At 34.2% G+C, this 70755-nt stretch overlaps 10 protein-coding genes, 2 long non-coding RNA genes, 2 other non-coding genes and 2 pseudogenes across 15 annotated transcripts in view; 2 read left to right on the plus strand and 14 right to left on the minus strand.

The window, feature by feature from the left end:
- Nucleotides 1–3073: 3073 nt before the first annotated feature.
- LOC114405744 lies at nucleotides 3074–3760 on the minus strand. Its single transcript, XR_003665293.1, has 2 exons — nucleotides 3497–3760; nucleotides 3074–3348 (listed from the first exon to the last, which is right to left on the minus strand). It is a non-coding gene; the product is annotated as an uncharacterized LOC114405744 (long non-coding RNA).
- A 421-nt stretch (nucleotides 3761–4181) lies between these two features.
- LOC114421201 (STS14 protein-like) lies at nucleotides 4182–5228 on the minus strand. Its single transcript, XM_028387037.1, has one exon. It carries the CDS (start codon nucleotides 4947–4949, stop codon nucleotides 4413–4415), a length of 537 nt encoding a protein of 178 aa, XP_028242838.1. The 5' UTR covers nucleotides 4950–5228; the 3' UTR covers nucleotides 4182–4412.
- Nucleotides 5229–8313: 3085 nt separating this feature from the next.
- Nucleotides 8314–9205, minus strand: LOC114421211. Its single transcript, XM_028387050.1, has one exon. The coding sequence runs from the start codon at nucleotides 9115–9117 to the stop codon at nucleotides 8686–8688; it is 432 nt and encodes a 143-aa protein (XP_028242851.1). The 5' UTR covers nucleotides 9118–9205; the 3' UTR covers nucleotides 8314–8685.
- A 10628-nt stretch (nucleotides 9206–19833) lies between these two features.
- LOC114395066 (uncharacterized mitochondrial protein AtMg00810-like) lies at nucleotides 19834–20331 on the plus strand. The gene has a single exon (XM_028356796.1). The coding sequence runs from the start codon at nucleotides 19834–19836 to the stop codon at nucleotides 20329–20331; it is 498 nt and encodes a 165-aa protein (XP_028212597.1).
- Nucleotides 20332–23595: 3264 nt separating this feature from the next.
- On the minus strand, nucleotides 23596–24352 carry LOC114421217. Its single transcript, XM_028387062.1, has one exon. It carries the CDS (start codon nucleotides 24282–24284, stop codon nucleotides 23805–23807), a length of 480 nt encoding a protein of 159 aa, XP_028242863.1. The 5' UTR covers nucleotides 24285–24352; the 3' UTR covers nucleotides 23596–23804.
- Nucleotides 24353–28634: 4282 nt separating this feature from the next.
- On the minus strand, nucleotides 28635–30997 carry LOC114421227 (pentatricopeptide repeat-containing protein At2g29760, chloroplastic-like). Its single transcript, XM_028387073.1, has one exon. The coding sequence runs from the start codon at nucleotides 30934–30936 to the stop codon at nucleotides 28933–28935; it is 2004 nt and encodes a 667-aa protein (XP_028242874.1). The 5' UTR covers nucleotides 30937–30997; the 3' UTR covers nucleotides 28635–28932.
- A 1646-nt stretch (nucleotides 30998–32643) lies between these two features.
- LOC114421235 (CASP-like protein ARALYDRAFT_485429) lies at nucleotides 32644–34881 on the minus strand. Of its 2 annotated transcripts, none has more exons than XM_028387084.1 (4): nucleotides 34717–34881; nucleotides 34369–34550; nucleotides 33121–33253; nucleotides 32644–33035 (listed from the first exon to the last, which is right to left on the minus strand). In XM_028387084.1, the coding sequence occupies exons 2-4, from the start codon at nucleotides 34497–34499 to the stop codon at nucleotides 32841–32843; spliced, it is 459 nt and encodes a 152-aa protein (XP_028242885.1). In that variant the 5' UTR covers nucleotides 34500–34550; nucleotides 34717–34881; the 3' UTR covers nucleotides 32644–32840. The 2 variants fall into 2 exon arrangements, with proteins under 2 accessions (XP_028242885.1, XP_028242890.1); XM_028387089.1 differs by having other exon boundaries at nucleotides 34745–34880.
- Nucleotides 34882–37087: 2206 nt separating this feature from the next.
- On the minus strand, nucleotides 37088–38842 carry LOC114421248 (oxygen-evolving enhancer protein 1, chloroplastic-like). Its single transcript, XM_028387101.1, has 2 exons — nucleotides 38481–38842; nucleotides 37088–37980 (listed from the first exon to the last, which is right to left on the minus strand). The coding sequence occupies exons 1-2, from the start codon at nucleotides 38709–38711 to the stop codon at nucleotides 37222–37224; spliced, it is 990 nt and encodes a 329-aa protein (XP_028242902.1). The 5' UTR covers nucleotides 38712–38842; the 3' UTR covers nucleotides 37088–37221.
- A 1537-nt stretch (nucleotides 38843–40379) lies between these two features.
- Nucleotides 40380–41036, minus strand: LOC114421270. The gene is made up of 2 exons (XR_003668516.1): nucleotides 40940–41036; nucleotides 40380–40606 (listed from the first exon to the last, which is right to left on the minus strand). It is a non-coding gene; the product is annotated as an uncharacterized LOC114421270 (long non-coding RNA).
- Nucleotides 41037–42712: 1676 nt separating this feature from the next.
- Nucleotides 42713–42785, minus strand: LOC114368708. The gene has a single exon (XR_003657393.1). It is a non-coding gene; the product is annotated as a small nucleolar RNA Z105 (small nucleolar RNA).
- An 88-nt stretch (nucleotides 42786–42873) lies between these two features.
- Nucleotides 42874–42962, minus strand: LOC114368776. Its single transcript, XR_003657412.1, has one exon. It is a non-coding gene; the product is annotated as a small nucleolar RNA SNOR75 (small nucleolar RNA).
- Nucleotides 42963–44171: 1209 nt separating this feature from the next.
- Nucleotides 44172–58289, minus strand: LOC114421259 (annotated as a pseudogene).
- A 923-nt stretch (nucleotides 58290–59212) lies between these two features.
- LOC114421275 (NASP-related protein sim3-like) lies at nucleotides 59213–62460 on the minus strand. Its single transcript, XM_028387126.1, has 6 exons — nucleotides 62040–62460; nucleotides 61497–61753; nucleotides 60527–60727; nucleotides 60316–60406; nucleotides 59847–60108; nucleotides 59213–59765 (listed from the first exon to the last, which is right to left on the minus strand). Exons 1-6 carry the CDS (start codon nucleotides 62327–62329, stop codon nucleotides 59439–59441), a joined length of 1428 nt encoding a protein of 475 aa, XP_028242927.1. The 5' UTR covers nucleotides 62330–62460; the 3' UTR covers nucleotides 59213–59438.
- A 2898-nt stretch (nucleotides 62461–65358) lies between these two features.
- Nucleotides 65359–66063, minus strand: LOC114395250 (methylesterase 3-like). Its single transcript, XM_028357013.1, has 3 exons — nucleotides 66052–66063; nucleotides 65809–65943; nucleotides 65359–65646 (listed from the first exon to the last, which is right to left on the minus strand). Exons 1-3 carry the CDS (start codon nucleotides 66061–66063, stop codon nucleotides 65359–65361), a joined length of 435 nt encoding a protein of 144 aa, XP_028212814.1.
- A 275-nt stretch (nucleotides 66064–66338) lies between these two features.
- On the plus strand, nucleotides 66339–68507 carry LOC114395335 (annotated as a pseudogene).
- A 1764-nt stretch (nucleotides 68508–70271) lies between these two features.
- The window catches only part of LOC114421282 (nuclear pore complex protein NUP58-like), a 5154-nt gene continuing 4670 nt past the window's right edge, over nucleotides 70272–70755 (minus strand). Inside the window, exon 6 of the mRNA XM_028387137.1 lies at nucleotides 70272–70755. This exon is cut by the window's right edge and continues 24 nt beyond it. Coding sequence (XP_028242938.1) covers nucleotides 70741–70755 — 15 coding nt within the window. The 3' untranslated portion in view covers nucleotides 70272–70740.

The following is a 70755-nucleotide window of genomic DNA, read 5'->3' on the forward strand; positions in this document are numbered from 1 at the left end:
ACACCCATACTCCCATAGCAACAAAGAAACGGGAATATATGTAATTGTGTTTCACTTATATTTATATAATTTTATGAACTAAAAAAATGATAAAAAAAAAAGACTTCCGCTCAAATGTATAAAATTTTTCTCCAACACTTCTTTGCTTTTATTTATTAATATAAAAATAAAGATAAAGATATTAATTTCACTTGATAGATGATGATCATTGGGTTAATATTATTTTTAACTTTTAATAGTTATAATTTGTTATCTATAATTTAATTCTTTTTACAAGAGGTTTGTAATATGTGTTTTTTGTTGTTTTATTATTAATAAATATTAAATTAATTAGTAATGTTATTTGTTGTGACCAAGAAGTTTTGTTGAAAAGGGAATTACATTTGATGGTGCAGATTTTTGGCCTTACACAACCATAAAAAATAGCATTTCAATTGAAATGGAGCTTTCTGAACATATAGTTCTTTTGAGATCAAATATAACAATATATTCCTGGATGTGATTTATGTAATTTGGGATGTGATTTACATTGTCTTGCCGTTTGAAAAGATTATTTTTCTTGATATGTGATGATGTGTTGTTGCTGTGTTTCTTTGTGCTCCCCTTGCTGTTAATGTGCTTTCCTTCAACAATTACTTCTATGATGATTTTTGCTTCTTAACCTCAGATTCCAAACATTTCTGGCACATTACCTTCGCAGTCTCTTCTCCCACGGATGCAGCTTTGTCATTGATGTTCTCAGTCTATTGGGTAATCCCGATATGTCTCGTTGGTTTTGTAGAGGTATAAATTTTGTCAGATTTGAATGAAACAAGAAAGCAGTCAAAAGAATTTATGGTGACTGATCTATCTATGGTGTTCTGGTCATGTTTTTGAACTCCTCTATTTAGTCCTAGTAAAGTTCAGTCACTTTTTTGTTTGACTCACTCCATTGACGTTATACTTTCCTCCTGATGATTCAAATCTATCAGTACATCGTTGCAACTATAATAGAAACTGATAGGCACTTTTAGGGGCCATTCTGATTTGCAAAATTGAGAAATTGGTATTTTAATTTTGGAAACTTTTATTGTCTTATATTTTGTTGAAATTTTATGGCATGATTTTCATTATGACATCTTTCTTTAAGGGCCAGCTGGTCTACCCTGTGAGTTGTGACTCACTTTAAGTTGGCCATTTACTTGAACAAAATAATTTCTATCTTGCATTTGGTTCATTATCTGTATAGAATGAATAGTTGTCTCCACTTGCTTTTGGTTTAAATCACGCGGATAACATATTCAAACTTACTATACATTTATTATTTCCTCAATTGGGATTATCTGGAAACAACCCTCAGCGAAGTCATCCTTCCCAAATGTCGAGTGATCAGAGTATGAACTTTATCCTGAATATCTTTATCTTTTCATTTGTTAGTTGTGGATCCTTGTCTGTTTAGTCTGTCCTTCTTGAAAGGGTTGTGATGCAGCCTGGAGTGTCATTTATTCCATCTTCTATATGTGTGTGACTTATTACTGAATCATCACAATGGGGTTTTACCTTGCAGTGTTTAACATGGGAGGTGGCAATCCTGGTGGTATGATACCCGATACAGCAACTGCAGCAGCAACATGGTTCACAAGCATTTGGTAGCATGGCATAAAATGCTCAGAATCTACAGCCTGGGATGGTGACACTTCAAAACACACAACAGAATCACCCCAATTTCTCCCAGCAGAGACAACAAAATCCACAGTAATTAGGACTCGGCAATCGGCATGGATGGGTTCGGTTGAACCATGTTGATGCAGAAACATGGTTCACAAAAACTTAATCAAATTTTTAATTATTTTTTGGGTTACCAAATTATTTTTAATTTTGTAACGAAAACTGAACTGAAAAAAAAAAACTGGTTAGTCCAGTTCGGTTAGTGGGTTAATTGGATTTATACGGCAGGCTTGTATAAAGGCATTACAATATATTGCAAGCATATGTTAGAATTTAGAAAATAGTTTCTGTGAAGAGCATAAAATGGCTGGTTGATTTGTAACTAATTGTAGGGGCGATAATCGAAAACCACGCCATCGTCGTTCGTTGAGTTTTATTATTACCAAACCCAAAGGGTGGTCTCCTTCACCCCTATCCTTTCAACATTGGAAAACATGACTACGTCTAATTTCATATGAGCGACCATTTGAGTGATTTGACCAAAATCTTGGCCAATTCTTCATTTGATATGCACTGTGTTTGGAGAAAAGATTATAAGGGTGATATTTTTTAAGAGGACTTAAAATGGTTTATCATGACATGCTTTGTTAAGCAAACGCAAGTTTAAAAATTCCTAGGCATTTCTAGCTGTTTTATCTGGATTTTAATAGATTCCTGAGCTTCAATGCATCATCAACACTGATAAAATAAATGCTAAACTGATGAAACCAGCTGTCAACATGAGTATCCGAGTGACTGCAGGGAGGGCTTCATAGCCTTTTTTTTTAATTGCCACTGAGGTAACAATTAATATTAATTTGCCTATAAAAAAAAGATAAAAAATAATAATAATAAGTAGAGAAGAAAAAAATAAGTGATAGATATAATTGTTAAAGGATAAAATATGTTTTGGTTTCTTATAAAATTTGAAAAAGTATTAATTTGGTCCTTAATTATAAATTTTTTTATAAGTCTCTATAAAAATAAAATGTATTTTTGATGATCCATAATAAATTTTTTTCATGGCTAATAAATTTAATTATTTTCTCTCTCTATTTTTACAAGCACACTTACAAGATATCAGAATTAATTAATTGTGGCTTTCATATTTCCTTTTAGTCTCATCGTAAAGTATGAAAAAATCATTCAATAAGTGACGAAAAATTATAATTGTTGGGGAGGGTTTAGGGATAAAAAAATTGTTTGATTTATTTTGAAGCACCACAAATTATTTAATTCTTTTGTAATCAAATCACAAAGGTAAATTTTTATTAGTTACATCAAATTATCTAATAGAGTTGTCATTCTGAGGATTATAAAAAATATTTTATTATTACAATGAAGAAATTAATATAAAAAAATTGATAAAGACTAAATAAAAATTTTTAAATTTTACGAAATTCCAAACTTATTTTACCCATTATTAAATGAGAATACATACAGTTGGCAAAATTAAAAGAGGTAAAATAAAGATGGTTAAGGAGATTTAGCAGACATGTTAGATGTTGTCTACGCGGAAAATTTGGAGTCCCTAAATATATAATAAGCACTGGGAACAAATTCTGTTGAACACTTTGATTTCTTGAGATGTTGTGTGTCGTTAGGATGATTCAAGGAAATTTGTTACAGCAACTGCAACATCTTTGTATAAACCATTCCAACCTGTTGTTATTCAGTGGAGAAAAAAAGGAGTGGTTAGTGTTATATTCAGTGAGCCTTACATACATCCATCAAGAGAGGTGGGAAAACACCTAGTTTTAATTGATATATATGGATCGTACGTACTTGCATGAAAGTGTAAAAGACTTACAAGTCCTTGAGGCATGTAGTATTGGATTGGAATTGTTGGAGATCCAATGAAAATATTGATGGTGGAACATTAGTGATCTTGTGCAAAATTAGGGGAAGATTGTCATCAGATGGGTGGGAGGAAGGAACCAGAGAGAAAGGTGGGGAAGTAGTTGAAGATACAGAGAAGGAGTATGTCCGGTTGCCTGGTCCAAAACTAATGGGAAGTGGAGAGGGAGGTGTAGGAGGTGATGATGTCATTGTTGGAGACTCACATCGCAAATTCATATTAAAACAATTCATATATGCATGAACCTAACTAACGGTCATATGCCAAATTGCCAAGGAAAGTACCAGCCACCCGCTAGCTACTCATTCTTGCCTTCTGCGACCCAACCTTGGCTTGGATTGACTTTCAGTTTTGCCCCTTTTATGTTCCAAAAAGTGAGCATGTTAACACCATTTATGAAACAAGACACCTCCCTTTCCCTTGTTCAAATAGTCTTTGTGTTAGACACATTTTTAACATAAAAAGTTGGTTTTAAAAAATACATATACTATTAATTTACACATTTTATTATATGTTATTTATATTTTATTTCATTAAAATTTCGTCTTTATATTTATATGTGTATGTGATAATCTGGTGTCTTATATATTTTAAACATTAATGATTCTCAAAATATCACTGTCTTGAGTCCGTGCATGCTTGATAGAAAATGATGAAGGAAAGTTCAGCAACAGTACTCATACAAGACGAAGTTAACTCATAACTAATATTCAAGCATGGAAAATAAATCCATGCAATTTGACATACAGCTACACCTAACAAATCCAACACTTAAATAGCATTACATTACGTAAAAACACTAAACAGAGGATAAAATTAAGACAGGTGATGGAGTTAGCTTAATTAAACATAATTTGATGAAGAAGAATCAGTATGGGATCTCCCCAATGACGTTGCCAGGTGGGTCATAGAAACAAATGGTCAAGCTAGCCTGCTCCTTCACACACACGGCTTGAGCGCACCCCACCTCCGTCGAGTTCCTCCACACCACCTGCGTATAAACCCCGCACTCGTGCTTCCCCACGCACGTGTTGTTCTCCCGGACGTAGAATTTCTTCTCCTTCACCCACTCCTCCACCACCACGCGCGGCGCCACCTCCGTCACCCCTGCCCACAGCTGGTTCCCGCCGTACCTGCTCGCCGTTAAGTTCGCGAACTCGCACCCCTTCTTGTTCCGCTGGTAACGGACCATCAGACTCGACACGTTCCCCAGCTTCTCGCTCCAGCTGAGTGCTTCCACGCCCACTTCGGCTCTTGCCTGGTTGTGCGCCTCCAAGAACTCCCTCGCCGAGGCTGTGAGCGGCGGAGGAGGATTCTCCGGCGCGGTGGCGGCGTGGGTTAAGACAAGGAATGTGGCTAGAGAAGCCAGTGAAAACAAAGGATATTGACCGAACATGTTGTTCATATATGTGACCTTATCTAGCTCGCTCGCTCTGTCTGTTGTATAGTACTGCTATATATGCCAAAGTTGAAGTCACGGACGAGGAAATTGTTTATAACGAAGGAAGGTTAGGTGACCATTAGATTCAAGGAGCTAAAGTAGATTTACCAAGTTGCCCTTCATGTATGTTGTTCCAAATCCACTGAAACGTGTTGCCACTTGCCACAGCATACATTGGACATTCAGTGCGATCTGTATTGCAGATTGCAAGATGAGATCACAAGCGCGGGAAATAATTTGCTTATTTCAGTGTTTTTTTTTTTCTGGGTTAGAGTCAAAGTCAGAGACCACGGTGTTTCTTATTCTATTCTACTGTCTAAAATTTGAGTCATACATATACAGTTTTCTCATAAATATTTAAAGAATTTTTTATCGTAATTTTATCCATTTGAATCAAATTGTCCGTCTCTTACATAAAATAAAACATATCTAGAGATTTGGAAGGTGAAACTGGGGGTGCTTAGTGATCTCTCTCTTGGATTAAGATTTGGCCAATTCAGTGTTTTTGTTTGCATATTCAAAAGTCCTAAACCATTTACTGAACATAACATTTCCGATGAAAAAACAAAACTAAACGTAAGTACCTTGAGGTTTAGCCATTTAGGCATTACTTGATCAGTGCCGTGGAATTAAATTGTAAATTAGTATATAAAATGAAAACAGAAAAAAAAAAAATCATGATTGTAGTCTGTAGTTGTATACCATTTACTACAACATAGCCTAGGCCCTTCACATCTAGATCAAGGTTCTTTCCAAGAAACAATTCCGTACATGATTGTATTTAAGTGATATTTTAAAGTAAATATGATAATTCACAAACTCAATTTTACAAAAAGAAAAATTTAAATATTTTTATAAATTTCATTTTACTATACAAACGTTCATTTATAACTGAAATTTAAACATGCACTTTTTTATTATTCACATTTTTAACATAAATTGTATAGTTGATATTAATTTAAATATATATTTTAATTGTGTTTAACATTTTAAAATTAATTAGTTAAAAAAAAACTAAATCATTCGGTTTAAATATTGAAACATTTTATAAACAATTATTTGATTACTTCTAGTTCATAATTTCAATGAAGACGTAAGAGACCGGGGAGGTTTCTTTTTTGGCTTTTCCTTATCGTAATGTCTGAGGCAAAAATAAATAAATAAATAATTATAAATGCTATAAAAGAAAACAGGATCTATCAATAATAAAATATACATATAAAATAAAAACTCCGAGGATAGCACATACACAATACAGATTCAAAACCAGCAACCATATAATCCCTTATTGTGTAAGAACAATGCAATTATCTCCTGTTTTCTTTTCTTAATAATGCAAAAGTTGTATTTCTTACGAAGCAGAATGTACTCAATGTTGCATGGGCCCGAATCAATACCAAAGTGGTAAGTGTTACGTTCCCTTTAATAAAACAAATATATTATGAGGAAATAATATACGTAATGTGTAAAATTCAATTACAAGCTATCATCATATGATGTATAATATATGAAAACTTCTGCTCATGGGCAATTGTTTTCTGCACCTCCAGTTTTGCTTCCTACGCCTGATTTACTTCTGGAAAGCCTAATCGAGAATGTAATTTTATATTCTGGGTTAGTCTTTCCAGAATATAAATATTTAATTGGGAGGTAAATTACATTCTGGATTAGAATGCAGGAAGCATATCAAGAGGTGTAGGAAGTAATGGCCCATATTACACATTTAATTTAATTATTTTTTTGGAGATAACGCACATATAATTTAATTTGAGTACGTGTTGCAAATTTTTAATTTAATCTCTATTAAGTTTATGTTAGACAAAAATAATTGATAAATCAGTTAAAAACTGAAAAACTAATTGATAATTTAAATTTAAAAAATGTTGAACTACTACTAGTAATGGACGACATATGCTGATTTCTTTCATCTCTTATAATCTAATACTTTACAACAAATTAACAATATTTTTGTTCATTTCTTTCATTGCGATAAATGTCAACTCCATATTTCCCACTGCCTGTGTCACTATCAATAGCATTTACAAGTTCAATATAAGGTGTGAAATTTGGTTGATAATAATGTTAATCGTTAGACGTATGGATAAGATGAAGTAGAAAATTTTAAAATAAATAATAAAATTGTACCATGTAAAAAAAGGACAAAAACTAAATTTAGTAAATATTTTAAAGACATAAATAGAAAAATATAAGAATAGAAGTTAAAAGTTAAAATGTGTCTAATAAAACACTATGGTGAAAGTAAGAATTGTTTCTTTTCCATATTTAGCTTATTATTTAATATTCTTAATGTGTCCCACGAATGTTTTTACCTATATTTTTACAAAATTGTTCCTATACACAACCGAGAATTTAACATTTCCAAAGTGGAAAAAAGTTTTAATATTGTAAAAATACTACCATACTCTTGTTATATCATTTATGTGACAAATAATTGATTAGAGATAAAAAAAATATTTTCAAAAAAACATATATAAGTATTTTCATAAATATTTACGACTAATCAAACATATTTTAAAGAATCATAATTCTTGGACATAAAAAATATTCTAAGACTCGAGATAATCATTTGAAAACACACTAAAATACTCATAACAAGTGTGAAACTAACAAAACGTTACCAAAAAATGGAACTTTGATAAGCCATGTATTTTTATAAGAACACCGAGTAACTTAAAATGTCAGAATTGTATTCATTCAAATTTGTGTTCATTGAATATATAGGTTTGCCCTGTGTATAGACAAAGGTAGAATTCCCTAGAATTTAAATAAAGAAAAACAAAGAAGGATTATATATATATATATATATATATATATATATATATATATACACCAACAAATATCCCTAATTAATGTTATGAATATGTAAAAAATAATGTATTTTCTATACCAAAAAAAAATCCTAATATTTCTAATTAATACTACTATGTCAAAGATGTGGCATCATTATTAAAAAAAACTAAGAAACTAAAATTAATATCTAATTATTAACTCCCCTAAATATGAGAATGCAAATTCAAACTTGACCCAATCCCCTGCTATGTTGTCCGAGTCTAAATTACTTGACCTAGCCCACTAAATAGAGAAGCTCATAAAACATACTCTAGAGACCTATATATTCATGCCAAATTTTTACCGTTTTTACATCCATAAATATAGGGAACCACATGATACACCCTATCCATCAATTATTTATATGTTATTCATCAGTATAAAAAAATAGATATAAGTAGTACAGACAGTTTTTTTTTCTCTAATTAATTGTATATTAGAAATTAGAATAATTTTCAACAACAAAAAATTCACCCAATTCCAAAACTTGCAAGTTCCAACTCTGATTCAGGCACATCTTGGATATTGGACAGCACATGTTTTCAACCAAACCAAATCGAAACAATTACAATTTTACAAACAAACACAATGAGCGGAAGAAATCACTTTGGATGCTGCTGCATTTCATTATTCCTGTGGGGGCAATCACACCAATTCACAGACTGTTCTTGTTTTTCAGCCAATTACTCTCATTTGGGCCCTTGCTCGTACAAATTTAATTAATCGCCTATGTATATTATATATTCTCTTCCAAGGTCCCACTCAAGTAAATCGATTAAACCACATAAGAAACCGAACCAAAAATTATCAAAGTTAAAAGAACACTAACTTACACGCTGACGGCGCAAATTTAACGGCACGTAACAGAGGCTTTTTTACGGTGACCATTGTAACTGTTATTATTAGGGTTGGGAAGAGCGGAACCAGCTTTAACGGCGAGATCGCAGAGGAGAGGGAGTGACAGAGGGGAATCGGAATGCGAGAGAGGGACGAGGAAGTAGATTCGACCAGGTAGAAGCTCTTCTTCATCGGGGACACGTGGCATGCACGTGCCGATGTGCACTGTCTCCGAGTTGCAGAGGTAGAAATGAGGATTCTCGGAGAGCACGTTTCTCGCGGGGATTGGTTGTTTGTACTCGTTGATTCGACCGAGCATGTCCATCACCATGATCGACGACGGTCGGCGGAAAGATTCCGACGCAGGTGCACCGCCGCCACCACCACCCTTGTTCACACTTGCTGCTGTCGTTTTCGCGGAGGGAGAAGATGCGCACGCGCCCATTGCGCAGAAAGGAGTGATCGTACCGTTTTCAGATTTCTTCTTCTTATCCTGTTTTTATTTTTTTCTTGGCATGTTCTGGATCTAGTTTCTTCCAATGTGAGGGATTAGGGTGACGTTGATGTAGATGTCACATACGGCTTTGACTTTGACCTGTGCGCGTGCGCTAAGAGAAAAAACTATTAAAGAGACTTTACGCCAATAAAAACAAAAATAAAAAATAAGTTTATTAAATACTTAAATTTGATGATTTGATTTTTAAATTTGGGACATTGAATTGAATTAATAAATATATAGAAATTGACATTTTTTTATTTAAATTATTTTTCTATAAAAAAATATATATTTTATTTTTCTATAACGTATGTAATGTAGGTAAGTTTTCTAGACAATAAAATCGTGTGGATGAACATCATATCATGTAGCCATCATTGTAAATTAATGTGTCATTGTCATTATTCTCAAAATCGGACCACCAAATAATATAATCTCCTTTTAAATGTTAATGCATTTTGAAATCAACAAATTAAAAAAAGTAATTTAATTTCATTCAAATTTAATATTATATTTAAACTTAATTATATATTATGTTTATGTTTAATTCAAATGACTTTTTATTCTAAAGTCACACCAAGTTACAATGTGAATACCCATAACATAATCTCCATTTAAATAAGTAACCAATCAAAGTATAAAATGTTATGTATTTTTGTTAATAAAAAATGTTTATGTATTTTGCAATTAGATAAAAATTGATTTTAAATGTTTGAACATAATTAAAATATATATTTGAATTAATTTTAATTATAAATTTTATAATTGTATTAGAACATAGTAACGCTAAAGTCTGTGAAGGTCACTTCAAAACTGTTTTTTATTAAGGTTGACAATGATTGGATGGACGTTTTTCTTTTCGGAGTTAATGCTTTGCATTATGTTGATGATGAGTGACATTTTTTCTCTTCTCATATACTCTATTTGTGATTAGTTAATTTTTTTAAAATTATTAATTTTTGTGGGTTTTGATTCTCATTTAATATAAATCAGAAAAAAAATTATTCATTAAGAAATTTTTTTTTATCAAAAATTATAATTTTTCTGTAAATTATAATCCATTATAAAAAAATCTTTAAGAAAAATGTTAAAAAATGTCATTAGCCTTTCTCTTTTTTTTTTTTTTTTACAAAGTCCATTGTTCTTCTAACTTTAACTAAGGACGATTGAAATATGTAGTAACTTTCTTTAACCATGAACTGTAGGTTAGTAACATTTAGCCGCATGAGAAAAATGAGAGAGAAGAAAAAAGTTTAAAATTTAAATTAAAAAATTGTTTTTAGAATTCTTATTGTCGTTTCATTTTCTTTTTAATTAAACATAAAATATTATTATTTGTATTTTCTTTTATCTTTACATCCAAACATACCATTAAAATTCAGTTGTATTTGTGTGTATAAAATTCATTAGTGACGGTCTATTTTTGAGGAATATATGTACCTTGTAAGTAATTGAACTTTTTTGTCTGTTCTTAAGTTTCGAAGAGATTATATTTTTTTATTTATAGAAATCAAAATAAGTATCAAACGATTTTAGTAATTCAAACATCATAATTAACATATTGAACTGATAACTTATATTTTGAAAATGAATTTATATCAATCAATTGTGAAATCTTTACGGCAATCTTTTATTGGCTCATTGTAAAAAATTCCAACCATGCATTTTCTGTGTCATATATTCCTTGTTTGTGGAAAATAAGACTGCTCACTTTCTAAATAAACGGGGGAAGTGAAACGCACCCACAATTTGCGATCTATAATCTGTGGTGGGTTAAAATAAGCTTAGAATAAAAAAGATACTAGGCAATTCCACTAATTAAAAAGAAGACCAAAGAAAAGTGATCCACTTGATGGATTAAGAGCTTCATCATGCATGTGCAATTTGATAATACCTTAACTAGGTCTTCCAAAAGGAACAATCAATAACAATCTACAGTAAAATGTAGACCTTTATTTTCTTTCTCCTGCTCCCTTTTACTATTAACAAGTTGGAAAGTTGGGGTCCCAATCGCACTCACGTTCACGTAGCTGAAATTTTTTCTTAACACTGAAGGATCCGTTTTAAGTTGACAACGGATAAAAATGAGATGCCACACCCATGCCGGAAGGAAGAGGTATCAATGATCAAATTGTTTTTGGTACAGATCACGCACACTTACATATACATATATACATATATATATATATATATATATATATATATATATATATATATATATATATATATATATATATATATATATATATATATATGATGTAACATGTTAATATTCACTTTCATTGATATGCATTAGTATTCAACATCAAATATGTGATTAAAAATTCATTAGTTCTTTTATTTTTAATTTGAGGATATAATTGTTTTATCATTTAAAATTAAAATATAATATAATCATTAAAATTCTAAAAAATTCACTAAATAAAAATTAAATCTATAAAATATCTCAATTATCAATTTTTAAAATATCTCAATTAAATCATGATTATCAGTATCATAACTATTACTATCATCATTATAAACATCAATATTATAACAACGATGATGATAATAACAATGGTTAACGATAATTATTAAGAAAAAGAAAAGCAATAAAATATGAGAAAACAGAGAGAAAATGTGAAAAAAAGATAGGACAAGAAAAATATTTTTTAAATTAAATAATAAAATATGATAATATCCTAAAATTATATTTTGATAAAAAAAAAAGTCCTAACGCACACCAATCATGGTGAATATCAGCCGCCACTTATATATTATCAAATTAAGACATTATATTATATGTTCTCCAAGCTAGCGTTTTTTTTTCTCTCTTCGACTTTACTTCGTTTTACATAAGGCTATAATAGAATAATTTATGTTAAGTATAGAGTTCGTTACTAGTAGTCTAGTATGTTAAATTATTCAATGAATGAGCAGTTTTGATACTTTATTAACGCCTTTGAGAAAATTAAAAAACAAATAGGTATAAATTATATATTTTAAAAATTAAATAAAAGCATTCAAGGAAAAAAAATTAATTGTTTTTTGTTTTAAGATAAAACAAAAGTAAATTAAGAAAAAATGAATCAGCTTAGGTAATGCTAAGAAATTTTTTAATTACTATGATACATTTTTAATTAAAAAATTACATGGATAAGTTAGATTAAAAATTAATTTTATTGTGCTGATAAGAAAATTTCTAAACTGTTAATATTTTTAAGTATAATTTATAATTTATAATTAAAGTAAAACAAAATAACAAGTGGTTTATTCAAGGAATCCTAAATTTAATCTCCTTAAGAAAAGTCTCATGTTACAAAGGATATTGAATAAAGTGTCACTCCGTAAGGTGTCGTGGTGTGAGATTTAAATTTTTTAAATATATCTATTTTAAAATTTTTACTTTTAAATTTTTGTGTATGTAAACTTTATTATTAGTACAAAGGATACTATAATAAACAAGTTAAGCTTAAATAACAGTTTGATTCTTATAAATATAATTTTTTATTTTGGTTCTTTAAATTTTTTTTCTTCAAAACTTTAACCTCTATAAAATTTAATTTTTTAGGGTTTAGTCCTTGATATCAAATAACAATGTTAACTCATGATGATAATTCATTGATTTGTTACGTCGTTAAAAAGTGTAACAAAATGGTCTCATATATTTTTTTGGTAAATTAATTTTTTACTTTTTCATTAACTAATTTAGTATCATACTATTATGAACAAATAAAAAATATGCATAATTATTCTATTATATTTCTTGATAATCAGTACAAATATCATAATAACAAGTCAATCAGTACAAATATCATAATTATGTCATTAGTTGTTTTTGGTAAATAGTTATATAATAGGTTAATACTTAATACTCTTACTTATTAACAATAATAGAGATTAATGCATAAAATTTAAATTTTAGATAAGCTAAAACTAAATTCTATTCTTAAAGTATCAAAACAAAAAAGATATTATAGAAACAAATTGTTATTTAAGAAAAAAACTGCAAAACATAAAAATCTACTATGATTACCTTTATAAATCAAAATAAGAGATGGCAATGATTTTTCAAAATAATGGTTTGATAACTATGAAATATGAGCTAATTTGATAGTTAATTTTAGCTAATAAATAGGTGTAATTTATTTACTTTATTATTGTTTTTAATGAAATAATGAAGAAATTAAGATCTTTATTATTTTTTATCAGTAAAAGTCAAGAGAAGACGAAATCAAGTGCTTTGAAGGGAAATTGAGACAAAAAATTGAAAGAAAGAGCCTTTAAGAAAAAATGGAAGAAGTGAAGAAGTGTACAGTTCGCTTAGCGTGCAACTCAAGCTTAACGCACAGAAAAGCCCAAAAGGAAGTTCAAAGGCGTGGTTAGCACAAGAACTCGCACTAATCGCGAAGTCAGCGTGAAAACTAAGCTACCTGAAGCTTATATAAGATAGAGGAAGCAAAAGGGAAAGACACACCGAGTCTCAAAGCTCTCTAGTGAAGAAATTCAAAGTTTGAGCATCTCCCTTAAGGGAAACCTTCTCTTCTTAGTCATTCTCCATTTTCTTGCTATTAGTCATCCAACCTCTTCTTCTATTAACCTCTGAAGTATAAAACCTCTTATGGTTATGAGAGACTAAACCTCCTATGTTGGGAGCCTAACAGATAATGCCCTTTTAATATAACTGATCTTTTTATCTATTAATGCAATTTCAAGCTCTTCATCTTTATTGTGTGATTTGGTCATCCATGCATCTGTTTTTAGGTGTTATACACTAGGGTAATGTCTAAAGAACTCAGAAAATGCATCTCAACAATGCATTGTTAGAGATAAAGTGACTTTATTATGCTTCTGCATACATATTCATAATCAATTTATGATTCAATATTTGCAAATAGATTTAGGAGAGAGAATATATAAATTAACCTCTTCATCACGAGGGATCAATGTTGAGTATCTTAGCATATGTGGGTAAAAATTGGAACAACAATTAATAGAGAAAAATATTAATATTCCATCAAAGATAATTAGACATACTAAGTTTCAACATAATTACATTCTGAAGTGATCTTTTACACTCATCATGAGGGATCAATGTTGAGTATCTTAGTATACGTGGGTAAAAATTAGAACAACAATTAATAAAGAAAAATATTAATATTCCATTAAAGGTAATTAGACATACTAAGCTTCAACATAATTATATTCTGAAGTCATCTTTTACACTCATATTGTTTATATTATTATTCTTATTTTATTTTTAATTCAATTTCTTTCTTTCTTCGTCAGCATTTATTTAGAAAGTGTCAAACCAATTGAGTTTACGCGAAAAAATAAAATAAAATTATTTGACTTAAGTGATGAAGTAGGACCCCCGGATATCAAATCAGTTGGAAGCAATGCCTTCCTCAATAATAACCCGTCAATTCAAGTAGGGATTATGTGGTGAAGGGTGCAAAAGTGATAGGTTTCATATAGTGTTTGTGTGACTTAGTCTACTCCACTTTACAGGAGTAGATTTTACTATAAAAAAAAGAGTGTGTAGAATTTTAGGATTCTAATTTAATTTATGTTTGTGCAGATATTTTAAAAATTAACTTACTAAATTATAAAGTCATTACTAGGTGCTAATATGTATTTTGTGGCTTATTATGGGTGAATCTCAGCCCACAGGAAACGGCTACTTGCTTTCCCAACTCACCTATTGCCATTCCACAGTTTTAACTATATCGATTTAATGTATTAGCGTAGATTTCGGATACCGGTAGCTGGCTTTCCTTTGCGATGAAACATTTGCTAACCTACGGGACCTATTAGAATTATAATTATGCATAGCTTCTTTGCTGGAAGAGTAAAAGTCCATCCTTAGGTGTTGCACTGAACTTTCCCCAGTTGACTGAAAGATAAAAAGGCTAAAAAAGCTAATAAATATGTAACATTGTGAAGAACATATACCTTAAACAGGTATGCATTGGTGTGATCAAAATGGTTGTCTGTAAATCGAATCTTTAACTGAAAAAAAATGTTTAAATTTAAATTTAAGATGAGTTAAATTCAATTTTATATGTAATTAATTTATATATGTATAAATATAAGTTCAATTTAACTAAGAAAAAAGCACACAATAATTTTATCTATTATAAGTATTGTTTAATGAGTTATAATATTGTTTGTTAAATTAGAATTTTCTTCGTTTCTTTTGCATTTCCAAATTTTTAAGATGTCTCTTGTTCTCTTTTATTTTTAAAACATTTATCTAATATTTAAGTAAAAAATAAAAATCAGGACGATATTTTGTCCAATGTATAAAACATTTTGAATAAGCTAAATTAACAAACTAAATCATCTCATCCTTTTTAGATAAATGAATCATTTAAACCTCGTTACTGCCTCAAAGTATACAGGGAATTTTATGACAACTAAACAAATACGATCACCATTCTTTTTTATATCATGCTCTTCCATAAGCTTCAAACAGCAGTCAACTAAGTTAGGATCCAAGAAATCAACGTATCTATCTTCATTAATTGAAGCCTTGTCTTTCCAACGAAACTTACATATAAATGCTTCAAAATTCATTTTATCCATAGATTATATTATATTATATATTATATATTATATATAGAGAATTAAAGTCCACTCATGCTTTGAAGTTTAATTAAACTCAAAACTCAAAAGTACTCCGGCAAATTGACTAAAAAAACAAGTCCTGCAACTCATTTAACGTACGTGGATTACGGTACAAAGGACTCAAGCAAAAGTATTCATATACTCAGGACTCACAGGAGCCTTTCCCTGCTTAATTTATTAATTTAAGGAAAAAGCTACAACATTGTACCTACAAATAACATCCATTATTGCCAATATGATTAATTACACTCCCAAAAGGTCACACCGTCCATTAATTTACAAGCACAACTACCATTATTGCAGCTGCCACACAGGATTCTGAGAGAACTTAAAATTTTTGCTCCCCTAAACAATTCCCACTAGATAATTTTGCATAAAAATTCGCTTTTTTAAGTGTAAAATCAATGAAACGAAAAAAGAGTTATTTCTTCTCTTTATCCTTGTTGCTTCCAAAATTAGTTCAACAAAGTAACACGTAGTCAACCTGAACTTTTGTGTTGGAATTTTAAGGAATCTTCGTAACTATTCAAATGCGAAAAAGAGAAATTATAGGTAATAGTATGTGAAAAAGAGAAATTATATGTAATAGTTTGATATATTGGAGATCATAGTCTTGTTTTCTTATAATATGTTAATCTAATAGGGTTCTCATTATCTCCTAATAGATTAATCCTGAAATCTGTTTGTTTAAGTCCATATCATTTAATTTAGTTGTCTAACAGGCTCACTTAATTTGATCACATAAAATAAAATAAAATCCACGAATGATAAATAGTTAATATAATTGTCTTATAATATTAACCTACATTAATTATTAGAATAAAAAATTCCAACATTTTATACATAAAGTGCTAATTTGGAAATATAATAAAAAATTTCATCTTACCTTCTTTACCGAACACTACAGCTAATGCATGCAATATAATAAATCAGAAATGATAAAAACTAGCAACATACTCTTTATCGGTTTTTTACACACTCTCCTACTAAGTGAAATTTAGTTGAGTTTTACTATGTATGTGAGTCCCATTTTCTATTTGATTGATAAAATCATATTTGAAAATGTATTATTAACACTTCTCAAACAAGGGAATTATAAGATTGATTTGGTGATATTAAGAGAAAAGAGATAGAAAAAGTAGGTTTGATTTTTCTACCAACAAAAAATAAATATAATTAACAACTAACATTTGTTAATTAAAAGAAAAAAAAAAACACTTCTCATACAATATTTCAAAACTAACTATTGGCATTGTTAGTTATAACTAATTATAATTAGTTTGTTAGTTATTTTTTGTTAATTAGTTCTGTTAGTCATCTTGCTTGTATATATACCTACATAGGGTATTCTTTGTATATAGTTAACAATTTACTCTTTTCAATATAGTTTTCTTCCTCTTAACATTTTCCTCTGTTCATGAGTTTCAATATGGAATCAGATTAGAGTAATCCACTCTAACATCGATCCAACCTGTTCTTCCTCCCATCACATTCATGTTTTGCTTCTGCTGGTTCCCATGGCCACCCCACTCATCGATCCAAGCCAAGACTCAACCAACCCTCTTTGGGAAGAATTAGCCGGTTACAAACCAACCTTCTCATGCACTTGCGAAGGTCTTCAACAAATTCACACTCACCAAGAATTTGAGTATGTAATGTCATTATTGATGGGCTTGAATGATTCTTTCTCTCAAATCTGAGGTCAGATTCTTCTCTCTGATCCTTTGCCTTCAATTGGTAATGTTTTCTCACTAATTCTTCAAGAAGAAGCTCAAAGGGAAATCGTGGTCACTCACTCACCCACCAATGCTTTAGACAATATAGCTTTTTCTGTTAATTCTGCATCAAAGAACCAATATGACAACACTAAAGGGAAATACATCAAGAAAGAAAGACCTAAATGTGCTCACTGTGATATGTTGGGGCACACGAAGGACAAATGCTACAAGCTTGTGGGTTACCCACCAAATTACTTCAAAAATCATACCAACAACTCGGTGAATCAAATACAACACACACCCGAAAGTTCACCTCCTATTCATGCACCAACTTTAACAGCTACTCAGTGCCAATAATTGATTTCTTTCTTAACCAATCATATGAAAACCGAATGTACAATTGATGCCGTAGCCACAAATGTTATAGGTATTTGTATGAATGCTGCCTTCAATAATGATCACCACACTTGGATAATTGATACTGAGGCTACCTCTCACATTTGTTGTTTCAAAGAATTGTTTAATTCATATACTGTCATTTTCAATTCGCATGTCCTACTGCCTAATGCCACGAAAGTTAAAGTAGAAGGAATAGGCAGTATTCAGATTAATGAAGACATTTTCTTGCATAATGTTCTGTTCATACCTACATTTAAATTTAATCTCCTCTCCCTTGTCACTCTTATCAATACTAATCCTTTTCGATTTACAATGGAACCTAACTCCTTTGTTTTACAGGACCTCAAGACCTTGAGGAGGATTGTCCCTGCTAAGCAAAAGCAAGGATTAGTGGTTTTTGAGTTTCCCAAACACAGTCTTTGTTCAAAATATGTGAATATTTGTAATAATGTCTTATATGAAATCTGGCATAGAAGATTAGGCCATATACCCATTCCTGTATACAAGATAATTGCTAATAAAATGGACCTTACTTCTATAGATTCTAGTTATCATTGTAGCATTTGTCATATTGCCAAACAAAATAGACTCCCTTTCCCAAATCCCAATAGATTCAGTGAACATTGTTTTGACTTTATTCATGCTGACATATGGGGACCTTTTAGGCACCTCACTCATGATGGTTTTAGTTACTTCTTAACTTTAGTTGATGATAAAAGTAGGTTCACATGGATATATATGCTTAAGAATAAATCTGATTGTATTACTGTTATACCTTAGTTCTTTTCCTGTGTTGAGAATCAATTCAAAACTAGTATTAAGGTCTGATAATGCTAGAGAACTGGTTTTCAAAGATTTTTTCCTTCAAAAAGGTGTCTTACATCAATTTTCATGTGTAGAGAGACCCAACAAAATAGTGTGGTAGAAAGAAAACACCTACATATATTAAACATTGCTAGGACTTTATTGCATCAATCTAATGTTCCTATAAAAGTGTGGGGAGAATGTGTTAAATCTGCTGTCTTTCTGATGAATAGAACACCAAGTCCTATTTTGCAACACAAATCTCCTTATGAAATTCTGCATCAACAACTGCCTAATTATTCTGATTTCAGGACCTTTGGAACTCTATGTTATGTATCTAATGTTCTATCCACACGACACAAGTTCAGTCCAACAAGGTCCACTAATCCTCTCAGCCCTCACATTACTCCAAATCTGATCACTCCAAGCACTTGTGATGATTCTGACCCTACACACACACCATACCATCATTTAGCTACCGCCCAACAAGAAACCTATCACCTGCAAATGGTTATTCAAACTGAAATTGAACTCAAATGGAACTGTGGCAAAACACAAGGCAAGACTTGTAGTGCGTGGTTTCACACAACAATATGGCCTAGATTTCAAAGAGAACTTTTCCCCTGTGGCTAAGATTACTACTCTCAGACTCCTTTTGTCTCTTGCTGCTTCCCAGCATTGGCACCTAGCTCAGCTAGATGTGAACAATGCATTCCTTAATGGTAGCTTGGATGAAGAAATCTACATGCAGATCCCTCAAGGCTACAACCATGTACCACCTTCTCGATCATCTGCACCTCTTGTCTGTAGGCTGAATAAGTCTATTTATGGCCTGAAGCAAGCTTCAAGAAGCTGGTTCAATAAGTTTGGCACCACATTGACCTCTCAAAAATACATTCAGTCAAAGCATGATTACACCTTGTTCACCAAAGGAACATGTTCATCATTCATAGCCATTATGGTATATGTTGATGACATTGTCATTGCCAGCCCGGCTAAAACAACTATTCACTCTGCAAAAGTCATGCTTTAGCAATACTTCAAATTAAAAGATTTGAGTGATCTAAAATTCTTCCTTGGCCTTGAACTCTCAAGATCTCAAGTAGGAATATTCATGTGCCAGAGACATTATACTATGTCTATTTTGGAGGACACTGGAATGCTTGCTTGTAAGCCATCTGCAGTCCCTATGGCAGCTGATCTAAAATTGAATGCAGAATCAGGCTCACAACTTCCAGATCTAGAAGCTTATAGAAGACTAATTGGAAAACTTCTCTACCTAACCATCTCAAGGCTTGATATTTGTTACACTGTTCACAAACTAAGCCAGTTTGTATCTGATCCTCGCTCAGGACACATGAATGCTGCCAACATCCTGCTAAGATACCTTAAGCACACAACTGGACAAGGGGTCCTCTTTAAGACCAAATCAGACACATCACTCCATGCTTATGTAGATGCAGATTGGGGTTCATGTTTTGACAGGGGAAAGTCGACAACTGGATATTGTATTTTCTTTGGAAATTCATTGATTTCCTGGAAGGCAAAGAAACAGAAGACAGTTAGTAAATCTTCCGCAGAAGCAGAATATCGAGCTTTATCATTTGTGTCAAGTGAGCTTACTTGGCTGTGAAACTTGCTAAATGATTTCAACATTACGATATCATTTGCAGTTGTCTACTGTGACAACAAAGAAGCAATCTACATTGCTACAAACCCCACATACCATGAAAGAACCAAGCACTTAGAGATTGATTTACATTATGTCAGAGAACAAGTTGATAAAGGAGCACTAAAGCTGATTCATGTCAGAAAATATCATCAACTAGCAGATGTTTTCACAAAATCTTTGCCTCGAAGTGCTTTTCTTAGCATAATTTCCAAGTTGGGTATCGAGAATATCTTTCTCCCATCTTGAGGGGAGTATTGGCATTGTTAGTTATAACTAATTATAATTAGTTTGTTGGTTATTTTTTGTTAGAGCTTATTAGTTATTTCTATTAGTCATCTTGCTTGTATATATACCTACAAAGGTCTTTTCTATATATAGTTAACAGATTACTTTTTCAATATAGTTTTCTTCCTCCTAATATTTTCCTCTGTTCATGAGTTTCAATACTAACAGCCCACGGTAATGTTGGTAGACCAACACCATAGACTTGACCGTAAATCAAAAGTGTTTTATTACTCTCCTCCATTCTTTCCTCGGTTTTATGCTATGCAAAGTACTAAATGCATGCTACTTCTCGCTCAACTTTACCTGAATTTTAAATATGCAAGCGACATTCAGTGGGACTAGTTTTACAAGTGTGTTGTATTGTGTGGATTCTAAAATTTATGGTGTTCACATAGAATTTGGTACTACTTTTTAGGTATCTCATGGGCACCAATTTGAAAAATAATGTTTGTAATAAATCTGAATTAATTACACATTTTATTTCAGAAGTTATAGTCATAAGTGAACCCCTGATTTTGAATCACGACATTCGATGGGACTAGTTTTATATAGAGAAACCCTCTTATATACAATACAATTATAATTTTAATTCTTCAGTTTTTCTTAAAAGAATTTTAATTCTTCAGTTTATAGTAAGATAATATCTTTACATATTCCCTTATTTTTCATTAAGTACCTGATTTTTTTTCATTAAAAATCACTTACCACTAATCTATTTTACTTTATATTCAATATTTTCATCACTATTACTTTCCTTATTTCTTATATATCCTTAGCAATTACTGTTACGGATAGGATTGACTAAGATATTATAATATTTGTTTAATAAAAATTATAAAATTGACTTGATATTCAAGAGATAATAAAAAAAGAGAACTTGAATTCAAATCCTTTTCATTAATAAATTAATAGTTAATATTGATCTTTAAAAAAAAAACTGTTTAATGAATTACTCATATATATATATATATATATATGGGATTTTGTACATACTAATTAGTTATATATCAAATGTGAATTTTTTTTTTCAATAATTTATTTTATATTTTTATTCAAAACATTTTTTAAATGATTTAATTTATTCATATATAATTCGTTGAGAAACGACATGTTATTTGCAAATTCTAATCATTATTTTAATTTCAAAATGAATTGTGTAAATTACTTTTTTTTTCTTTTGAAACTAGAAAGTATTGATGGAATGAACCCATATTTTGTCAGAAATTAAATTCGATTTGGCATGACTGTACCCTAGTTATAAATCATGGCATCATGACAGCTGTACAAGGCAGAGCATTCTCCATGCACTAAACTTAATTGTCATATTAATTAGTGACAACCTAATATGTAATTAATTTACCAACTGTGGGACCTCATTCTCCCAATTATTCCACATCTAACCAAAATAGAAATATAGAATGGCATGGTCCAATTACAAACCTTATTCAGGTTCGGTAAGTGTGTAGTAATAGTAACTAGTACGTGCTGAGTGGTCACATTTGCCATTGTCACGACGGTAGGATTTTATATGCAGCACCTTCCCAAGTTGCGCGTATCTTCTTATTTTGGGCACTCATCCATCATCATCATCTCGGCCTGTAACTGCAACTCTCTACTGTGTGCATGCACAAGAGATGGGGGCTCTGTTTAATTCACTCTCATTGGCTCGTTTGTGCTAGGACCCATATGAATATGAGTCATGACAAGTCCATGCCAATATGATATACTATTATTGTTACCGTACGACCAGGCTTGTTACAGCTGTAAACAATTCCACAACGGACAGATAGTACTCACCTAATGGCTAATACCCTCACCCCACTCTGACTCGTTTTATTGGGTCCGGCATGGCCTATGATTTCTATGCCAAATTGTACTCTTTACTTGCTTCTCCACCACTCTATGCTATCTTGGGTACCCACCTTTTAGTTTTACGCATAAAATGGAGACATTTCATTGGCTCAACCAAGATTTCTTCTCCTTCCTTCAATCGTCCTATACCATGCCAATCCTCCTATTGTCCATTCTCTTCAACACTCACCCGTTTGGTATCTTATATATCAAATTATTGTTCGCCGTGGATCTCTTTAATTCAATTTTATATATAGTACTACAAACTGTAATAGCCTCAACTGTGCAACCTTTGAAAGAATTGGATCGATGTGAAAAGTCCAAAACGGGAAAAGAACATTTTACATGCATAATTATATTTTTTTTGTCCCATCTCTTTGGAGTTTAACCTTTAACAAATGCCTGAGGATCGGATAAGGATAAGGTTACGTTCGTCAACCCATTCAATCATACTTAGGTTTGCTTATTTAACCCTTTGAGTAATCCATCCGAAAATGTATTCCGTCGTTTTTCTCATTTCACCATCGAACCAGAATTCCTTCCGTCGTTTTTTGATCTCACCTCATTCTTGCTATCTGTTTTTTATGCTGTCCTCTACTACGTTCTACTTTTGTCGCAACACGACTACACGAGGCAGTCTTTATCTTAGTTTGCATTATTATGTATACAATTCTTCCGTGTGAAGTCGTATTTGATTTATAATTATAATTCTATATAATCACGGGTTACACTCATGACTGTACCCACGATTATAAGGCTCCTAATTAATTAACTACTGCCAGTAGTTACTATATATACAGGCATGAGTCATTACACTTATATTACTGTTCATAAATAATTTTGAAAACAATTTAATAAAAGTATTTTTTTATAAAATTGATTTTGAAGTACAATAATTTATATATGTTTGAATGTTTTTATTATAAAATTAAATTAAAAGTAAAATTCAGTGAAAATAATTTTTTATAAAAAATAATATAAACTCTAATAGAATTATTTAAACACGCCTTTTTCTCCAAATCTATAATATAATTATATATTCAGAGCTAAAACTTAAGAATGGAAATGTAATATATATATATAACACGATTTTGCGGTCATCTCTCCAAGATAGAATATGAATATGAATATCCATTTGGTTCAACTCTCCAAGATTAGAATCTAATCGCTTCCATTGTTTCCTAAAACAAGCTCTACAATGTCCAAAATTTTATAATATTACTTTTTAATAGAAAAAAAAACTATTTATATACAAACGAACAAAATCACCGGCGTATAATTTTCTTCGGAAACTGCCCCTACTCCGGAATGGAGCTCAACAACGCTGCAAATCCCCCCTTACCACCGGCACCAGCGGCGGTCCTTCCTCTTCCACCGCCAGCAGCGAGTGCGGGAGACACGCGCTTAGGGTTAGAGTCATATTCGTTAGAGAACAAAATCTGTTTCCGGCGAGAGCCGCATTTGTCGGCAGTTTTCATGAGCGCGGAGCTGGCCTTGACGGCCAATGCGGCCATCTCGTGCGGCTGCAAGGGGTGCCTCAAGCGGCTCAACGGAAGCGCGAAATAGAGCTGACCGGGTTGCAGAACTTGGTCCTCGTCGATGGCCGAAACGACGTTGCCGAATTCCATTTCGTCGGAGTTGCATATGAAGCACGCGGGATACTTCTGCAAGAGGAACGAAACCTTAACCGGGTACGAGAACTCCTGCAGCCTCCCGTCTTGCAGCACAAGCTTCGCCGTGGCAACCTGAGTCGAATCGGAGGAGCTGCAGTTTCCCATTATGGTGATTCACTGAGTCCGGTGGGTGGTGACAACTCGGTAGAAGCGGAATGAACAAATGATGATAATGAGTTGGAGAAGGAAGAATTAGGGCGGAGAATATATATAGCGAAGGGAGTCAGGGACCACTTTTCCACGTCGGATTTTCTGTTTATATTAATTTTCGAACAGTGGGAATGGCTTTCCAGGCTGTAAGTTGGTGTTGACAGGTTGTAGTACTTGCTCGCATTAGTGTGCCAACATGACCCTATTCTCCACATTGTCCTTGTATTTACGGCTTCTGCCACTGCGTTTTGTTTTCAATTCAAGCAAGTGGAAAATGTGAGGTGTGGGGAGGACCAACAAATCACGTGAAGGGCGGTGTTTTTTTCACCCTGCTGCTGTTATACCTTCATTTCCTCATCTTCTTCTCCTTCTTAATTAAGCAAGGCCTATTCACGTCACACCTCCCAGTTTCAATTTAACGTGAGTCAGGTTAAATATTTTGTTATAATAACATTAGTATTGGAGTTACTTTACACTATTAAAACAATAATACATTATCCATGTTCTTAGTGTAAAGTAAATCTTGGAATAGTTTGTCAGATTTTAACCTATGTTGAACTCAAGGGCTCAAATAAGTATGAGGGAATAATAATAATTATGTTTTGGAATAGCACGCCATCGCGTTCGACAGGAGGATAATAAAACTTATTCAATGCATGGCAAAACGCAAAAAAAAAAAAAAAAAAAAAAAAGAGAATAAAACTATGCCTCGTTTTTTTTCTTCCTTTTGTCGTTTGCTTTTGTCCTAACACGTGAAAATCAATCTCTGGCTCTCTCGCTAGTCGCAATGTACATTATGAGCACTTTATTTCATAATGACGATGTTGAGAGATTTGCCAGACTGACTTTAGTGTTTTGTTTTTCTTTATTATTAAAAAGTAGTACTTACATGGTAAAAGGTGAGAGATCCCGCTTTTCGCGATATCATGTTGAAAATTAGAGAATTGTTAGGTCAATATTAATGCTACCAATACCATATATATCAAACAGTTTAGTGCTTTTATACAACACTACGTATCGTGCGTGTTAATTTGAGGCCCATCATTGTTGAATGAGGTTATTATTATGCTTGTGGGTAATTTTAATATTCAGTGAGCATATGGATACTATCAAATTTTATGTCATTATATGGGTTGGAGTATAATTGGGAGGGGCAACAAATACCGAAGTGTGTGGAGAGTGGCAGGAGAAGAGGACGTGGCAAGTAGAGAAGTCGATGATGCCTAGCTGCAAAGGCTGATGAGAAGCCACGTGGAGGAAAGGACTTTGGGAATCGTAAATCAGACAAATAAAACAATTCTAACAATAATTGATAAATGTAACAAAAAAAACAATAATTGAAAAATAATTAAGATAGATTGTGGAAGCAGAAACACTCCGACAGAAGCTGGCGTAAGGTGATCTGGGTTGAACCCCTAGCCTCCCCCGGCACCAGAACTCATTCCTGCTACTACTTTGCTTCTTATGCAACATTTTAATTTTTTATATGCAGAAATAGATTATGTTAGTAATGAATATTCCTATCTTTTACTTTCAAATAGTAACAGCAAACATACTACTGTGTACTGCATAGATTAAGAATAACACCTACCTTCATTGATTTCACTCTTTCTTGAATGTTATGCTGAATCTAATCAAGAAATTCTTCTCTACGAAGTAAAGAGAAAGTACATCAATGCCTCCCTTTATGTGATTCTCAGTGGGGAACTAAAGTGCAATAATCTTTTTTTCAATGTGTGTAAATTCGAGATTCATGATGTCATTGTTGTTCAAGAGGACTTGTCTTTCTTTTCCTTTAAAATATTTGATTGTTATATTAATAATGATCGACCTGACCCACCCCTCAAACCATAGCATGAAGCTTCTTCACTAATTCCCTTCCCCACTCAATCATGGCCTATATCGTGAGAGAAGGTCCACCTGAGAATTCTTTTTCTATTTTAATTTTTCAAAATAATATTCCTTTTATACCTTTTTCACATCCCGACACTAAAGGCCAAATAAAAAACTGTAACGTTATAATAAATTCATTAATTTATTCATTTTTATAGATTTTTCAATATTTTAATATGTATTTAGATAATTAGATCAGTTTTCCAAATATTTTAAAATTCCTTTATAGAAAATACTCTTTCTAATTTATGAAAAGGTATTGTAATGCTTTTTCTTTTTTTAACTTTTTACTCTTAAAACTAATATATGTTTTGGGAAATAATATAATCTTCCATTTCAGTTATTTCATGATAAGAAAATAGATATGTGATCTATAAAAACGTTTAAATATATTTTAGTACTTGTAATTTGTCATTTTTTTTTGCTTTTTTCCTTGTAAAATTATTTTTATTTTTTAGTTGTTGCAAATTATATTTATTTTATTTTTAGTTCTTAAAGTACCTTAGATGAAAAAAAGTGTTCTTTAAAATGTTATAAAAACGAAAAATATAACAAATAAAATTTATAAGGATTAAAAATAAAAAATAAATAAAAATACAAAATTATAAGGACTAAAAGATATTTAAACCTTATAAAAAAAATAATACAACGAGTCTCACTATTTTCAAAAAATATTTTCATCATATTTCTCTCAAAATTAACAATTCATTAATTGTTTTTGGTTTTACCAGAAATATTTAAAATTTCTTATTTAACACAACTAATTCTCTGTCACCAAGTTAATCCATTTTGGGATAAAGGAAAATATCATATTTTTTGAGTTGAAAGTAAAATCTAATGTTGTGAAAACGACACTCATACTTATTCTTGACTCTCGAAAATGACTTGGTGATTATCTACCTGTCACTATAAATTTTCTGTTTATCTTGAGACTATCGTGTACTTAGATTCAACTCTTTAATTTTAGAGCTTGTAATGACATGTTACACTATTAATTCTGACATGGTCATGTTTAAAAGAAAGCGGATCGCAAATTACCAAAAGTACGTATTTGAGCAAAATCCCTTGTCAGTCTTGGTGTTTGTTTCCTTTCGCCATTTACAAAGTTTGAAGGTTGAGTTGGAAGTATTGTGACACGTTTACGGCATGAATAATGGTGGGGGAGGTGGGGAGAATCAATAGCCACTGTAATTATATAAAGGACAAATGGTAGAGCCCGACATTTATAGAAAGTACCCACCTGTATTATTTAGTACTTTAATGAAATTAAGTCTTATTAAAAAATTAAACCATTTTTTTAAATGTCAACTGATAAGAACATTGTTTTCGATAAATATAATAAAAAAGAAAATTTGGTTTCTCAAAATAATTTTTCTTTGCTTAAAAACATTTCTCTCTCCATTCGTATATATACACTCATTCTTCTTGATTAATTAAAAATAACAATTGTTACATTTCTTTAAAAAAAAAAAGTCACTTGGGACGGTGTACTTAAAAAGGAATCACTAGAAATACATAGGATTAGTTAATGATCAAAGTATCTTTTGTATCTGATTGGTCATGTGCGCACGGTGCATTGAATGCAGGAATATAATGCATGGCATCACAGATTTGTTATCGATGGGATGTTGGGGGAATGGTACTCATGTTGTACTGTCCAATTGACCATTCTAAAGTCTCCTATATTTTGAGAGGTCAAAATTTGGGCACGCCAACGATGCTGGCATAAAGTGTTGGATATGAAGGAAGTTTCATGGTTATGACTATGCTCAATTTTATAATCAAATATCCGATTCGACCAAAGATACAAAAAGCTATATCGCAATTATCATAATGTCATCGTACTTGGAAAATCCAATAGTCTGACATAACAAAGATTAGTGTTGTTGTTTGTGTATGTTTTTAAGTCTAAGTACAAATTACAAAATATATTATAATGCTTAATGTCTTACTGCCGGCAGGTGGAGTTGATTTATATGCTTCCAAATCCAACTAATTTGGCCAAGATACACCAATATATTGCACGATTATAGTCTATAGACTCTTATTATTGGACAGGAGGATTTTCGTTGAGGTCCCTCTACAAGCTATCATGAATCATTCCCCTTTAATTAATCAATACATGAATGTTGAAGGCTTGAAGCACGCACACACGCACGCTGCGTGAAATAATCATTGGTTTGTTGTGAGTAAATTATAGAAGTTTTTTTTTTTTTCCAGAAAATTATAGGAGAAGTTAATCATAAGAAGTTTGAATCCGGGAGACCGGGTCGCGTTTTTGAAAGGCTAAAAACTTTTCAAACTGACTTCAACAAATTATACAGCATCCATACATGCCAACGAAACACGCATTTGAGACTAAGTTAAAATAGATTCATTCTATTAATAACAATTCTATAGACAACTAAGGAGTGTTAACCCCCCTTCAACAATGAACAATGTCGGATCATGAATATAAGCTCCTGCAGATTTTAATGTTGAAAAATCAATTATTACACTTTTCAAAGAAAACACATGGCTTATATACAAGAAAGAAGTTGACTTCTTTTTTTCTTTTTGTTTCAATAGAAGACGACATTTATGTCATTTAAAGTAATGTTGATTTCATGCATCAAACAAGAGAAGACTCGAAAAACTTTAGAGTTGGAATGGAACGATCATTTCATTTTATGAAGCTAATACCATTCCATCCAACAAACTTGATGCTGGATTAAATATTGCTAGAGTAGTATATTTCCTCCACCTCAGAAGATTTACATGGATATCCTACAGACTTTAGATGATCCATTAATTGATCCAATATGGAGTATATACCAGTTGAAGCACAATGCCTTTTGTCATCCACCATGAATTGATAGCAACAGCCATCGATTTCAATGAAGCTAATCGCCCTACACTTTTTTATCCCACTGTCATCCATTATTTTCCTGATCTTTTTCATGTCATCCCATCTTTGAGATTCTGAATACATGTTTGAGAGAAGCACATAAAGCCCAGAATTGAATCGTCCTAATTCTAGCAACTGCTTCATGATTTGCTTAGCAATCTCCAGATTCCCATAGATCCTGCAAGCACCAAGCAAAGCACCCCAAACGACAACATCTGGTTTAATGGGCATCTTTTGTATTAGGGTCATTGCTTCTCCTAGGAACCCCCCACGCCCTAAAAGATCAACCATGCATGCATAATGTTCCACACCAGGAGAAATCCTAAAAGTAGAAATCATTATGTCAAAGTAATATCGTCCCATGTCCACAAGACCACTGTGACTACAAGCAGAAAGTAACCCTGTGAAGGTAATCTCATCAGGATAGAGTCCACTAGCTTGCATGCTCTTGAACATCTCAATTGCCTCTTCTCCAAAACCATGCAGAGCAAGTGCTCCAATAATAACATTCCAAGACACCACATTCTTCTCAGGCATCCCAAAGAAGATGTCAACGGCAGTCTGAAGAGCACCACATTTTGCATACATGTCTATTAGGGAGTTACAAAGTGTCACACTCACTGTAATAATATTATCACAAATATAACAGTGGGCTTGTTTTCCCAATGCCAGATCGCCCATGTTACTGCAGCATGAAAGAATGCTAACAAGAGTTGCATCGTCAGGCATCACACCTGAAATGCACATCCTGTGGAAAAGTTCCACAGCTTCTGTGTACTGCCCTTCTTGAACAAGGCAGCAAATTATTGAATTCCAAGAAACCACATTCTTCACCGGCATGTGATTAAAAATTTGCACAGCATTCTCAACGAGCCCTTGATTAGCATAAGCATTAACCATACTAGTCCAAGAAACAACATCTTTATCCAGCATTTGATCAAAAACATGTTTAGCAAATTGCAAATGCCCGCACTTGGCATACATATCTATGAGGGCATTGGTGACAATTGAATCAATTTCAACTCCAGTAATAACAATATAAAGATGCACAAGTCTTCCCAAATCCAAATTACAATGCTTTGAGGAAGCGGAAAGCAAGCTAACCAAGGTGAACACATCAGCCTCCACTCCGAGCTGTAGCATTTCTTGAAACAACAAAACGGCTTCATCGCAAAAGCCCATTTTAGAATACCCAGCAATCATGGAATTCCACGAGACAATAGTCCTGTCAGAAATATCATCAAACACTTGCCGTGCACTTAGTATGAGACGACAAGCAACATATGCTGTCAAAATTGCGTTTTGCACGCAGGCATGAGGCCCCATTCCGAGCTTAATAGCCTGAGCATGAACAATAACAGCTTCCCAATAGAAGGGTTTGGCAGCACAAGCTTTAAGGACAAAGGGGAAGGTGAATTGGTTTGGCATAGAGCCAGCACTCACCATCTGGCGGAAGAGCAACAAAGATTTCATTGGGTCATTACTATTCGAATAGCCCCTTATTAAATGATTGTACATGAATTTATTGGGTTGGGGAATTTGATCGAACAGAAGGTGTGCGTAACGGAGATCACCCTCTTGAACGCAGAGAGAGAGTAGCTTGCCCAGTGTGACAACTTGGGCTGCAAGTCCATGGAGAATGATCTGGGCATGGACAAGCTTGAGTCGTTTCATGGAGGAACATTGGTCCAAGAGATGGTGAAGGGTTTGGTGAGTGGGTGACTTCAACTGGTGCCATATGGTTTTGTTGATTTGTGTTTGTAGAGAGCCAACACAAAAAAGGCGGGAACCAACGCTCGCAGGTTTCAGTTTCAAAGCGGAGAACATGAAATCAAACCAGATATTAGGTTCCCAAGGTTCTTGTGTTTGTATCAATCCTATCTATTCATTTTTCTGCTGTTAATTAAAAAATTATTACAGTGTCTGAGATTTTCTGTTTTATTTTTGGTTAAATTATTAGTTTGGTTATCTGATTTATTATTTAGATTTAATTTCATCATTTATTTTTTTATACAATTTGTCATTATGTGATTTTCAATTATTACAAAATGTATATATATTTTTTAAAAAATAAATTAATTTTAAAAATTAGAGGATTAAATTAAACAGAAAAAAAAATAAAAATTAAATTGAAAAAAAATTAAAAAAAGTCTAAATAATAAATTAGAGATAAAAAATACTAATTTAATATTTATTTTATTTTTCTGTTGTTAATTAAAAAAATATTACAGTTCTGTTTTATTTCGTGTGTCGGTGTGTGTATGATTATAGTGGAAATATGTATTTTAGAATAAAAAGTTTTAATCCTTTAAGAGATTCATCATTCATCTCATCAAAAGCATTTTTTTCTTATTTGGCATAAAAGTTAAGGCTCTATATTGGAAAACAATATATGTCAAATCAAAAGTATTTGATTGACAAAATAAAATAAATGATTAAAAACAAAAAAAATTAAATTGTGCTTAATCGCAAATTATACAAAAGATAAAACGATGGTGACGTTAAGGATGATTTCAACGTGTAGTCTTTTTCTTGTTGCATGATTGTCGTTCAAAGCTGAATAATGTCATCTAAGTAATTAATTGTTCGCATAAAAACCTTATAATTTCTACATTATTTCCTTTAAGCTCTGCGTAGCTATCATATTCATGTGTATATATATATATATATATATATATATATATATATATAGAAGTTTACTGTTTTTTCAGATAGTAATGTTAAACACTAAAAAAAAAAGATAGTAATAGAAGTTAATCGGATTCGTCAAGATTCAATATTAATCATTGTATTTATAATAAAAAAATATTTGTTGGATAAACCAATATAATATATACCACTTATATACTCCCTCTTTTCCTAATTGTAAGATAATTTTCAGAAATTTTTTTATAAATTAATTTTTTAATTTTTAAATGTATAAATTATTTTTTATATCTTTATTTAATTATTTTCTTCAAACATTAGTAAAAAATAATTAAGTGGATAAAAAGATAAGAAAAATATAATTTTAAAATGATAATACAACTAATTGAAAATTTTAATATGACTAATTAAATTAATTATTTTGTAAGAGATGTAAATTAATTGAAAAAAACTTGTAAATAAGGATAAAAGGAATATTTAAGAGTTAATAAATAATAACAAGCAAGTTCACACCAAAAACAATTTTGAACCCCCCTCCCCTCATAAAAGATATATTGCTTTTCTAAAAATATATTGTGTATAATCCCTTTTATTAACATTTTTAGTTTCACATATATAACATGATTATAGTATTATGCTAATAAATTGCAGGCATGCACATCCTGAAAGTCATGCTATAAATCCAGGAGTTGCAACCAGTTGTACTTGATCAGTATGGAGTCTCCCAAGTCTCATCTGTTAACAAATTTCTGCCCGTGGCTTCATTTCTGATTGTGAACATTGTCCTTTTGAGTTGTGAAATATTGGGGTTTCATGTTTTATAATTATCAGAAAAGGAAAGTAGAAAATTGGGGGAGGTGCGGAAGAAAAGCAGGTAGCACTTAAGAGTTGAGAGCCAAGAAATAAACCTTCCATATTTCCCTTGCATTGAAAGAGCAACTATTACATTGTTGAGTATTGACTAATCACAGTAGTCATGAAAATTTTATTTTCAAGAGAACAAAAAATATGCATGCCCAAGAGCAAATGACTTTGTCATTTGCACCCTTTTCATTTATCTACACATCAACAGGGAGCAAAATATTTTACAGGGAAGAGAATAGCCAAAAATTGAAAAGAAAGGAAACAAATGAAAGAAACCAAGACAAGAAGGCCATAGCAGCAGACAATTGATATCTACCACATAACTTTGGTGGGCAATGTGATCCTCCAGCTTCTAGCAGAAGATCTGCGATACTGGCTGTAGAACATGCTGCAGCTAGTGACAGATATGACAAAATCTGAAGTATAAAAAAAGTATCCTTAGTGCAGTATGGTAACAGTAACAATGAGGTCTCGTAAGTCTTAGAAACAAGTTGCACGTACCATGTCTCCAAAAAAGATTATCATTATGAGCCTTCGTTGAATCGGTAAATACTGTATGAAGACAGAGTAAGCATCCACCACCAACAATGTTATGTTCCATGGAATTACCAAACCCATGACTGTTACCAAATAGCTGTGGAATAGCATGTATAATGACAAAAATTAAGAATCCCCAGGTGAGGCACATGCATATACGATAACCTTGATAGAATATAAACAGCAAGACGCGCCAATATAAGTTCTTAAAATATAATGGCATGCATATACCTAAATCTTTTTCCTTCTGTATTAAATTATCAAATTTCTATATGGACAAACACAGCCCAAGGAGTTGCGCTCTTTTATCACTGCCAAATCATGTGAGAATATGATTTTAGTAGTGCAGACAAATTTTAAAATTTGAAACCCCTCTTCTCCTTTGCCATCATACCAACAATTCCACTTTGATTCTGAAGTGAGGAATGAAAAAGATGTTGGCAAGTACAACTTTGTATTAACCTCATCTAGTGAAAGGTTAAACATAAGTTAAGAAATAATAGAACTCAGTTCATTCTATCTCCTTTCCTAAATCCTACTATTTTCCAAAATTCCACTGACTTATGGAGCTTAGGCCACAGTTTTAGTACACCACTTCAATGCAATTTCTCCTCAATTGGCATATATAAGCATTATTTGGCCAAATAGCACAAAATGTTTCTAAGAACCCTCCTCACGTTGGCAGAAAAGCAATTTCAACTTTCAAGGCTCCTAATTGCATTTTCTTGAGAATATGCTGCTGCTCCTATTCTCTAGAAAGTATAAAGAAGGGATCTGCAACATACCAACATTGATTCACCTTTGCAAATTCTAATTTTTAGTAGCATAATGAAAGCTCGACTTTTTGGGTACAGTAGGAGTTACAAGTCCCTTGGTAAGGAGAGACTGAGAGATATAGGTGGCCTAATGGAGAATCAAATAGTTGGGCTACTTTCCCTTGCTCCAGTACCACTCTCTCTAATGCCCACAAACTTATAGGAATCACTGATTCTTTTGATTTCAGGTACCAGTTGATATATTTTGAAAACAACATATCAATATGTAATTCTACTTTCTATGAATCAAATGTTTACAACTCATGAAAGAAGGGAAATATCATTTACTAATAGCATCTTTGGAGGGAGGGAAGGAAAGGTTATAAAGTCGACAAGTGTGATAAAAATTAGGAGAAGCAATTAATTAGATTAATAAAGAGATATAGAAGTGAAGTACCAGAAAGCAGTGTAAGAGTAGAAACCAACGTCCAAACACATGAAGAGAAGGGAAGAAGAAGAGAAAACGGTTTGACCCAAACGAAGAGCCAAGCTGGCGCTGGTGCCAAACGCCCCTGCCAATTCCTCCATCACTCACTCTTTAGTCCTGTAAGATAGGCTCGTGGAACATGCCCAGATTTCCTTGTAACATCAAAAACCAATCAGAAAATCATCTTGGCAAATAAAACAAAAGAAGGACATCAATAAATGAAAACGCAGGTGCAGACAGAAAGGAAAAGGAAGGTTTAGAATATAGATGTAGAAAGAAAATACAGAAAGAGCATAAATAAGACACAGTGTCACACACAAAATAGTAAATTTAATTTTGTTCTTGCTTTTTCTTTAACGGAGAAATGCAGAAGAAAATGAAGTCTTCTGATACGCAAAGTTGAGAAACGACGACAGGGATGGAATTGTGTGTCGAGTACGTAGAATGTGTTCCGTCGGTTGTATTCGGATACCCACCCGAGTCTAAATCATTCAATTTATCAATGCCAACTGGTATAGGATAGTAGCTCATAATTGAGCAGTCAGTGTGTAAATTACTAGAATTTCATATCCAAGTTTGACTGCCCTTTACATTAATTATAGATTGAGATATAATCAATAATTTTGTTGACTTTCGTAATTTATTATAGGTTAACAATACACACAAAAAGACACTATTTATGTTAATATTGTATGAATTTTTATAGATACACGTATCATAAAAATCAGAATCCTAAAATAATTAGTAAGCAAACAAAAATTACAAACGACTAAACGCATGAATCAAAACTCAAAGCACCAAATTAAAACTAGACAACATTATTCTTTCAATTCTTTTCAAACCTTAGTCTCCTACCTTACTTCTGGGACAAATGCTAAACTATTCCATTTTAATCTTGTTTCCTCAAACCCTTTACCTCCACTTGCAACATCAAGGTGGCAATGATGGCAAAAGAGTGAGAAAACAACGACTAACTTTGATGTCGCTAGAATTTTCAAGTGATTTGTTGATTTGTGTATTGTAGGCGTAGATTTTGCTTACTATATATCTTTTTTCTCTTTCTTTTTTTTTTTTTTTAAATTTCAAATCCTTTTCTAGTAATTTTAAACTGACAAAATTATTAGCACTTTAGAGTTGCTAGAAAATATAACAAATCAATAATATTTTACTATATAATTATTATGTTAAACTTACCCAAATGAAAAGTTATTTGATTGTCACATTATTAATTAATCATGATATTTGATTGGATGGATTAAAAATAATTATGAACATAGTTAAGAGACTAAAATTGGTAAGAGAAAAAATATGGAGAGACTAGAAGTAAATTTCATTAAAAGAAATGAGACTAAAAATATTTTTTATAAAAAAAAATTACATGTGAATGTTATATGAAATTAGTTGATGATCTCATAACTCATGACTTCCAATGTGACTATCACACCAATACTTGATAATGAAGACCAAAATTGTTAACAAAGAGATAATTCAAAGATTAACACGAGTCAAAATTTAGATAAAAACTAAAAATCCAAAAAAAAAAATAGAGACGAAAAAGATATTAGCCAACAACAATAATTGTTTCATTTTGTATGTCAAAATTTCTTTCCTTCTTGCACATTGTTACAAGAACTAAGCGGTGACAGGAGATATTATATAGGTGACTGATCGATTCAGAGCTGCAAGGCTGCTGAAGTTTTATGTTTACCAACAAAATATTATTTACTATGAATTTTTACAAAATAAAAAGATTATATATGTTGATAAAAAGACTAACATATAACTCTTTAATTTAAAGGAAAAAAGTTTATCTGAATTTATTTTAGATCTCACTCGTGGCAAATCATGAAAACAATAAAATGATATATATTTTTTTTCCTCTTATGTTAAGATTAGCTTAAGACTGATCCAAAGGAATTCTTTTTGAATTACCTCCAGGGTTGACTCTCAGATCAATATGGGTGTGCAAGATAAAGTGTGATTTGGATTTTCATTTGAAAACTTTAAACTATAAGTTTTAACCCGAAGCATGGCCTATGGTTTGAAGATTTCTAACATCGTAAACAACTCACTAAAAATTGGTGGCATTAAGTTATACATTTATGATTTTACTACTCAAAACTCTCACAATTATTAGCGTAACCTTTAGATGCGTAAAAGTTCAGATTAAAAACAGGTTTGAGCTTTTCTTTTCTCCAATTTTCTGTGAACCAGAGCAGAGGATGAACTTACATTTGTTTTCTTATGTTGTCAATCCACCAACACATTATACATACCAAGTAGGAAAGAATAACACCATATCGGCAAATATACAAAAATGGGGTAATTTTTTAATTACAGGAACAAATAGATCTTGAAAATATTAGATGGTATGAGTAAGTCATGTTTTAAAATACTTTTCAGAATGTCTATTTTTTTTTTTAATTACCCCATTTCTGTAAATTTGCCCACCATATCAGAATATCCAGGTTGAAGAAACTGACCCAACTTCGGGTTTCAATGGCAGACTCTCTAGCATGCCATTCAGTTCATTTAAAAAAAGTAATGGCAGACTCTCTAATAGGCGATTGTTTCCTATTCCTACAACCTAAGCTATATTCCGAACAACAATAAGCACTCATGGGCAACCAGAAACACGTATACGTTGATAATTAATAACTGTGACAAGAGAAAAGTAGAGTTACAAGAATTTTAATTTTAAGCATTATAATCGAAGTCATTATAATATACACACATGATAACGCTCTGAGTGCTTCGCCAACTGGGGTCACAAGACCGTGGATTGAGTTACAAGAAAGTAGAGTTACAACATTAAGAAAAGGTCTATGAGTCAAGCTGAGCATACCAGATGCCTTGAATCTTAACATCCTTAGGAGCTTTAGCCCCCAAATCAGTATCAGAAGGCTGAACACTCTCGAACACCCCAATAACCTCACCAGTCTCAGGCTTGGACTTGGTGACACTCAAGGTGATTTTCCCTTTGGAAGATGAAGCACTTTTATTGTTCTCCTTGGCAAGTTCCTCTTCATCTCCTCTTCCACCAGCAGGCAAAGCAACAGCATTGTCATAACCAGTTGAGGCACCCCTTCCCTTGGGGTCCAAGAAAGAGGAACCACGGTAAGACGGCACTAGGAACTCCCCACTGAAGCTGTCTGGTTTCCCAGATGCCACCAACTGCTTAATGGTGAAGAGGAATGGCACACGCTCTCCCCCTGGAAGCTGTACAGTGACAGCAGCATAGTCAATTCCGTCTTTCTCCTCGAATTTCACCGTTCCATCGGATGAAACCTCGAAGGGACCCTCGATCTCGTCCAGGGTGTAGGTCAGACGAGTCATGAGCTTGGTGTTCTGAAATTCGAGCGGGGCATTCTTGGCCACACCCTCTGCCTTCACCGTGAAGGAAGTTGGTTCCAGGCACAACTTCTGGGCCTTGTATTTCCCTGCCTTGAAGGCAAATGAGTCCACTCCACCTTCAATGGTTGGGCACTGATTAGCAGTTCCAGTTCCCTTCACTTCCAAGTATGTCTTGCTCTGGATTTCGTCGAAGGTTAGCCTCTTTGGAACACCTTCTGCACTCGCTCCCTGAATGTATACAATCACCCTTGTTATTCATACAACTATTTTTGTTTCTATTTCCCTGCCATCTTTTGTTACATCTCTTACTTCTTTCTCTCATTTTGTTGCATATTCTATTGTGTAAGTTCAAATAACATTTCTCATGTACAATATTGCACAACATTCTTTCTTAGTCATGCATGATGCCACTGGGTCACAAAACAAGTAGATGAACTAGTAAATTAAGATGCAGTATCAATTTTAATAAATAAATTAACCACTCAACAAGCATCACAAAATTATTAGATGAACTGGTAAGTTAAGACATCTCAATTATAATAAGTAAATTAGAGATATTTAAGATCATATGCTACGATTGTGTAGTTTATTGAAGCCGCAGGTTGTTGTGGTTCTGCATGTAGATATATGATATGATTTCATATATTATGATTGCAAAATCTGATGTTGGTTTTATTTGTATTAGAACAATTCAACATATTAAGGGAGAAAGGGAAAGTAAGACATACAGAAACAACGAGAGCTGAGGTGGCAAGGGCGAATCCTGCAATTTTGGTGGCGTCGACACATTTTTGAGCAAAATCTTTGAGATCGGGCTTAAGGGAGCAAATGAGTTTAGCTGCAGCGGGTTCCAAGCCAAAAGCCTTAGAAATGCATTGTGTAGATTTGAGGTTGCGAGTGGCCATGCCCACCTTGGTGGGTTGCATGAAGGTAGCTGCAGCTTGTAGTGAGGCTGCCATTGTTATTGTTGCTGTGGCCACCAAAGTGTGAGTTTTTGTTTTGATTGAAACCAAGTAGTACTACTTTGTAAGTGGTTTTTGTGAGTGATGGATGGCAGAGAATCGACACAACACAAGTATTTGGTGGCTCTGCTGTGAGTAAGATTTCCGATAGGGTAAGGCCAACTCTTATTGGATGACTCAAGCTAATGTCAATGGTTTTCTTGTTGCCACGTTGGAATCTTCTCAATTCGGATCAAATATGTTTCAGTCTCAAATCAAGTTATTAATTTTGACCATCTCCAACAAGTATCTCTCTCTCTTCTACCCCTTTATTCTTTTGGATGTTTAGAGGAATAAAAATTAGGATAAAATAACTTTAAGAAAAAGAAGCAAATTACACTCTCATTTTCTATACCTTTTTTTTTTTTCAAATTATGCATAATATTACTTTCTTTTTTAGCTAATCTCATTTATGTTTGAAAACATTACACACACTCTTATATATTCGATTAGCATCCCTTTAATGTTTAAAAATATTATATTGACGCTCCATTATATATTTGTACTAACACACTTTCTATAAGAGAAGTTATTGTAACGATAAAAAAAAGATGCGTTTGTGAATTTTCAGAAAATAGAATTATTAGTGCAATTTAAAAATTATAGAACTTACTATATTATTTATTATTATTATTATTTATCTTTTCTTTATTTCTTTTTTAATCAAACACATTCAATATTCACCTGGAGATATAAGTCCATTTGTTTTAGCTTATTTTCCTATAAATAAATAAAATAAAGTAAGTAATTTTTTAAATTTTTATGTGTTTGTCTAAACTGTTTTTACTAAAAATAAATAATTTTTTGCTTTTTTTTAAGTATCAAATTATATTTGTTTCTTAAAAAAATACATATAAATTTATTTTTTAAAATTACTTTTTTAAACTTAAATAAACTAGTCCATAAGATTGGCTTAGGAACCCGAAAGAGAACTTAAGGATTAGACATGACAAAAAAGTCATATTCATAGGTACCATTGTGTCCTCACCTCAACCTTGACGGATAATTTTCACGCGTGTCCCGTGCCCGACACGTATAATTATTAAAATACTCTTTATTCAATTTAATTATTAAAACTTGAATCTTGAATAAATAATGTATTTAGTTTTGTTTAATTTTTTTAAAAAAAATTCTTTATGTATTTTCTTTTAATTATAGGACGGGTACAAATATGGTATGAATATACACCATACCCAACGGGGACGGTGAAAAAAATTTCATATCTATTAGAGATGAAATAGATACAGGGATGATCTTAAGGAAGTGGGGATGGAGAAGCACGTATCCATTTCCGACTCATTGTCATGTTTATTAAACACGAAGGAAGAAAAGATAAAAAGGACACGTTATTAAATTCTCTCCCTGAAATTTTCCTATATTTATTTTTATTTTTTTCCATCTTATTTTTAATCTCTCTGCTCACACATTGAATGAATTTCACTACTACGCATTATCTATTTTTGTTTTTTTAACTTAATTACTTATTTTTCTTTAATTTAGTAATTTTAAAAATTTAATCAATGAATTTTATAAATAACCTCACAGTCTAAACGGTTAATATACCTAAATCCAAAACTTAAATTGACCAAATTTGAAGCATTTGATGATAGAACACACGGTACAAGAGCAGAGGAATTTATTCTTTATTAATAGATCCATTAACATAGAAAAGAATGCAGGTCTGCGTTGGTCAATTTCACATGACCATCCCTACATTACATTATTAATACCAACCTCCTAAATACTTTTTACTACCGCGATCTCTATTCCTTTGCATGTGTCAAATAACACGAAAAGAACTGTTGCAGATCAAAATCCAACGCAGCTTCATTAATTTTGAGAATTCCCATTTCCTACAAAAAGTAACATTTACAAGAAAGGGTAAACTCCATGCCAAATTGTCCAGAACGAATTGGCATTTACATAATAAAAAAGGCATTTCTTCATAATCATAAATCACTTTAGTACGTTAGTGTGTCTGTTGGTTAAATGTTTTTTTAGATAATGTACTTATGTTTGTTCTAAACCATTTTATATTTCAATTACTCTTCCCTCTTAAATCAGTTGTTTCTCTTGTTTTTTTGTTTTTGTTTTAGCGTGTTAGCAATGAATCTAATGATGTTGATTGAACCAACATAGCTGTTTTTGAACCTTTGAGCAAGAGCAAGTTGAAAAGGTTTAATTACCTTGGGAGGAGTTATTGGATTGAGTAGGTTTCTGAGTGGTGGTTGTGCGTGTGACAACACCGGGCCAGGAGCGGCACGTGCAGTGCATTCCCTGATCAATGCTTGCATAGAGAGTGGTCAAGTGATCAATGCTTGCATAGTTATATTTGGTTATTCCATTTCAAAGATTCATTTTGTAACCCACTCTTACAATCCTTAGGAATAAACGCTCAAGAAAAAACATCACTCTGTTCTTGTCCTCAGCTTTGGGCATTGAGTAGAGGAGCTGATTACATAAAGCTATTTTTAAATTTAGAATTACAATGTTCAAATACTTCTCTTATCGCCCGCATCCTTTAGGTCTCTTTGTTTCTCAATTTTAAATAACAGAAAAAGTCAACGAAAGTTTAAAACGTAGTAAGATATTTTTATTTTGGTATGCTGGCGTAGCCCTAAACAGATTTTGCATCGTAAAGGTCCAGGTTGATGTACGGAAACCAGATAAGTTTATTACTGTTGGAGAACTAAAGTTAAAAGGTTAGATCCCATTGCTTAGGATTTTTTGCAATCCACTATTCTTTTGTGGAGTGAAGAAAAAATACAGAGAGAAGAAAGACACTATTGTAAGTATATCCCCAAATTAGGTTAACCATCCCATTTCCATAATTTTTTTGGTGATGGTTTTGTAATAAAAGGATTTAATATCCTATTCGGGATGTGTGTTTCATATCCTCATGGATACTCGTAACATTTTACACTCATTGATTGGCTAGAATACTTTGTGCATTTTACCTTATTCCATCTGTAATTTACGCAAGTCAGTATTTTTTATAGAATTAAGACATTTAGAGTAAGAAAATTATGAAAAGAAGATTTGAAAAGGCATCAAATGGAGTTGTTATGGAAGAAATGTTTTGCTATCATTAGAAATTTCGTATTTAATAATTTTGTATGTCTAAGTACTTTTAGGACTGCTTTGCAAATTGAAAAAATAAGTAACAAAATTTATACTACACCAGAATAATATCAGAGAGAACATAAACAAGTTTTGTTACTTATCTAACCATAACCAAAACAATATTAGAAAACAAATTAAGAATCCAACATCCGTTAACTACAATAAAATATCGTCATTACCACAGCGGCGAAAAAACCAATGCAAATTTGATAATACTTTCTTCCAATTATTTCAGTTGGGAAGATATATACAGCCCAGATCAGCCAGAAACTTAAGACAAAGAAAGTAAGAAAATTCATAAAACCGAGTTCTCCAGAAGACTTGGGAGTGGCAGGAATTGTGTTTGGAAGAAATTGAATGGCTTGGTAGAGAAAAATTGAAAATTTCGAAGCCGACATTATACTATTTCTCACATATTTTCAATCATGTCTATTTTAACATCTTTACTTATCTCATATAAATACATTAGATTTCTCTCTATTCCATCAAATAAGAGATATTCTTCAACTATTTTTATCCAAAATAGTGGTATTTACGAGATGTTTACACCATCCAATCAAACTATAATTCATAAATCAGTAGAGCTTCAGACTAAAAGGGTCCAGGAATCGGAGACCGTCGACGATACCTTGAATTAAACTATCCAGGAATGCAATATAAGAGAGAAAGACAGTAGTAGCTCAAAAGTGCTTGAAATACAATCATAGAGAATCTCATCACAAAAAATTGTCACTCTCATCACCGCCACCTTAACGTCTTTCTCTACCTTCTCCAAATATTAAAAAAACAAAAAAAATAAAAAAGACAGCACACTAAAACGAAAAAACAATAGGCATTCAGAATGAGTAGGAGGTTATGTATTCATCAAATGAATCATCAGATGACAATAAACAATCATCACCATGCCTAGTTTCAAAAAAATACAAACAATCGAAACAACAAACCACGCGCAAAAAATTAAACAACCCAAATATAAAGGACGGGAGAAAGAGTGGAATCCTCTCAGACAAATGCCTCGATTTGTCGTCAGTATTGTAAGGAATGGATATCATATCAGACTCGTCATCGTTTTCATCATCACAGAGAAAACCACAACTCACATCCTGTTCCTCCGTCAAAACAAAAATAATCAAATCGAAAACATCAGACGAGTAAATATAAAAAGTAACGAAGACAAAAACATATTTCACAAACAGAAGAATAAATACAGAAGCTAGTTTTCGTTGAAAGAAACGGTGGCCATGGTTCCTTCAAGTTTCAGAATATGCTTCAATTTTATAGGCCACCCGGTTCCGTTTCGAGGTATTAGGGTTTGTGTAAAACATTAGTTAGTGGGCCTTGGCCGGGACAAATTGGGCCGAACATTGCCCATGGACCGCGTAAAGAAAATGTTCCGTAGAAGGGTGTTGCTACGCGCACCATGTAAATAAATTGGTACACCAGTATAACTTGTGCAATTCCCATTTTATCTTTTTGTAAAACTGATAATCCGTATGAGGCTTATGAATTGCTCAATCCATAAGTGGGCCATACGGTTTTGTTTTTAATTTTTTTTTTCAAAATGTTACACCACGACGCTCTAACCAACTGAGTTAATAGGTTAATTATGTTATAAAATAATTAATGTAATTATATATAACACTAAAATTTCTAATGTATATTTAATTTGCATATAAATTTAGATAATAAATCTTATGACAATTAATTTTGATATAATAATTAATATGTTTACATATATCAAATTTATTTATATGATTTACTTATAGTCCATTGATGTAAATCTATCGATATTTATCTCCCTCGATTTTTCAAACAATTTATATTAGAGTCGATGTTTTGACTTAGTGATGGACTAAAATGAGTAAACAATGACAATGGATCTGTGAACATGAAGATTCCTTATATCAAGATTTTTTTTGACAAATAAAATAAAAATAAATAATTAAATACTATATAAATAAGAATAAAACTCATTAATTTCAAGCTTTACAACTTCCTTTCTTTGGCGACCACAAGTACTTCCAGTTATTCGGGTCACCACTTTAGCATGGAGAAACTTTCATTAGAAGCAATTAAATGACTAGTTACTTGGACTGTGTCACCAATAGAGATTTGTTAATTGAGTGTATGGACTGTTCAAGTATTGATAAATTAACATTTTTTACACTTCTTACCGCTATAATTAAAATTTCAAGACGAATCCTTGATTTCTTGTAACTCAGCAATTTACTCAGTCATCCAAATATTTGGCGCAGAGGATCAAGGTTTTCAATTTTTACAGTATTTCCTATTATGTTTTTATGATAAAATTTACGTGGCGGGATTGGATTCGATTCAGAGTGAGACACACAGTGAACAATTCCACTGAATCATATCATAAGTACATCGGCAACAAATGCCAAACGTGCAATTCCACCGAAACGCCAGCGGGACCCATTCTCCCGTGCTCCAAAGCCCGATCATATTATCACGTGCCATGAGGGAGCTGTTAGTGTTATGCTACGGTGCTGGTGCTACCTATTCACGATGCGGACGACGGTGCGGCCTGCCCTCGCGTGTGTCAACCACCGTTGCCGGCTCATGCGAATCACGTATTTGGCTTCTTTGTTGTCCATTCCCCAACTGTCCATGCGCTGTCCCTTGAAAATCGTTTATATGATTTTTAAAATTAAATCACAACTCTCAAACTTGACTTAATCTCAATCATTGGGGATGTGTATCTCTCTTCACAGATAAATGAGTTATTCCAGCTTGGATAAGACTTCACGCCTAAATCAAAGCATCAAAGCAAGCGTCTTCTTCCACAAGCTAAATGAAGTGTTTATGCAAGAGTGGGTTCAATTGAAATCAAAGGAAAACTTACTAAAACTTTTTATCTTTGTCCACACAAGGTAATTCTCCGAAACAGTGGCTTTGTTGCTTCTTTCCAAAACCTTGTTTTTTCACTGTCATTCTAAATCAAAATGTAGATTTTGGAATTATTGTTTTACATTGGATAATGTTAATTGTTAGTCTTTGATTTGGGATTTTTCTTTTGCTTATTATTGTTTTACGTTAATTTTTTTCATTTCTTTTGTTATCCCTTCAGCTTGTAAAATTTTGTAATAAACTTACTCAAAATTTATCTAAACAGGGTTAGAACTTTGGAGTTCCTAGAGCACAATCGCAGTAGTTCCCATAGATTATATATATGTTTTGTTATTATATGATACTTAATTTTTTTTACAGGAGTTAATTGATGGATCCAAAGGAATTGATTATCAAACTTGGTCTTGAATTCAATAGTTTGGAAGAGGCATATCTGTTTTGGACGGATTATGGAGGCATGAAAGGCTTTGGAGTTAGAAAAAAGAATTCAAGCAAGAGTAAGAAAGATGGTTCCATTACTCATTATAAATATGTTTGTTATAAGGAGGGCGTACGTCAATTTGATAAAAGAGATCATAAAACGACCAATCCAAAAGTTGAGACAAGAACAGGGTGTATGGCAAGTATGAAAGTTAAACAATTCAATGAGAAATATAAAGTGATTGAATTTTTTTTATGATCATAATCACCCACTCCATCCACCAGAAATTGTGCATATGTTAGTTTCTCAACGAAGAATAACTGAAAATCAAGCATATGAACTTGAAGTGGCAGAAGATGCAGGGATTAAACAAAAAGCCTCGTTTGATTTGATGAGTAAATATGTAGGAGGTACAGAGAATCTAGGGTATACCATGCAAGATGCAAAGAATTATTTGAATTCTAAGAGGCGGCGAGATATGGCTTATGGTGAAGCTGGGTGTTTGCTACAATATTTCCAACAACAACTCATAGATAATCCCTCATTTTTCCATGCATACCAAATTGATTAAGAAGAGCAAATAACAAATATCTTTTGGACTGATGCAAGAATGTTATTTGACTAGCAATGCTTTGGTGATGTGATTTCTTTGGATACCACTTATTGTACAAATGGAGATCATCGTCTCCTTGCAATTTTCTCAGGCTTTAACCATTACAGAGGGGGGGTGATATTTGGGGCTGCATTATTGTATGATGAGACAATTGACTCCTTTAAATGGCTTTTTGAAACATTTTTGTAGGTACATAGCAAAAAAAGACCACAAACTGTTTTCACTGATCAAGACCATGCCATGGCAAGAGCATTGCGGGAGGTTATACCAGAGACAAAGCATGGTTTGTGCACGTGGCATATAATGCAAAATGGAATCAAACATCTTGGCAATTTAATGAAAGATGGATCAAATTTCTTATCTGATTTCAAAAAGTGTATGTATGATAATGAGGAAGAAACTAATTTTGAAGCCTCATGGAGAATCTTATTATTGAAATACAATGTAGAAGAAAACACGTGGTTGAACTCCGCCTACCAAATCAAAGAAAAATAGGCAGCGTGTTATATGAAGTATGCTTTTACGCTTGGTATGCGTAGTACACAACTAAGTGAAAGCATAAATTCAAATATAAAGAGTTGCACAAGGCCTAATTTGAACATCAACCAATTCTTCAAGCAATTTGAAAGGATTGTCAAGGAAAAACGGTATAGTGAGTTAAAGCAAGATTATGAGATGCGTCAGAAGTTGCCAAGAATGTTCATACAAAGTTCACTTATGATTCGACAACTTTTGCAAGAGTACACTCCTCCCATGTTCAATTTGTTTTAAAGTTAGTGGGATCTAATAACTGCCACAAATATCTACAAAAAAAAAAGAAATGGAAGCTCATGGTGAATATGTGATAACAATGGTGGATGAAAATGGAGAGTGGAGAGTTAGTTATGAATCCCAAATTGAGAATGGAGAATTGACAATCACTTATAGTTGTAGGAAGTTTGAACAATAGGAAATATTGTGTTGTCACTTGTTGAGAATATTATTCCACGAGGATGTCAAGCTTCTTCCAAACAAATATATACTGAAGCGGTGGACACAAGAAGCAAGATGTGATACATACAATGATAATAGTGGGAGGCAAATTGATGTTGATCCTAGGTTGGAGAGTTCAAATCGATATAAGCAATTATGTCCAATGCTTATGAGATTGGCCGATGAGGCATTTGACTATCCAGAAGCATATTTTTTAGTTTATCAAGGGATGTTAGAGCTTAACAAGAAAGTGGCTGAAATTCGATTGAACCAACCACCACATGGTCCTTGTGATTCCACGTGTGAAGCCACAAGGTATGCTATGGAGCCTTCGACATCCAAAGGAATTGGATTTAAGAAGAGAGATGGTAAAAGGATGAAAAAAATAACCATTTGAGTTTAATCGTCTGAGCCACAAGGTAAAAGAATTGAACCCACTCTTGCATAAACACTTCATTTAGCTTGTGGAAGAAGACACTTGCTTTGATGCTTTGATTTAGGCAAGAAGCCAGATCCAGGCGGGAATAACTCATTTATCTGTGAAGAGAGATACACATCCCTAATGGTTGAGATTAAGTCAAGTTGGAGGGTTGCGATTTAATTTTAAAAATCATGAAAATGGTTTTCGAAGGGACAACACAGGGACAGCTGGAACAAGAACAACAAAGAAACCAAATCCTGTGAATCACATACCTGTGTTTTGAACTTGCAACCGAACTTCCTTCCAAGAGCGAGCGAGGCCCGCCAAGGCCCACCATCTCGTGGGCTCATCTTCTCAATTACTCGTTTCATTGAGGAGCACTCGCATTCTAGCTCATGCACCCACCTCCTCATGCTATCCATGTCCAAGCAAAGCACCTGATTCCCCCTCACCATCACCTGCCACGTGCACGCTTCCCCGTTCCACTATCATCCTCCATCTCCTCTTCCTCCGCCATCGTCGCCGAATGGCACGCCGGCTCCTTTGCTACCACTAGCATTCCGGCGATGGCGTGTCGCAGTTGAAGCTGCTCGAAGAAGAGCACCTGAACCACTGCTCGCAGTGGAAGTCTTTCATTCTGTGCAGCATGCATGCACGCCTCTAGCTTACGCTTCTGGCAGTCAAACACTCTACTAATCTTCTCCCTATCCGATTTCGAAACCCACGAATGAGCCTGCAATTATTAATTAACAATCCAAATTTATCGTTTTCAATAACTAATTATGGAAACTCGTAACGCAATATGTTATACGTATAGCTTATAGGTACCTTGAGGTAGACATCTACGTCACGATAGAGACCATCGTGAAACGTCTCGCTAGATCAGGAACTGAGATGGCAAAATCGTAGAATTTCGACGGCTTCAGATTCGCATCGAAAGCGATCTCCAAGAGATAACCGTCGATGAGTTTTCCAACTAGCATCAGTGTCGCCGATCTCGGAGCGAGGCCGTCGACTGCAGCAACGTTTCGTTCTTCTTGCAAAAAATAACCTAAAATCCTCGCCACACAATCAATATCATATAGAGTTTCGTTTAGATAGGAATAGCTAGGTATGAGAAGGTCATCTACAGTAACTTCATCGAGCTGCGAACCTATCTTTTTCTCCATCACGTTTCTGCATGCCTCGGAAGCAATCAATACGGTGGCGGTTCGTAACAGTCTAAAGAGAAACCTCAAAGGCGTAGAGTGCTTCAATGAAAGGTTCAATATCACAATCTCGAGTAGCTCTTTCTGTTCCGTTTCTGAAGAAGATAATGTCAAGGCTTTCCGATTGGACCTCGATAAACCTGGAATGTGTTTCTTTGCGTATTGCATAAAGCAGGTTTCGATTATCTCTGGCTTCAACTCAGATCCTTTCATGGCGAGAATTAATTGCTTGAACACAGGTAAACCTAGAAGCGTAAGCTCCTCAAACCAAGAACCATCTTCACTGTTTCTTCTGCTTCTTCTTCCGTTGGTGTGGAGGAGGAGTAACGTGGAAGCGGAATCGCTCACCGGCCACCTGAACAATGTTTCGGAGATGATGGAATCGACACACCTCTGCACGATGCCTAAGGTATCAACGAGAGGCATTAAGCGCTAGCAGGATTTTAATGCTACAATGGAGTCCTTGATGTTGTTGAGCACGGAGTGAGAGAGAAAGGTCTTCGTCTTGGAGATGAGGTTTTCTTTGGAGTGTTGTTCCGTCATCTCGAGAAACTCTTCGCCGCAGCACAAAGGAACCACATTGGAAGAGGATAAAGCGATTTTGACGCCGAAACAGAATTTCGCGGCTAATTCAAAGGTGTAGGAGCCGTGCGGGAAAGTCTGTGAACACCAAGTGACAGTGTTTTTCTTTCTCTTCAGCTTCTGAGGAATGATTTGTTTCATGCTTAGTTATTAGCTGGTGAAGCTTTCAACTCTTTGACATCAGAGGAGACTGAAATGAAACATGTCGAGACACATGGACAAGTTTTAGAGAATAAAGTACAGAGTATTGTTGGGTGTGCATGCATACATAACATAAGAATTAAGAATATTCGTATGAGTATGATATTGGAAGCTCACCTTGTGAAGATGGAAATCCATGTCATCCACTTCAATCACAATGTCACTTGGCAATCCAATTGTGCAAAACCTGCATGAAAGAATTGTTATGCATATGGTCTCGTTTGGAATAGGAAAATAGTGATTCAGAGACAGTGAGGGAAAAAAGAGTTATTCATCTAACCATGCTTGCCCTCTCGAGCTCAGTTGTGCCCCTGTTGCCATTTTCTCTATAAAATAACTAGGACTCTCCGGAATTCTCAGACTAGCTTACTAAAGAGTCAGATTCAAGAAAATCAAAATAATACAAATAAATTTCAGTTGAACTGGATTCCAAAGACATTGAAAACTAAGCAAATGTCAGAGTTTAGAGGCAAATAAAATGTGAAGAGAGGGGGACAGAGCACGTATTGTAGAGAAGTAGACTTGAGTAGCAAAGCCAATTGCAAAAAATAGAAGATGAGAATGAAAAGAAATCGTCTTTTTGTGTCGTGTTGAGGTTTTATGCCGAAAAGAACAAATAAAAGTTTAATATAAGAAGGTAAAAAGAGTGGGTGAAACAGTATGGAATCCACAAACTCAAAACGGACAAATAGACCTATACCAAATTCCTAAAAAGGGGTTCCATAGGATCCTTTTCCTTCCTTTGCCTGAACTTCCTTTCTTCTTTCTTCTTTTCTGAATTAGATCAGAATCTCACTATCACCTACTGTTTCTCTCTCTTTCTCTCATGACTTAAGATGGCAAATGGACTCAACAAAAAGGAGGTGCCATTGATTAGTTTTCATTTTGGAAAGACAATATTCACTCATTAGCACATATAGCATAACATTGCTTGCCAACCAGGTTGTTACTTTTGCGCAAATGATGGAATAGATTAGTACTTTTAGTTTAGGAATGAAAATTCTCATTTTCTCACGTACCGAGTTTCTTTGCTTAGTTTAATAAATCATTTTAGCATTATTTTACACAGAACAAGCGAAATAACTGTAAAAGACCTAAGGGGGCCCTTCAATTTGCTCGCTTTCCTACCAAGATTACATGGTATCATCTTTCTTAAGCTAGTTAGCCAATGAAATATTATTGATAATTGACCACGTGAGAGCATGGAATTCATAAAGCCTTTTCCTATATTTACTCTACAAGAAAGGAAGTAAATGTTATTCATCGTGATGCATAATGAACTTCCCTTTTGTCTACAGTTGATTAAGAATAATCACAGTGAAATTGATTAAAAATCAGACATTAGGTGAAGCCTGTGCAGAGTAGAACAAATCTTTCCGGTTAAGTGTAACGTAATGGATCTGAGATTGTTTATAATCGTCTCAGCTCATAATCTTAGGACACGTGACACTAGTTTGTTGATTTTGCTATTCTCTCAATTGGTATAATTGTATAAACAGGAGCGATATTAAATCATATATAACAGATGGTATATAATAGCAAGTTGGTTGATATACATATGCAAGTGTAGTGTGAATTTTTGCATTATTATTGTTAACGCCCGGAATTGATTTCCTATAATTGAGGAATATATTTTAGAGAGTAAAGCGTATAGTCTCCAACAAAAAAAAAAAATTAAGTAAAAAAGAAAGAAAAATACCAAGAGAGCCATGTCTTCATTTATATTTATCATGTTGTACTTCCGTTGAATTTACGACTGCTTTTATTGAGTAGACAACCACTGTAAGGTACATCGTTGCAATCACTAGTTCAAAGTGATTGAAGTTTTCAAATTGAGGCACGTGAGAATGTGAACAAATATCAAAAAGGCTGGGAAGACAGTTCCAAGAAGAGCAACAAAGGTCAAATAAACCCCACTTACCTTACTATTTCAAATTCCTTTGAATGGATCAATTTACATTGATTATTTGAGAATGTGACTGATGGTTGTAGGAATTTCTTTATCAATTACTGCTTTTCGCTCGTTTGGTGACTCACTATCAAATGATTTGCAAAGAGAATTTGAGTCAAATTGCCAATAATATATCCTATTAGCACTGCTATGGTTTTGGGCATAAGGGACGATTACAAGATGCAATTTGTGGATAAATTCCCTTGATCAGGTTTTTAGAAAACGTTAGTTTTATAACAGCAAGTCTTGCGGCAAATTAAAAATTTAGTTCCTGATACTACATTTTATTTTTGTTCGTATATACTCTACACTTAAATCTTCAGATGAAAAAACGTTTGTCTTTGATCTCTGCTAAAGCATTTTAGTCTATACACTTGAAATATCACTTTTTTTGTTTCAATATGAAAAAATTACAAGACCCTTATAACTTTAATAAATGGTAGGATTAATTTGTAAATGATTTTTCATGTCGAGACCAACGTATAGAATATTTTCAAGCAAAGAACTACATTCTAAACCGATATGTGAGACCTATTATTCTCAAAGTAAACAGGTTAGCTCAAGTGTGATTAATAGAATATGGCAATCCTGGCCTAAACAATATTGGGTACACAACCCACCAGAACATGAAAGGCTATGTAGTCTCAACATACTAAAATGTCTCTCAACAAGCAACCAAGAATCGTAGGAACTCGTGTAGGAATCCGTGGGTTTGATGGTACGGACCCTCTAAGGTGGATTTTCAAAATAAACCAATTTTTCGAATACCATACTACCCCTGAACACGAGCGTATCACCATTGCTTCTTTTTACATGGATGGTCGTGCCCTTGCTTGGTTCCAGTGGATGACTAGCAATGGGCAACTCACATCCTGACTAGGGTTCCTACACACACTTCAAACTCGTTTTGTCCCTTCCCAGTATGAAGACCCAACAAGTGCATTGTTTAAATTGACACAGAAGGGTTCAGTCGGTGCTTACCTTTCGGAGTTTGAAGACCTTGTGAATCGTATCATTAGGTTGCCGCCACCATTCCTTTTGAGCTGTTTCATTTTTGGGCTGTCATCGGAAATTCGTCGGGAGATCCAGGCTCTGCAACCGTTGATGTTGGTGCAAGCAATTGGGTTAGCTCGGCTCCAGGAAGAGAAATTCCTTGACACTCGTCGGCCCTTCCGTGGTCACCCAAACTCAGTCTCTACTTCTAAATTTTTTTCCACATGCATCGGCCCCTCCTCCGACACCTTCCACCCCTTCCTTTTCCTCGTCCCCTCTGGCCAACACTTCAAAATCAACACCCTCGGTGCCCATTAAAAGATTATCTCTCGAGAAGCTAACCCTGCGCTACGAACGTGGCCTTTGCTTCAATTGCAATGAAAAATATCATTGCGGCCACAAATGCGCTTCTAAGGTATTTTTGTTGATTGCAGATGATGATGAGGGTGGCCTCGCATCGGACCCTAATATAGACCCATTGCCCAAACCGCCTGATGGTTGTAACCCAACCCAGACCCAGATAAGTCTATACTCCTTTTCGGGTCACCTGGCCCCGGAAACATTACGTCTTTTGGGCTGTATTGCAGATCACCAAGTAGTGATCCTGGTTGATGGGGGCAGTACCCACAACTTCATACAGGAACACTTGGCCCATCAATTGGGCTTACCAACGCAAACCACAACTCCTCTCAATGTCATGGTGGGTAATGGACACCACCTTGATTGTCGCCATGTCTGTGCAACACTTGCCGTTCATATTAAGGACATTGTTTTCAATATTGACCTGCATGTCCTACCCTTGTGTGGTGCTCACATCGTATTAGATGTTCAATGGCTTAAATCTCTTGGGTCGGTGCTAACTGATTATAACGACTTATCCATGAAATTCTCTCGCGACGGACGCGTTATTGAATTTAAAGGTGATATTGCTTCCAACCTTTCCCTCCTTACACCACCCCAACTCCGCCGTCTAGTGCACAAGAGCGGAGCCAGTGCCTTATTTCACATTCGCATCCTTTCCACTGAGCTTCCTTCCAACCAGGCCTCACCCACCCAATTGTTGTCGGGAATTCAAACCTTAATCACTAAATTCAATTCTCCGTTTCAACAACCAACTACCTTACCTCCTTCCCGACCTACCAATCACCACATACACCTTTTTCCCAACTCGAACCCAGTGAATGTCCGTCCGTACCGTTATCCATATTTCCAAAAACAAGAGATTGAGGCTCAAGTATATTCAATGTTACAACGAGGGGTTATTCGTCCTAGTACCAGCTTGTTCTCCTCACCAGTATTGCTTGTTAAGAAGCATGATGGCACCTGGAGATTTTTTGTTGACTATCAAGCTTTGAACGCAATCACGATAAAAGATCATTTTCCGATCCTAACCATTGACGAACTTCTCGACGAACTTGGCGGATCACAGTGGTTTACTAAGCTCGACCTTTTGCAAGGTTACCACCAGATCTTGATGCATGAGGATGATATTATCAAGACTGCCTTCAAAACTTATCACGGTCACTATGAGTTCACCGTGATGCCGTTTGGCTTGTGTAATGCACCTTCGTCGTTTCAGGCGACAATGAACTCCCTCTTCCGCCCATACCTTCGTCGTTTCATCATTGTGTTTTTTGACGACATATTAATTTATAGTAGCTCCTTCAATGATCATTTTCTTCATTTGGAATTGGCTTTCCAGGTTCTATTGCAGGGTCAATTCTTCATTAAGCTCTCGAAATGTTCCTTCGCCCAAACCCAGGTGGAGTACTTGGGCCACGTGGTGTCCAACAAAGGGGTCGAACCAGTCCAGCAGGAGATCCAAGCCATACAGCAATGGCCAATACCACGCTCTTCACGAGGGCTGTGTGGATTTTGGGACTTGCTGGCTTCTATCGCTGATTCATTCGGGGCTACGCCATGATAGCTGCTCCATTAACAAAATTCACAACCTAAGACCCCTTTGAATGGTCTACAGCTGCTCAAACTGCTTTTGATACATTAAAGATTGCATTGACTTCGGCACCGGTATTGCTTCTCCTTGACTTCACTATCCTATTTATAGTGGAGATGGACGCCTCTAGGACTGGCATGGGTGCGGTTCTCTCCCAAAACGGGCACCCCATCGCCTTTTCAGTAAACAATTCAGCCCCAAACTCCTTTGTGCTTCCACCTACATCAGAGAATTATTCGCCATTACTACGGCGGTCAAAAAATGGCGTCATTACCTCTTGGGTCACCAATTCACAATCATTACCGATCATCGAAGTCTAAAGGAGTTGTTAACTCAAGTGGTCCAAACTCTAGAGCAGCAAATGTATCCAATCTGCCTCATGGGGTACGATTACTCCATTCAATATTGGACTGGCAAATCCAACGTGGTCGTCGATGCCTTATCAAGGATTTCAGACCTTGCTGCGAGCTCACTGTTATTCTTATCAGTACCTTCGTTGACATTTTTAGAGACACTTAAACAATAGTTGCACCAATACCAGGCTTTCGTTCAACTACAACAAGCTATTCTCGCCGAACCGACAACATATCCTGATCACTCTGTCGTTCAGGACCTAATCTTAAAGAATGGTTGCATTTGGTTACCCTCTGGGTTCTCCTTCATCCCCACATTATTGCTAGAATATCATTCCTCCCCAACCGACGCTCATATAGGGGTGACTAAGACCATGGCGCGCTTAAGTGAAAACTTCACTTGGATAGGAATCCGAAAAGATGTTGAGCAATTTGTTGCAGCATGCTTAGATTGTCAGTACACTAAATACGAAGCACAAAAAATGGCGGGGCTGTTGTGCCCATTACCGGTACCGTGCAGACCCTGGGAAGACCTTTCCTTCAATTTCATTATCGGCTTGTCAGAGTTTCGCGGTTACACCGCCATTCTGGTAGTTGTTGGTCGTTTCTCCAAGGGGATTCACTTAGGGATGCTTCCAACTTGCCACACAGTTGTCGTGCTTTTCATTGAGATTGTCAGAAAAATTCATGGCATGCCTCGTAGCCTGGTTTCAGACCGGGACCCCTTGTTCATCAGCCAATTCTGGCGAGAGTTGTTCCGGCTAAGCGACACTCGCTTGCGTATGAGCTCTGTTTATCAGCCACAAACAGATGGACAAACCGAAGTGCTTAACCACATCATTGAACAGTCACTACGTGCCTTCGTTCACAACAAACCATCTACATGGGGAAAGTTCTTAAGCTGGGTTGAGTGGTCATATAATACGTCATGTCACTCAAGCTCTGGCATGTCACCTTACAAAATTACTTTTGGCAAGAAACCTTTCAATATTCTACAATATCTTGCGGGAACATCTGTCGTAGCTGCCAATGATGACATGTTGACGAACATGGAAGCTGTTTCTGCAGAAGTTCGAAAGAAGCTCTTGAAGGCTCAAGCTCTCATGAAACAAAATGCTGACAAGAAAAAAAAGGATGCCAATTTGAAGGAAGGTGATTGGGTCATGGTCAAACTCTATCCTCACCGACAAGCATTTATTTTTGGCAACTCTCATGTTTTCTCAAAATTAAACAAGCGCTACTATGGCCCATATAAAGTATTGACTTGTATCGGCAAAGCTGCTTATAAATTGGAATTGCCAGAAGGTGCTCGCATCCACCTTGTTTTTCACTGCTCGTTGCTTAAACCCTTTCACTCAACCGCAGACAAGGCCAACATACCATTACCTCTACCTGAGACCATTATTGATAAATCAACCAATAGTTACTACCTTGGTCATATTAGGAACCTGCCGCGAACAAACGAGTGGAGATCCAAAAGTGCAGGTTCTGGTTCAATGGAAGGGCTAATCACCTGATGACACCACTTGGGAGGACTGGGACCAATTGAAGTCTGTGTACAACCTTGAGGACAAGGTACTTTTCGATGCTGGTGGGAATGATAGGAAAATTGCATAACATCCAACATTAAGGGAGAAATCCACAAGGAAGATGACCACACCTGGATATTTGAAGGATTACATCTAATGGTCCTCAATTAAAGCTGAGCTGGCTTTGTCTGCCACATTGTTGCTATTTTGTTTTAGTGGGTGTATCCACTAGGCCACTATGATTCTGTAGCACACAAAATGTCAAATTCTGTTAGAGACAATTGTTATAAATACCAAAATCATGTAATAAAGCAGCAATGAAAATTATCTACAAGTTCCTTTTCTTTCTCTAAGGAGGTCTTTGGCCCTCGAAGCCAGCTTTTTTTATTCCTTGTTCCTAACAGAGACCTACTTTTGGCCGAATGTATGTTACGTTGAGGCAGACGCTAAAACAAACATGCTACAAGTGGTTAGGAATTAACATAAAAGGCAAGCATTGATTGAAAGTACTACAAGGTGTACATACATTCCAATTTTCATTCATCTCTTGCCATTCACAATCACTAACTTGAGTGATATAGTCTGTAGAGACAGGAGACACACCTTTCGTGACCAAGAGAGCTTCTCAAAAGTCAAAGACCTCATTCAAGATTCTACCTTTTCTAGTGAATATTCTTCTCCTTTAAATTGGTGCAAAACAAACTAAAACAATTTCAAATATAGAAATTAAATTTATAGTTTAACCTTTCAATTATTGTTATATCCAAAATGTCAACTGTTCCTTCTCTCCTTTCACCAAATTCCCTCCCATTGTGGTTCGAAGACAACCACATTTACAAAGTATGGGTTAAAGAAGTGACGCACAAAACCACAACAGAGAATAAAAAACAATATACCTAAATCCAAAACTTAAATTGACCAAATTTGAAGCATTTGATGTTAGAACACATGGTACAAGAGCAGAGGAATTTATTCTTTATTAGTAGATCCATTAACATAGAAAATAATGTTGGTCTACGTTGGTCAATTTCACATGACCATCCCTACATTACATTATTAATACCAACCTCCTTAATACTTTTTACTACCGCGATCTCTATTCATTTGCATGTGTCAAATAACAAGAAAAGAACTGTTGCAGATCAAAATCCAACGCAGCTTCATTAATTTTGAGAATTCCCATTTCCTACAAAAAGTAACATTTACAAGAAAGGGTAAACTCCATGCCAAATTGTCCATAACGAATTGGCATTTACATAATAAAAAAGGCATTTCTTCATAATCATAAATCACTTTAGTACGTTAGTGTGTCTGTTGGTTAAAAGTTTTTTTAGATAATGTACTTATGTTTGTTCCAAACCGTTTTATATTTCAATTACTCTTCCCTCTTAAATCAGTTGTTTCTTGGACTCTATGATGAACATTTCAAAAAAAGAAAAAAAGTTGAACCACTTTCAAAGTCGATCGTCAACGTTATTGTATGTTCATGCAATAAAGAAATATACATAATCATTTTGCTTTATTCAAAATCACTAAAAATAGTGAAGAACATCGTTTCTCTTGTTTTGTTGTTTTTTTTTTTTACCGTGTGTTAGCAATGAATCTAATGATATTGATTAAACGAGCATAGCTGTTTTTGAACCTTTGAGCAAGAGCAAGTTGAAAAGGTTTAATTACCTTGGGAGGAGTTATTGGATTGAGTAGGTTTCTGAGTGGTGGTTGTGCGTGTGACAACACCGAGCCAGGAGCGGCACGTGCAGTGCATTCCCTGATCAATGCTTGCATAGAGAGTGGTCAAGTGATTGCCACATCCCCCCCACAGGTTTTACAGTCAACCCTATAACACATTATTTTGGCTTTCAAACTCTTCAAGACGCTTGCTTGCTTATATTCGGATCATTGCCAAGCATCTCGTTAACATCAATGTTTTCTTCATTTAGTTATCCACTCGTGGGGCCAGCTCACCACTGAAGATAACGCCTTACATAGTTATATTTGGTTATTCCATTTCAAAGATTCGTTTTATCACCCACTCGTTGTGGTTTGCCTTTCAGAACCTCCATGGAGCATATATTGCATTCGACGACTGCAATGATGCCACGTCCTTAGGAATAATCGCTCGAGAAAAAACATCACTCTCACTTCTTGTCCTCGGTCTCTTTCATTTGTTGCTAGACCTTGTACCTAGTAATTTCTCACAGCTTTGAGCATTGACTAGAGGAGGTGATTACATAGAGCTATTTTTATATTCACAATGCTGAAATACTTCTCACGTCGCCGCATCCTTTAGGTCTCTTTGTTTCTCAATTTTAAACATTTTTCTTATCTAAGGTCAAAGAATATAGCAGAAAGGTACTTTAATAAAAGTTTATACCATGCCAGAATAATACTTCATAGATAGAACATAAATCAGTCTTGTTACTTATCAGAACATAACAAAAATTAACAATTTGTTAGAAAACATATTAAGAATCCAAGAAACAACGTTAACTTTGATAAAAATCCCATTATATCACAACGGTGGAAAAACCCACGCAAGTTTGATAATACTTTCATCCGGTTTTTTCAGTTGGAAAAATACACCCAGCTCTGCCACAAATTTAGCTTTGATCACAAAAAACTTAACATTGAGAAAAAAAAATAAAGAAAACTAATAAAACTGCGTTCTTCCGAAGGGCTGCGTTCTTCCGAAGGGCAGAGTCAGGAATTGTCTTGAGGATGAAATCCTTTCATAAAGTATACAAAACATAAAATGGCACTATTTCTTTTTGTTTTTAGTTTCCCAAAATTTTCACGAAGGTATACTGCCATGTTTTGAAGAAATTAAGAGAAATTGAGAGGGAAAGAGATGAAAATTATCTAGTTGTTTGGTAGAGAAGAATTAGAGCAAAAATAATGAGAGACTTATTATACTATTTCTCACCTATTTTTACTCGGCTGTTTATCTCTTCTCATCTATTTTTTATTTCTCTTCAATCAACATCTTTCATTTCTATTTTATTTTCACCTATTTTCGTCCATCCTATTGTTTTCCCCTCTACCAAACAGGACAGTAAGGTTCTGACTTTTGAGAATTGGAAAGGTCGTGGCCTCGGTCCTTGGCCAACCCCCTTAGCTCCACTTGTGGGTCCTACTAATACGTAAATGTTAAGTACATTATCATTGAAGACAATATTTGCTCAGATCAAATATCCTGATATTTAGGCCTTGGGTTCAAATTCATCCTTGAATGAGACCGCTTCCAAATCATACCTCAAATGTTTAGCACAATTGACAAGAATTTGATGGTTTTGGTATGAGTGACATTTTAAATAACTTGAAACTTTTGACAATATCAATTAGCTGCACATAAAATCACTAAGGAGAATATATGGCATAACACTATTTCCCTGAGAACAGTCAATCCCCTTATCAATAGTTCAAAAGTGTAACCAAATTGTATGGTTGCATTGAAAGTTCAAATTAAACACACCATAAAAACCAACCAAGACCTACATCAGTGTGAGTTGCCATCATCTTTGTCTTCAGTAGATTCCAATCCTGGTTTCTTTGGTGTGCTTCCTTCTGCCGGAGTGGCATTTGATGCTCTCTTAACTCCTCTTCCCACCACACCAAGGTGTGTGACTCCACCAGATCCATTGGTGTGGGCAGTTGAAATGGTTGGAGAATCAAAACCTCCACTGCCGTTGGCAGTAGCCAACTGTGAGGAACTCACCATTGCTGAAGATGATTCCTTCACATTGCCTGCCTTGGCAGCTGCTATTCCTAGGATCTCAGCAAGAATTGACTTTGGGTTCGACACTAACTGTTGCAAATCTTCAAGCTGCAACCCCATAAATTCCCATTTAAATCAAAATAACAACACAGGACAGATAGTTATTTTAACAAAGTTTACGAAGTCTACCTTCTTTTCCAGCTCACTTGATAGACCTTTGAGAGTTTCAATCTCTGATTGTTTATCCAAAATTGAGTTATTAGACTCAGATTTGGGACATGCTGGAACATCCTGAGCTAACTCAGAAGCAGATGTCAAATCTGAACAACTCTTTACTTCATTTGTAAGACGATGTAATCGTGCCTTACAAACAGATGTAGCCTTCTGGCAGTAAGCAATTGCTTCTTGAGGCTTAGAACTAACCTCCAAACACAAGCATATGCGAAAATTTCTATGTTCATGAGTTAAGGCACTATAGAGGTGGAGGAGAACATATTTGGTTTTCTACTTATCTTAAATTGCAAACCTTATTAATCAGTCAATTTAGTAATTTATTGCAACTTCTTAAGTTGTTACATTTTTCAGAATCATTGAAACCAGCAAAGTCTACAGATACCAGAAAAATCAAACATCTAGATAAGAATTATACAAAGGATACAAGTCAGCAATTTTTCTATCATCTGGTTCAACTAGTTGTTCCAAGATGGTTAGTGCCTTCTGATAATCCGAGAGGGAAGTTTCAAAATCCTCTGTATATATGAGAGCCAAGAAATAATCCAGCTTTTACTATAACCATATGCCATTGTTTTGCGTATTTGGGGAAGAAAGCATTAGTTAAATTTAAAATAAGCATAAGAGCATGAAAATACCTCTTTCCAATGCAACATCTGCCAATGTTGATAATATGTCCACTTGTTCTATTGTATTGACAGATTGCTTTTCAACAATGGCTCTGGCAATATCAAGCATTTTCCATGCCAGGTCCAGGTCAGTCTCATCTTCATCAGCTTCTGCCAAGTCTTCAGCATCACTATCCTCATCATCTTCTTCCTGGTCATTCTTAGTGGACCCTGTTTTATATTTGAAAAACAGAACTAACATTAAGAACTGATTGACCTGCAAACTACAACTTTTGAGGTAATGCAATAGTATAATTAATCCCAAAAAGTGAATAATATAATGCACTTCAATCTACAATAATGACTGTATGCTAGCTTCACCAGATTTGGCCACTACGGTTAATATTGTGACACAAAGTGTCTCTACTTCTAAGAATTTTAGGAGGCATTGTTACATATTTGTATTCACAAATTTCCTGTAAATTATAATTTTAATCAACCATGAGCTTTTACTTATCCCCCTGGCTTAGTCCCTAGCAGGAGATAATTCATTTTAAATCTCAACATCAGTACCATGCATCTACGTCTGATTAGTTTGCATAAACAACTTAGAACAATTTGTTTTTTAATTTGTTATTAAACAGTTAATAAATCAGGGTAATACAAGTCTACAAATATAAAGAATGTTTTAGTAACTCTAAATAAAAGGCATGTCTCATATATTCTCTATCATGAAATCAATGCTACAAAACACTTCTCCTTATTTGCAATGACTGGTGAGAAGGGTAGGATAACACAGACCATATCAGAACATTAACAAGAAAACATGCTTTCTAAGCCAACTAGGTAAAATGTAGCAATTTTTTTTTAGACAATTTTAAATTTGCAGGCCATACATAACCAATTCACCATATAAAGAGCACCTAGACCAAACCAAACAATATGTTATAAACAAAACTCAATATTACTAAGCAGTAAGCCCTAGAAGCAACACACTAACCATCATCCACTGCTCCACCCTGGTCATTTGAAGTCACATCCTGCTCGGCATTGCTTGAAAAAGAAGCAGTGGAAGATTCAGCATTCAAAGAACTCTTCACAGAACCATCTTTGTTGGAGCCATGTTGAGATCCATCTTCCTTCTTGGGCACATCAGCCAATGGATCAGCTTCCTCCTGAGCCTTGTACAAAAGAGCACACCCATATTTGTAGTATGTGTGCACACACTCAGGAGCAAGTTCACCATAATGCGCCACTCTGTTTCGATTCAAATTATATTTCAGAACATTGTGTATACAGAAAAATGAAGGTTAGAAATATCAAATTAGCTACCATTTTCAAGTTGTCTAGCACACAAACAACCTACTACATAAACCATGCACGCATTCGATGGATAGCATAATAGAGAGAACATATACTCGCAAATGAGAAATTCTCCAACTTAATTCAGAATCTTTTAGTAAAAAAAAATAAAATTCCACGCACGATTGAACTGTTAAAACAGAAAATTGGAGAATGTATTCTACGATAAAATTAAAGGAACCTGATTTCGAGAGCACGGCTAAAGTTATCAGCTGCTTCTCCAAAATCGTTTTCCTTAATTGCCTTGTTTCCTTTTTCCATCAGCTCATTCGCCAACTCCAGAGACTTCTGAGGATCGCTACCGGAAGCTTCAGCGTTAGACACCGTCTCTTCACCGCTGTGCGCGGCCGCATCGACGGAGATTCCGCTCTTGTCGTTCTCGGAAGAGTTTAGGGTGCCGTCGACGGTGATAACCTCCGACGGTTGAGGCATTGTGACGGAGGTTTCAGATGCTGGAGCTTCTTCCGCCATTCTAGAATTTCGCTTCAGAGACGAATCTCACGAGAGAGAAGGAGAAGAGGGAAAATCAAGTCACCCCAATTCGCGAGGGTTTGGGTTTGGAGGTTTTCGTTTCTGGCGCAAAACGTGAAAATGAAATAAAAAAGAAACCCGCATTAAAAAATGGGCCATTTAACCCGCACCGTTTTATTACTACCCATTTGTGTCGTGTGACACGTGTCATGCTTAGTTGGGATGTAAGAGGCTCATCTAGATTGGATTTGATTAAATTTATGACTTAACCTAATCAAAGTTGAATGGAATAGTATGGGTTGGTTTTCTAACTCAACTTAAATCAACTCATTTGTAAACGGTTTAGGTTGGATCAATAAGTCAAAACATTTAATTTTGTCTTTTCTTTTTTTCTAAAACTTATTAATTTTTGTTTGTTCTTTTTTTTTAACGTGAAATTTTTTATAAGCTAAAATTTTTACTAAATGAACCAGACATAACTATTTTCTTGTTAGATTCTTTATTAAAAAGAGACTTTGGTGATGCTATCACACCTCATTCCGCTTTAGTGACTCTATCTATATATCTATCAATAAGGGATGAGAAATTAAGCATACCATATTTAAGATAAGGAATTTCAATAAGCATAATGAGGATAAATTTCAAACACTTTTTTCCACCAAAACCAATGAAACATGACGAGGCTTATTTTTTGTAAATAGATTTGAAATATTTTTATAAGCTCATTTGAAGTAACTTTAATCAATAAAATCTTTGTCGCTTTGATCATGAAGGTTAAGGGTGCATTAATACTTACTCAATTCACGTCGATAAGTCTACGTAATAAATAATCAATAGTATTTGATTTTTTTAAAAAAAATTTAAAAAATATATATATATAATATTACATATATTAATAATAATAATAATAATAATAATTTAATACAAATTAATAGATCAAAGGATTAGTGGGTTCATATATAAAAACTCGTAATCCAACCCAAAATTCAACAAATTTGATTGGTTCGGTTCGAGTCTGACCCTGACTGTTTGGATTTGTTTGGGTCACTTCAAGTTCGCAAATGACCCAGAACTACTTACACCCTTATTCATCACTAATCAATAATCACTAGCTAATCTCTCCATTATCTTGGTTTGACAAATGACGATAGACACAAGTGTTCAACTTGCATTCTCTTGCTATTTTGCTGCCAACGAACGTAGAAATTTCATTAATGGCTCAAAATATTTGGTGATTGAATTGTGCTTGTCCATCTGCTTTAGATTAATGCTAGATGTATCCATGTTTAGAGCTGTGACTTCGTGTCCACTTGATTTCAGCAAATCAACGATCTTATACCAACACCACGCTTTATGGTAAGCTCCATGAACCAACACCAAACGTCTCTTCTTCTCCCTCTCCATCATTATTCTTTGCTCTCTCTTCACACCTTTTATTTTATTGAAAAATATGCTTAATATCCTTCTACCGATAATATATGGCATTATCTTAGAGCCGTCAAAATGGATTTAAACCTACTGGCGAGCTAGAAAAGCTAACAAAATTTACAATTGACTCAAAAAACGAACTCCACTCACCTACGACTTGACCCACCCGAGCTAAACCTTTGGTGGACCAAGTAGACCCACCATCCCACCTGAGTAAACCTAATTCTAGGAGTGAACAACATAGTACACACTAATTATAGTTATAGACTTAGTGACTTACACAAACACAACCGTGAGTTTGTGAGTCCCACTCGGTCACTCTCCTTCTCCGTGACAACATCGTCGATGCCTCAGTCACTTACTCACTTTGTCACTCACTCTTGAGTAGCTCTCTGTCGAGACTTGAGACCTACTCTCTATTGCGACCATGATCCACCCTCTGTTGTGATCATGATCCATTATTCGTTGAGACCCACTCTCTACTGCGACCCACTCACAAGTCTCAAACACAGCTCCCTACCTCAACCTCGTGCTATTGCTTTACTGTAACCCTCGTTGCCATGAATGCCCCCCCCCCCCAATCTTCCCTCACCGTAAGCATCTCTATCTACTAGTGATGCAATTGCAAGCTTTTTTGGGTAATACAAATTTATAGTATTTAACGTTCTGAATTTTTAAAAAAAATATTTTTTTTTAATTTTAGATGAATTGGTGGGCCAACCCATTTAACCCACAACCCATGATGGGTCAACTCGAGTCATTTTTTTCAAGACTAATCTGTAAGTGGGTTGATTGGATTGGGTTGGCATATTTATAGGATGAGTCAAGGTGGGTCGGACCAACCCATTTTGATAGCTTTACATTATCTATTCGAGACATCATAGTAAAAGATTAATCATAGTATCGGTCTAATCCATAGGAATGTAGACCCTTTATCCATCCTACGTGTTAGCTTTCCAAAACATATATAAGGTGAAAAAAATACATGTTAGATTTATGATTAAAAATATTATGTGTATTTTAATGTAAATCCAATGCAAAAGTAAGGATCTTAATTTGTTACCAAAACTACTTTTTCCTTTAACATAATTTTACATTCGATTCTCAAACATTAAAGAAGAAAAATGAACTTCCAAACATATATTAACACAATGTATTTTTTTTTACATGTATCTTAACATAATTTGTATCCTCTTTTAATTAATAGGTTGTATTTAAATTTTAGTAAATTTTTTAATTTAAAATATTTGTATTGATTAGCATATTATATTTTAATTTATTTTAACATCGATAATAAATAATACATAAAAGAGTAATGACATGACATTGATCCACAAGAAGTACAACAAACTCTTAGAAAACTTCATCCATGTGTCAACATAGATGCATGAAAAAAGGAGAGAGAGGGGATAAAGTTTCTTTTGCTTTTGACATAGTGGACTCCAACGGGAGATCGCACGACGGACTATTAACAACTTGGTAGAGCATGCCCAATTTTAAAAATACAAACTTTTTGTTTTGTTAACGAAGATAAATTTTGATTTCCACTCTTTATAGTCATCATGCATAATTAATAAAATCGACACACATATATTCAATTGCTAGTAATAGGTGTTGGCGATCTCATGAAGGTAAGAGAAAAGCTCTTGCGGTTTAGAGAACATGGGCATGTGATCAGCACCAACAATCTCTTTGACTTCATTATGAGGGTTTCGTTCAATCATTGACAGTTGAAAATCTTGCTTTAACTCGTTGTCTTGCTCACACACTATATAGACTTTGGCCACAGTTCCATATTTGTCTTTTGTGAGTCTTGTATTCTCACGCATCAGTTCTTCATCACCATAAATGCGAGTAGGTCTCAACAGTGACATTGCTAGGGTCAAGTCCTGGTTCATTTACACATGCCATCAAATGTAACAGAAATACTATAAAATTTTAAAAACATAATAATAACGATGTGCAATAATAGTCGAGATAGTTACTGGAAATGATAACAAACAACCTGATTTCGTTTTAGGCTCAAAATAAATATCTTTTATTTGACATACCTCGGGTGGACATAGTTGGTATAAGTTGGATGCTAAGAATTGAGGCCCAAATATCCTTGATCCATTTCGATGATTGCTGGTGTTCTCGTCAAACATAATCTTTGAGTGCAAATCAGATTCCAGTATACGACTACACTGGAACTTTAGAAATTAAATTCAGTTAAGAGAGAAAACACCTTGTTTATACAAATTCATGTAGTATATATACTGATGTACACTGAATTAAAACAAGCATTCTAGAACCAACGAACGCATAGGTAGTTCTTCTCGTATAATCGGTAAGTTTGAGTTTTGGAAATTAAGTTCCGTTAAAAATTCAACAAAGATAACTTTGTCACCCTTAATTCAGTTAATTGTCTTGTCTAACTCAAGCTCAAATAGGGTGAGTTAATCCATAAAATTAACAAACATTTTAGAATAGTGATAACTTGACATTTTTGGTGTAAGAGCACATCAAGCTATATATGCCTTCTCGCTTGGGTGAAAATATTCTCTTGTGCATTGAACAAGTAAGAAATGATTGTGCAACCATGGTAAAAGCAGAGTATATAGCAGCAGCTGAAACTACATATCAAGCTATATATGGCTTTTGGGTGAATAAGAAGATGGAAGCATACTGTAATTTACCGCAACAATTAACAAAAGCTATGACAAATAAAAATTAATACTACATCACAACATAACAAAACACATGATTATTGAATATCACTTTATAAAAGAAACAGGAATAACTAAACAAATTCAACAAGACAAAAGACCAAGTTGAAAAACACATTTAGCGAAAACATTGTAAAGGGTCAAATTTGAGCATTTGCGAGCAATAACTGAAATTTCCAAAATTTGTATGAAAAAGGAGTGACAAGAAGTGCTGCAAATTATTAGAAGTTTAAGTGCAACAAATATATCCTCACTTCATGCCAAGGGCTTCAAGTTGGGTTTGAATGACATTTGTCTCCAAATTTCTTTGCTTAATATGTACTTGAATTGCGTGGATTTGAATTCTGCTGAATTGGTTTTCTGGGATATGGTTGATAGAGATGATGTTGCTTGGAATTCTCTCATTACTGGATATCTGAGGAATAGTAAGATCAAGGAGGGTGTTTGGCTATTTATTAAAATGATGAGTGTTGGTTTTTCCCCAACCCTGTTCACCTATTTTATGGTTTTGAATGCCTGTAGTCGTCTGAAGGATTATCGTTCTGGGAGATTGATTCATGCCCATGTGATTGGTAGGAATGTGCCACTTGATTTACTTCTGCAAATTACTCTGGTTGGCATGTACTGCAACGTTGGCAATATGCGAACAGCATATAAGATTTTTAGTAGAATGGAAAACCCGGATTTAGTTTCTTGGAATTCAATTATTTCTGGGTATTCTGAGAACGAGGATGGAGAGAAAGCCATGAATTTGTTTGTCCAGTTAAGGGAGATGTTTTTTCCTAAACCGGATGACTATACTTTTGCTGGCATTATATCTGCAACTCGTGCATTCCCGTCTTCCAGTTACGGAAAACCTCTTCATGCTGAAGTCATTAAAACAGGATTTGAGAGAAGTGTGTTTGTAGGAAGCACTCTAGTGTCTATGTATTTCAAAAATCATGAAAGTGAAGCTGCTTGGAGAGTATTTTGTTCGATATCAGTGAAGGACGTTGTTCTCTGGACTGAACTGATCACAGGTTATTCTAAAATGACTGATGGAATTAGTGATTAGATGCTTTTTTGAAATGGTTCATGAAGCCCATGAGGTTGATGACTATGTTCTCAGTGGTTGTGCTGACCTTGTAGTTTTAAGACAAGGTGAAATAATTCATTGCTATGCTGTTAAATTGGGTTATGATGCTGAAATGTCTCTTTCTGGCAATCTAATTGATATGTATGCAAAAAATGGTAGCCTTGAAGCTGCGTATTTGGTGTTTTCTCAGGTTTCAGAATCTGATTTGAAGTGTTGGAACTCAATGCTTGGAGGATATAGTCACCATGGAATGGTAGAGGAGGCATTGAAACTTTTTGAGTAGATTCTCAAACAAGGTCTTATTCCAGATCAAGTGACATTCTTGTCTCTTTTGTCAGCTTGCAGCCGCAGTAGGTTGGTTGAGCAAGGAAAGTTCCTCTGGAATTATATGAACAGCATTGGTTTGATTCCTGGGCCTAAGCACTACACTTGCATGATAACTTTGTTCAGTCGGGCAGCATTACTGGAAGAGGCGGAAGAAATCATCAACAAATCACCTTATATTGAAGATAATCTAGAACTGTGGAGAACTTTGTTAAGTTCCTGTGTTATAAATAAAAATTTTAAAGTGGGAATTCATGCAGCAGAGGAAGTTTTGAGATTGAAAGCAGAAGATGGTCCAACGCTTGTTTTGCTTTCTAATCTTTATGCTGTTGCAAGGAGATGGGATGAAGTTGCAGAAATAAGAAGAAATGTGAGGGGATTGATGCTGGAGAAAGATCCAGGGTTAAGTTGGATAGAGGCCAAGAATGACATTCATGTGTTATCTTCCGGAGATCAATCACATCCCAAGGCTGATGAGGTGCAGGCTGAACTGCATAGGCTAAAAAGAAATATGATTAGAACAGAAAATGATGACAGAGAGACACAAAATGCATGCTACATAAGTTGCAGAGACGAAGCTTATGCTCTAGAGGTCGAATTTAATTCAAAGACAAATGAAGTACATACTGGACTGAAGTTTTAGAGGAAATAGGTAAAGATTAAACTACTGTCGATAGGGATAATGGGTTGTAATATTTCCATCTTCTCTTTGTATTCAGAATGTTATATATATTCTTCTCTAAGTCAAAATATTTGTTAAATACACTGCAATAATATTTTTTTTTTTTAATTCTCCGGTTCATGAAGGAAAAAATATCTGAACTAATCTGGAGTTCGGCCAGAAAATAATTTAAGATAAGTCAAAAATTATTTTTATCAATGATCGAACTCGAGTATTACTCAAACAATTTACCCTTAACTTCATCAGATTAATTATATGTATCCAATCGCTTAATTATTAAGCATACAATAATATATTTGTAAATTAAATTAACATTCTTAAATAAATCTCGTCTCAATAATGTGGAGGATTTTACTTAGCCATCACCTTAAATCGAAGAGTTAGCATCTATGCCTATGGGAATATCCAGTCAAATATTAAGAAGCTCTTTGCTTCTATTTTTACTACTTTGAAAAAAAAATTACACAGGGCTGAATGTGGCATATTTAATTTTTTTTCTAAGAAAAAGGGGACTGAATATTTATTAAAATGCTATTAATTTGATTATGATCCCTCAAGTATTTACCCTTTCTGACTCTCTCCCAAGCAATCTCTAAAGTAATAAAATTATATAATTAAATTCTGAATATCCATCAAGTTAATTTTTAAATTAATATATTTTACTAATATTCATTGATTAATTTAAAGGGTTTTTTTTTACAATATTCGAAGAACTATGTAGTATGATTTCTAATAATTAAAAAGTTACTAACATTTTAAAGGGTTTTTACTTAGGGACTATTTAAGAAAGAGGATAACACATTAGGAATGTAACTAAGGTTTTATTAAAAAAAAATTATATAAAAAAACTCTGCATTGTTACTATTTTATCATCTTATTTGAAGAAATCCCTGTTGTTTTTCCTCATCTTCCAAGGCACCACAAAAAAAGTTGTTATATAAGAAATGACTAGTGTAGTGTATTTACTTTGCTGTACAACAAAGATGAAATAAAAGGTGATATCTCGACAGGTAATCTCATTTTCATTCGATCTATTTAATTTTTATTTTTATTGTCAATAAAATGAAAATGGAATATTTGCTCTAACGACCAAAGGAATAGAACTTCATGACATTAGTAAAAATGAACAATTTTTGAAATACTTAAGGTACCAATCAAGCTTTATCTGTGATGTTTAGGGGTTACAATGAGGTGTTTTTGGCTAGTCCCATTTCTATTTCCGGGATGAAACGGGTTTAGAAGAGTAAAGAGAAACGTCTTAATTAACTCTAACTGCGATTAGTGTTTTTGTTTGAAAATTTATACCTAATTTACTTATTTTGGATTATAATATACATACTTCTCGTACTTTTTATATTTGAACCTACACAAAACCTCTAACATAATAAGGAAATATATAACAATGTTGTCAACGAAAAGTGTAATTTTAATAAGCAGTAGAATTTAAAAAAGTACTAATTATTCCTCAGTCTAACTCTAAACTTTAAAAGCAACCAAATTCCAAACTTCCTTTCCCCGTCTAGACCCCAGCCCAGTTTGTCACATCTCTCAGCAAATTTTTTATACTCTTTACTCCTAAAGAAGAAAGTTTAACACGTTCGGGAAGGCCCCAACTTTCAGTACAACAAAACCAGTTATCTAAACCCTGCCGACCACTCCCCAAGTAATCTGTGAAAATACATTGCTCAATGGAGCAGATAGGAGATTTCAGTAGCAATCTTGAACTTTAAATAGTGAAAAAGTCTTTGGTATTTTAAAGATCAATTAAAAGCCACTACAAGTTTGAAATATCTCTCAGTAAAATGTATCCAAACATCTTCCGTGCAGTATCTTTTATTACAACAGTGACTGATGTATCAAACTCAAACTGGAACTAGGAAAAAAGCAAGCTACAACGTATCATAAGCTACACAGGCTTTAGCATTCAAAATCACCTAACCTATATTAATCTACAATGTTAAAGAAAATGGGTCAACAGTAACCAACGGACAATGCCTAATGGAAGAACTCAACGGATTGAAACGAGGCAGAATCAAAATGTCGATATATACCAGTGCCCTCAATGCGGCATCTACATTCCGAGACCCATTTAAGACCATCTAATAAGGAAAAACCATATTTCAAGCAGAACATTGCATATTTGTTCGGCAGCAGAAAATGTTCCAATCAACTTTATGCTTTCAGATCACATTTATTAGCGTCGAGCGGT

The sequence above is a fragment of the Glycine soja genome, chromosome 1, assembly GCF_004193775.1.
Source record: "Glycine soja cultivar W05 chromosome 1, ASM419377v2, whole genome shotgun sequence".
NCBI classification, from domain to species: Eukaryota; Viridiplantae; Streptophyta; class Magnoliopsida; order Fabales; family Fabaceae; genus Glycine; species Glycine soja.

What these genes read in the sequence shown, in the direction of transcription:
- LOC114421211 (XM_028387050.1), bottom strand. Translation starts at nt 9,117, where the DNA reads ATGGGCGCGTGCGCATCTTCTCCCTCCGCGAAAACGACAGCAGCAAGT.
- LOC114421248 (XM_028387101.1), bottom strand. Translation starts at nt 38,711, where the DNA reads ATGGCAGCCTCACTACAAGCTGCAGCTACCTTCATGCAACCCACCAAG. An exon ending in CCTCAGCTCTCGTTGTTTCT is followed by an intron (nt 37,981 to 38,480) that starts GTATGTCTTACT and finishes GTATACATTCAG; the next exon opens with GGAGCGAGTGCAGAAGGTGT.
- LOC114395066 (XM_028356796.1), top strand. Translation starts at nt 19,834, where the DNA reads ATGTCTATTTTGGAGGACACTGGAATGCTTGCTTGTAAGCCATCTGCA.
- LOC114421201 (XM_028387037.1), bottom strand. Translation starts at nt 4,949, where the DNA reads ATGAACAACATGTTCGGTCAATATCCTTTGTTTTCACTGGCTTCTCTA.
- LOC114421217 (XM_028387062.1), bottom strand. Translation starts at nt 24,284, where the DNA reads ATGGGAAACTGCAGCTCCTCCGATTCGACTCAGGTTGCCACGGCGAAG.
- LOC114421227 (XM_028387073.1), bottom strand. Translation starts at nt 30,936, where the DNA reads ATGTTCTCCGCTTTGAAACTGAAACCTGCGAGCGTTGGTTCCCGCCTT.
- LOC114421235 (XM_028387084.1), bottom strand. Translation starts at nt 34,499, where the DNA reads ATGGAGGAATTGGCAGGGGCGTTTGGCACCAGCGCCAGCTTGGCTCTT. An exon ending in TACTCTTACACTGCTTTCTG is followed by an intron (nt 33,254 to 34,368) that starts GTACTTCACTTC and finishes GCTATTCCACAG; the next exon opens with CTATTTGGTAACAGTCATGG. An exon ending in TAATCTTTTTTGGAGACATG is followed by an intron (nt 33,036 to 33,120) that starts GTACGTGCAACT and finishes TTTATACTTCAG; the next exon opens with ATTTTGTCATATCTGTCACT.
- LOC114395250 (XM_028357013.1), bottom strand. An exon ending in ACCAACTATGTCCACCCGAG is followed by an intron (nt 65,647 to 65,808) that starts GTATGTCAAATA and finishes TAAATGAACCAG; the next exon opens with GACTTGACCCTAGCAATGTC.
- LOC114421275 (XM_028387126.1), bottom strand. Translation starts at nt 62,329, where the DNA reads ATGGCGGAAGAAGCTCCAGCATCTGAAACCTCCGTCACAATGCCTCAA. An exon ending in GATAGAAAAATTGCTGACTT is followed by an intron (nt 60,109 to 60,315) that starts GTATCCTTTGTA and finishes TCATGAACATAG; the next exon opens with AAATTTTCGCATATGCTTGT. An exon ending in CAAGTGAGCTGGAAAAGAAG is followed by an intron (nt 59,766 to 59,846) that starts GTAGACTTCGTA and finishes ATGGGGTTGCAG; the next exon opens with CTTGAAGATTTGCAACAGTT.